The sequence below is a fragment of the Phasianus colchicus genome, chromosome 29 (assembly GCF_987193195.1).
Source record: "Phasianus colchicus chromosome 29, bPhaCol1.hap1.1, whole genome shotgun sequence".
Lineage (NCBI taxonomy): Eukaryota > Metazoa > Chordata > Aves > Galliformes > Phasianidae > Phasianus > Phasianus colchicus.
The window spans coordinates 1,413,687-1,466,458 of record NC_143464.1 but is presented as its reverse complement, the minus strand read 5'-3'; the positions used below and the strand labels follow the sequence as shown (position 1 = coordinate 1,466,458).

General features: G+C 49.6%; 3 protein-coding genes across 3 annotated transcripts; 2 read left to right on the top strand and 1 right to left on the bottom strand.

The window, feature by feature from the left end:
* The first annotated feature begins 12,635 nt into the window (after positions 1–12,635).
* LOC149914488 (olfactory receptor 14J1-like) lies at positions 12,636–23,537 on the top strand. Its single transcript, XM_090126380.1, has 2 exons — positions 12,636–13,548; positions 23,419–23,537. Exons 1-2 carry the CDS (start codon positions 12,636–12,638, stop codon positions 23,535–23,537), a joined length of 1,032 nt encoding a protein of 343 aa, XP_089982506.1.
* Positions 23,538–25,956: 2,419 nt separating this feature from the next.
* On the bottom strand, positions 25,957–26,913 carry LOC149914487 (olfactory receptor 14J1-like). The gene has a single exon (XM_090126379.1). It carries the CDS (start codon positions 26,911–26,913, stop codon positions 25,957–25,959), a length of 957 nt encoding a protein of 318 aa, XP_089982505.1.
* Positions 26,914–33,827: 6,914 nt separating this feature from the next.
* LOC149914486 (olfactory receptor 14J1-like) lies at positions 33,828–34,742 on the top strand. Its single transcript, XM_090126378.1, has 2 exons — positions 33,828–34,376; positions 34,704–34,742. The coding sequence occupies exons 1-2, from the start codon at positions 33,828–33,830 to the stop codon at positions 34,740–34,742; spliced, it is 588 nt and encodes a 195-aa protein (XP_089982504.1).
* Positions 34,743–52,772: the final 18,030 nt, after the last annotated feature.

Sequence of the window (52,772 nt, the reverse complement as noted above, 5' to 3'; positions counted from 1 at the left end):
TGGTCGTCTGCCTGTGGCAGAGACTGAAGGTGATGGTTTTGTGACTGCAATTATGGAGTCGGCATTTTAATGGCAGTTGCACCCCACTAACATGCAGCTCTTTCTGACACAGGCAGGAGGTGGGCAGCGGTACTGCAGCTCCTCTGGCAGCTTTGCAGCTGTGTTGGGAAGCAGAAGATGTGGATTTGAAAGAAGAACTCAGTTCCTGGGACGTTCCCCTGTTCTTCCCCTAGCTGTTCCCTTGCCTCAGCCCAAATTCCCCTTGCATTCCTGTAGGTTTCCCTTCCATCCCCCTGGCTGCCCCTTGTTTTCCCCAAGCTTACCCTTTCCTTTCCCATGACAGCCCACCCATCATTCCCTCAGAGCGCCAATAACCCCCTCAGTATTTCCCCAGCAAGATCCCTGTAGGCACCCCGCAGCCCCCACAGAGCCCCATAGCCCCTTCAGGACCTCCTCAGACCTGGTACTCCTCCCCCATAGCTGCCTGGAAACATCCCAGACCTCCACAGTCCCCAGCAGCACCCCATGTCCCTTACTGGACTCCCACTGAGCCCCCTTATTTCCTCCCTCTGTCCTCCCTTGCCACCTCCCGGACCTCCCTGGGATCTCCCCCACAGTCCCTGACACAGGACCCAGGTCACCATTCCAGGAATCCCGTAGCCCACCTGGGGCCCCTCCTCACCTCCGTGTCCTCCCAGATCCCATACAATCGCACAATAATGGGTCAGGGCTGCCTGCTGCAGGAGAGGAATTTGGAGCTGGAGAAGGGGTAGGGTACAGATGTGGGTAACAGTGACGTGTGGGGCATTAGAGATATGGGGGCACAGGAACATGGGAGCATATGGGGATCTGGGCCACAGGCTGCAGGAGCAGAGTGCTGCACAGCAGAAGGCAACGTGTGAGGTAAAGGTGGGACTTGTGGGCATGGGGACATGGGGTGGCATGGGGACGTAGCGGGTCTGGGGTCACGTGGGGAGGGGTTTGGGGTCAGAATGGGGGATGTGGGCCATGTTGGAATGCATGTATTGATTTCTTCCTGAGAGGGGACTGGGGTTCCCTGTGGCCCAAAGGTGTAGCCCTGATCCATAACCCCACATGACCCCATAACCCCATAGAACTCGGCGTGACCCCAAGGCTCCACGTGACCCATAGCCCTATGAGCACCATCAGCCCATATGAGGCTGTGGACAGTGATGGGTCTGTTCTTGGGTTGTTCAGGCAGTACTGGAGGGTGGCTGTGGGGCTGCTGTAGAACAGCAGTCTCTATCTGCCCCGACCCTCATCTTGCCCACATGTTGGGGGGCAAGATGGGGGTCAAAAGGGCAATGGGGGGCTATGGAGGGGGTCCCATGATCAGAGCAGATTCCCCACCAGCTGCGTGTGAGGGAACATCAGCCCCACTGAGCTGTGGGTGTGTCCCATAGCTGCCCCATAGCAGCCCCAGAGCCAACCTAGAGCAGCCCCAGAACAGCCCCATCACTGCCCACGGCCCGTGGCCAGCAGCATTTCCACCACAGCGGTGTGTTGGGTAAAGGCAGTTCCTAGGTGTGGCTCTGCCCCATAGCTGCCCCAGAGTGCCCCTATAGCCCTCCCATAGGCATCCTTTAACTGCCCCACAACCCTGTACGACTTACCCACATCCCAGCAGATCCCCCCAAGTGCCTTTGGGATGTGCAAGAAACGCTCTCATCTGATGTTCCATTAGGCACAGTTCTCGGTGCAGCAGCAAAGCTCATTTCTTATTGCTCAGATGATTTCCAGCAGCACACAGGTGACACACACAGCCATGCTGACCACGGCAGGGTGCAGCTTCTTGTTGCAGAGTCCCATAGTGCTGGGTGACCGTGCAAAAGGGGAATCCCACCGCTGATGTTCTCCATCCTTCTCCTTCTGCACCACCATGCATTATTCCTTCCTCCTCGTGCTGCGCTGCGATCAGAGTTCTTTGTCCATTCCTGCTCCAACAGCCCCAATCTGGGATACCTTTTTTTTGTAAGGAGTTCTGCTGTTTGTTCTGCAGCTGACTTGGATTTCTTCTCCCACTGTCTTGTGAAGGAGTTGATTTGCTTCAGTCCATCCCAGCTCCATTCCTGGTTCAAGTCTCCCTCATTGCCACGCAGCACTGCAGGTCCAGTGCCTTCCCCAGTCTCAGTGGGATCAGTTTGTTCTGTTCTCGTCCACTTAGAGGAACAGAAGCTACCAACCCACCAACCCTTGTGACAGGTATTTCCCTCCAAAGCATTCCTGTCCTTCTTGTGGCCCCTTTGTCCAGTTCCCAGCTCTCCAAACTGAGACGTATGGCTGCAACCCGCCCCATGTCTTCCTTGGGGCAGCTCTGGGGCAGCCCCACTCTGAGGAAGGAGGAGATGCCTTTTCCCCACACACAGCTGGTTCTATGGCCACATGGGGTGAGGACAGGGGGTCGTGGGTCACATGAGGGTCCTGAAGGGTCACAGAGTTATGGGGTTACGTTGGGTTATGGGGTGGCTCAGTGTTATGGGGTCAGATGAGATTGTGGGTCACAGTGATGGGGTCATATGGGATGGTAGGGGCATTTGGGGTGACATGGGGTTATGGGCCACATGGGGTTATATAGTCAAGGTGAGGTGGAGGCAAGGATCCCAGAGTTCTGGGGCCACATGTCAGGGGTTGCAGCGTGATGGGGGCAGGCAGGGTCAGGGAGTCACAGTGTGGTGTGGGGGGTATGGTTCACACAGGGCTGTGGGTCACGTGCAGCCATGGGGTCACACACATACAGGGTTACGTGGTCCTCTTGGGTTATGGCTCATGTGGGGTTATGGCTCAGGGCCCCACCTTTGGGTCCAGGGACCCCCTGTACAGTCTCACAAAAAAAGAAATGCGCTCCAACACTGCCCCACATCCCCCCTTTTTACCCCAAAATGCTCCCCACATCCCCCCGTTCCCCCCGTGTCCCCATACAACTCCATACCCCTGTGTCCTACCTGCAGCCAACATCCTGCCTACTTGAGAGCAGCATTCTGCCCCCGCAGGCTGTGTTTTCATATCCAGCCAATGTCCCCCATCCCCCATAGCACCCCACAGAGCCCCAGATCTCCTCAAGGACTTTCTCAGACCCAGTACACCTCCCCCAAATTCTGCCTGGTACCTCACAGAGCCCCACAATCCCCAGCAGCACCCCATGTCCCCCACTGGGCTCCCTTTCAACCCCGTATTTCCTCCCTCGGACCCCCCTGACCCATTCCAGGGCCCCCCTGGGATCTCACAGCCCCCCAGAGTCCCTGACAGGACCCCCATCACCGTCCCAGGCCCCCCATAGCCCACCCAGGGCTCTGGTGCTGAACCCGGCGTCCTCGGGGAGCTGTGCCGCAGTGCTGCGCCCTGAGCCCTTGTGCAGTGCTGCAGATCCCAGGGCAGTGGGCGCTGCTCTGCATGTCCCCGCCCGGCCCAGGAACGCCACCCCTGCGCTGTCTGTGAAAGTCTTGCCTTGGCTCCTGGCACATCTTCCATCTGCAGAGCACATGAGGAGTGTCCCTCAGACTGCGGCTCCGGGTTAACCCCGCAGCGTCCAAACGAGGAATCCCGCAGCAACCCGCATCTCGGGATGGGGCTGCAGCTGTGCCCCAGTGCCTTCATTACAGGTGTCCTTGCACACGCGCGTGCGTTTGCACAAAGGGTGTGTGCGGGTGTGTGGATACACGTGTGTGTGCATGCACAGGGGTGCAGCAGCTCTGCCTCAGAGCCTCGTGGGCCCGCAGGAGGCACGTGGCTGTGGAGGTGGCTGGGAGCGCACTGCTGGCTGCAGAGCTGCTGGGCGGTGACAGTTTGAAGGGTGAGCGGGGAAGGGGGCCCCTTCCATAGCATCACAGAATCACTCAGGCTGGAAAAGACCTTCAAGATCATCGAGTCCAACCTAACCGTCCTACCCTAACTCTAACATCCCTCAGCTAAATCACGTCCCTGAGCACCACATCCAAACTGTTTTTAAACACATCCAGGGATGGTGACTCTAAGACTCCACCATTCCTGCTCTTCCCTGAAGAGCCAAGTACCCAAAGTTTAGGGTTAGTGGAGGAGTTGAAGGTGAGGAGGGCAGAGCACAAGAGCAGGGTCTGTGGGTGTTGGGTGTTCAGGATAGGGATTAGGGGTTAGAACTCACCATTTTGGGGCAGAGATTAAGCAAAAGTTTAGTGAGAGGGCATGGAGTTCTGCTGAATTTTTCAGAACACTGGGTACAGGTAAGCATTACGGATAGGTGTTTTGTTGTGGGCTGCAGGGAAGGCTAGAATTAAATACAATATTTTAATGCTAGCAATTAAAGCTTGGTTTTAGCGTGAGTGGGAGATTAAGTGTGGGAATCTGTGCAGTCCATTCCTTGGGAATGTTCTTGGCAGCAACAATTAAAGAAGCCCTGAGCCTTCAGGCACTACCATGAGGAGATTTCCATTAACAATGGACTTGCTGTGGTGGAAACAGTCTGTGTGACAGAAGTGCTCACTGCGTGTCCTTGCTTGTGTTTGCAGCCACACAGCAGCACTGTCACCAAGCCACAGGAGCTGCAAGGCTAAGGGTCTGTGGGGTTGAGTTTCAGCTCAACACAGCACCACCACACCACTGAATTCTGTCTCTCATGCAACCCTGAGCCTTTTCTTAAAAAGCTTCTGTCTCACCTCTGTTGGCTGTTCCATTCCTGAGATGGAAGTGGCACCTGACTCAGGAAGGAGAAGGACACAGAGCTCTGCAGGAGGACCTGCACCACCTGCCCAGCAGCTCTGAGCTACCCCACAGTTGCACTTCCTACCTACAAATTCATGCTCCAGAATGTCCTGAGAGTCGTGGGAAAACCTTCTTGGGCTCTCATGTGTGCTTCAGCTACCCTAGGGCATCGTGGAGGCAGTGCTCACCTCTGTGTGGTAAATGGAAAGAAGCACAGAAGGGAGACTTCAGGGAAAAAGTTAAGCCTCTGAGATGGAACCCATAACCAAGACATTTTCTTACACAAGGTCTCACAGGGACTGAGGAAGAGGGGAAATGACAACCAACGTGCAAACCAGGTGCTGCTGCTGGCCTGTCAGAGGCACTGACAGATGTGAGCCTGAAAGCACAGACCCCAGCCAGGCGCCAAGGGATGGCCCGTCAGCTATTGCAGGCTGCAGTCACCGCACAGTTTGATTAACAGCTGTATGCTTCGTGCTGGATTATGTGTTTCTGAGAACAACTGACCCCAGCAACTCCAGAAATGTCTCACAGGAAGGAAGACAAAGTCATTGTATGGCCGTTTTCTGATAAGGTTCACAGATAGGCTGATTCCTCATGTACACTGTGTCTGGGTTACACTACATAGGTGCAAGGTGGATAGGAATGGACAGGCATAATGAAGTTTCCATGAAAAACATTAGAATACCTAAAACACAGAATAAAACATTCAGTAAATTACACTTAGAAAATGAACATACAAAACACATAAAGTTTGATTCTGTTAAAATCTGCATTACAACTCTTAGTTTTAAAGAGGTGGGCAGTTCATTGCTTTTGAAACACATTTGTTCATATGTTTCCACAGAGAATCTTTGAGCTCCTGGTTCCTCATGCTGTAGATGAGTGGGTTCAGTGTTGGAGGCACAACCAGGTCCATGGATGGGGAGGACATAGAGGGTGGCTTCAGGTAGGCAAACATGGCAGTGCTGACAAACAGGGAGACCACAGCCAGGTGAGGGAGGCACGTGGAGAAGGCTTTGTGCCATCCCTGCTCAGAGGGCATCCTCAGCACAGCCCTGAAGATCTGCACATAGGAGAAAAGAATGAAAGTAAAGCACCCAGAAACGAATGAGGCACTGACCACAAAAATAAAAATTTCTTTGAGATAGGAGTGTGAGCATGAGAGCTTGAGGATGTGGGGAATTTCACAGAAGAACTGATTGATGGCATTGCCTTGGCAGAGTGCCACTGGAAAGGTATGGCAGTGTGCAGCAGAGCATTGAGAACCCCAGTGCCCCAGGCAGCTGCTGCCATGCTGGCACAAGCTCTGCCATCCATCAAGGTCCCGTAGTGCAGGGGCTTGCAGATGGCAACGTAGCGGTCATAGGACATGATGGTGAGAATGCAATATTCTGCCGATATCAGAAAGACAAACAGGAAGGTCTGGGCAACACATCCAGCATAGGAGATGTGCCTGGTGTCCCAGAGGGCATTGGCCATGGCTTTGGGGAGAGTGGTGGAGATGCAGCCCAGGTCGAGGAGGGCGAGGTTGAGGAGGAAGAAGTACATGGGGGTGTGCAGGCGGTGGTGGCAGGCTACGGCTGTGCTGATGAGGCCGTTGCCCAGGAGGGCAGCCAGGTAGATGCCCAGCAAGAGCCAGAAGTGCAGGAGCTGCAGCTGCCGCGTGTCTGCCAACGCCAGCAGGAGGAACTCGCTGATGGAGCTGCTGTTGGGCATCTGCAGTTCCTGGGCATGGAGTCCTGTGCAGAAGATAATGACAGGACAATTCTCAGAGACACTCCTCCTGATATACTTTTATTTATTTTTCTTTCTCTCAATACAGTGTTCATTTAGCTCCATTGCTTGAATTTACTTTCATGAAGTTTAGCATTCCGTATGCAAGAGACAATTATGGAGCTTACACATTTCTCTCATTTTTTAATCTTATCCCATCTCCCTTGATATTTTCATCTTTTTCCCTGTCTCATATCTTTAACCCAACTGCTCTTAGAGCCCCCAACCCCAACTCTTTGCCCATCAATTTCTGTCAGAGAAAGCTGCCTATTTGCAGGATAAGTGCATTATTCACACCTACAGAAAATGAGTACTGTAATTTGGCTCTATTCTTCAAGAGAGGAGAGGCTGAAAGTACATTCTGTGTGACTGTTCACAGAACAAGTGAGTGAGAGAAGTTTGACTCAGGAGTCTCAGAGATGTGTTCAGAGTTGATCTATGGAATGCTAGAAATTCCTTCAAATGTCTAATGTAAATCTCTCTTTTAGTTTATTATCATTCATCCTTGTTCTATTATTCAGAAATGATGTAAGAATTCAGTCTCCACCTTTTTTATTTGAACAGGGCAATGGCTAGAAGATGGAGGGAAGGCATAAAGCGGAGTAGTCCCTCCAAATTTCAGATTCCCAACACAAGGAAGATGTCTGCAAGTGAGAGTTGATATAAATGTCGCAACACTTCTCAACTTCAAACATTCTCATGTGTCCTCTCTCTTTTTAAGCTGAAAACGCTCACATTTGATGAGATATTGTGCCTTTTATTTGTTTGTTTGTTTGCTTATTTATCCTAAAAGGACAATGTTTTCCAGAACTGTGTTTGCAGGACACAGATGCCTTCAGGTACAGGGACACAGACAGTGGTGCCAGTGCCAATGCCCTGTGACCAATGCCCAGCATCCACTGCTGCTCTATCCTGCTTTGTATTTGATTTCCCTCATCCTCCAGGTGTCTCCAGCTCACCTAAATCAATGACCATGGTTCAGGGCATGTTTTCAGCAGGCCATCTGGGCACATGCTCTTCCCACTGCTCTCCAGATTTCCCCAAACCTTGCTTGTTCTTCATTCATATACTGCCCAAATATCTGGCTGATCTATCACCTTCAGGAAGACTATTGGAACTTGTTCCATCTCTCCAAAGTCTGATGGACTCTTTTCTCAACTCTTTAACTGTGATTATATCTACCCTTCCTATTTCTGTCTGGCTCATTTCTTGTACAGCTATTCCCTGTGAAAGGCAAACCTCATTAGGTGCAGCTTGGACAAGGCATGCAGTTGATCACTTTGTTTTAGTGTTTATTCAATTGCATCATGTTTCCTTCTGTTTGCTGGCAAAAAAAAAAAAAAAAAAAAAAAGAGAGAAATCTTTCATTGTCCATGTGCAGCTGGATCTGTACTCACTGAGGAAAGCCAGTGAGAGTTGGTGCAAAGGAGGTTTAGCACTGAGCGGATGATTGCAGAGGAGAAGAGTGATGTGAGGAAAAGTGATGCAAGTTTCATGGGGTCAATGTGAGTAGAAATGGGGTGGGGAAGTTGAGGAGGACATTTGTCCACACAGTGACAGTGCAAAGCTCGTTAGCGGACATCCTGGATCAATATCAATTGGCAGGTGTTACTTCAACTTCTTATTTAAACCCATCTATAAAGAAATGATTAAATTGTCTTCATAAATGCCATTCATTCCCCTCCAATCTTTTTGCTCCCTCCAGATACCTCTTCAGTTTGCTGTACAAGTTCTGAACACCTGAAGAAGATGACAGGAAGGCACGAGGCACAGGAGGGCTCTTCAGGTTGTAATGGGCCCCACAGGACTTTTGCTGCTGAGTCCATCAACCTCCAGTGCTGAGAGAAGATTGCATGAAGTGCTCAAGAGTACAAAGTCAGAAGGAACAGTGAAGTTTCTTGGAGTATTAATGGGATCCACTGAGGGCCATTGACAAGCCAGCTTCCCCAGGGACTTGTTAGAGCAGATAATTGGAAGCCATGATTGCAGGCAGACCAAGGCACTGGGATGGTGGCTGTGATGCTGAGCAAAGCCTCCTTTGTCTTCTGAAGCAGAAAGGCCAAGCCCTGATCCCCAGAGCCTTGGCAGGGAGATCGTGTCCCTCCCTCCTGCTGGCTCAGGGCCCTTCCTGGGGCAGTGGGATGGAGGTTTGTCTGATGTCAAATGAAAGACCAGGGCACAGCAGCTGCCAGACTCTGCATGGGGTGCAAGGATGCCGTGAGGCCCAAGTCCCATGTGGGCAGTGTGTCTCATGCCAGGATGTGGGATGTGAGAAGGGCCCAGTCTGGACATGTACTCAATCACAAGGGAACTCTGAACTTCAGATGTCTCAGTGCTCGAGCCCTCCATTGGACTGTCTCCAATAGTTTTATGTCCTTTATGTTCTTTGGTGCCCAGAACTCCACCCAATGGTCCAGCTGAGGCTGCAGCAGTGCAGAGCAGAGTGGGACAAACCCCTCCCTCACCCAGCTGGCAATGCCATGCTCAATGCACCCAGAGGACAGCTGGCCTTCCTGGCTGCCTGGGCACACTGCTGACTCATGTTTGATTTGATGATGACCAGGACCCCCAGTCCCTTTCATTGGGACTGCTCTCCAGTATCCCATTTCCCAGTCAGTGTGTGTGTCCAGGGTTGCACCTACCCAGGTGCAGAATCAGGCACTTGTTCTTGTTATACTTCATGTGGTTGTGCCTATCCAGTTCTCTAACTTCAGCACAGCTCTCCACCCTCAATGGAGGAAACATTTCCACCGAATTTGGTGTCACCAGCAAACTGGCTCAAACATCTTCTAGTCCTACATGCAAGTCATTCACAAAAACGTTGAAGAAAAGCGGCCTTCAAATGGAGCCCTGGGAAACCCTGCTAGTGACCATCCACCAGCCTGATCGAACTCCACTTAATGTGATCATTTGGGCAGGATCCATTGGCCAACTGCTCACTGCTCACCCAGCAGTTTTTTCTGTCTAGACCTATGCAGTTTGTCCAGAAGAATTATCTAAGAAAGAATATCAAAAGCTCCACTGAAATCGTCAAGGATAACATCAGCTGTTTTACCTTGGTCAACCAGATGTGTGATTTTGTCATAAAAGGACACTAAGTTTAACAGGAACTTCCACTCATGAACTTGTGTGGGCTGTGACCAGTGACAGAATTATTCTACTGAGGTGTTTCTCAGTAAATACCAGCATCTTTTTTTGCATAATTATACCAGGCATAGAAATGAGACCGACAGCTCTGTAATGGCCTAGATAATCTTTCTTGTTCTTATTTAAAACTGGAACAACGATTGACATCTTCCTGTCAACTGGGTACTTGCATGACCCTAGACTTCATCTGATGCCTCTCAAATGAGAGCCCAGAGCAAACTAATAAGGTGTCGTCAGTGAAAGAATGTAGATGCGTCATATAGCTTTGTAACACCTTGAACTCCAGAGGATGCCACAAATTCTATGAGAAAGAGTATCAAAAGCTCCACTGAAAGCAGCTGGCTTCCCTTGGTCAACCAGATGGGTGAGCACTTCACAAAAGGACGTTAAGTTAAACAGGACCTTCCCCTCACTAGCAAGCATTGCCTGTGACCAATGACAGAATTCTTCTTAATTCATCCTCTTCAGGTGTTTTTCAATAACTCCCAGCATTATTTTCTCCATCACTTTAACACACTGAGAGACAGTGAGACAGACAGGTCCATAATTGCTGGGGTCTTCTTTCTTACTTTTCTTTAAAACTGGAACAATGTTTGCCAGCTTCCTGTCAACTGGGAACTGGCATAACCCCAGACTTCTTCTGATGCCATTCAATTGAGAGCCCAGAGCAAACTAATAAGGTGTCATGAGTGAAAGACTGAAGATGTGTCATAGCTTTGTAATGCCTTGAACTCCAGACTATGCCACAGATGGAGCAGAGAGGAAGATCTGGCTCTTGTGTTCTGAGCTCATCCATTTGGGCAGCAGAATGACACAACATGCTCCATGGGGACAGGTGCAAAAGGCACAGTGGGTGCCCCAAGCACAGGGCTGTGGTGGCATTTAGGATGGCCAAGAATACCTCCCTTCTGGCCCTCAGCTGATGCTCAGGAAGGAGCTGTCTGTCTCACAGATTTTCCACCACAGTTTACAAGCACGAGCACACAGCTAGGATCACCCCAGGCACCTTGGTCATCACTGAGTGTGTGTGTGTGAGCAGTGCAGTCCCTGTTGAATACAGAGCAAGGATTCAGATGAGGGGCTCACACACAGACACCTCACTATGCACACCTGAACTCAGCTAAGGGGACTCCCAGCCCCCATGGTTCTGTGAGGAACCGATCCAATTTCAGCCCCAGGTTTTCTATCAGCTGATGAGTTGCCTAATTTTAGGCTTAGGTTGTGACGGTCCGATATAACAGGACAAAGGGCAAGGACATTAAATAAAAAAGTGGAGATTTAGTTTATCTGTTAGGGAGAAATTTTCTGCTCAGAATATATGGCACAGGTTGCCCATAGAAGTTTTGTGTCCCATCCCTGGAAGCATTCAAGGTCAGGATTGATGCAATCCTGGGCAGCTTGATCTTGTGATTGACAGCCCTTGCCCATGGTTGGGGGCTTGGAACTAGGTGATCTTTCAAGTCCCCTCCAACCTAAGCAATTCTGTGATTCTGTAATGTTATTACAGAATCTGCACTTACAGATCATGAATGGAGGATTCCCAGATTTGGCATTTGCTTCTCCCTTGGTCAAACTTCTTTTAGTACAAATAACGGTGCTTCTGGAAAACAGTGGACATCCTGATTAACTGAGCTGACTTTGAAATACATTCAGCTGTGATGACCCTGCTGCCTTGCAGGAGCTGTCAGCTCAGGAGAAACATGGATATCTCCATGGAGAGAATGAAATCACATCCTCGGCTGCTGAGCTGTGCTGGACTCCTGGGACACAGGGAGCTTATAGAAGTGGCAGCACTGCAGGGAGACAGCTGTGCCCAGGAGCAGCTCCTGTGCCCCATGCAGCAGGTCTGTGGGCATGATCTGCAAGAGACAGGGAGAGGAAAGAAGGAAGAGAACTAACAGGCAGTGTGGCACGTTGGGCTGTGAGCTCATGGAAGAAGCATTGCTCACAACCCTTGACAAGGTAAGTTTCTCATTGCAGGCAATGTATCAGTTTTTATTGCTGGAATCACTAAATTTGGGGCATCCCATTTCAGGATGTAAACACTCAGTGTTTCTTTATCCATCAACTCCAGCTGAGGGCTTCTGTGCTGCAGCATCAGAGCACAGCCCTGAGGGCTGCGTGTCCCAGGACGGCTGCAGGCTGTGCAGCCGGGGCTGCAGCCGGGTGCCCAGGGCTGTCCTGCAGAGCAGGTCCTTGCTGTGCCCCAGGGGCTGTGTGCCGGGGCAGGGACTCTGCCGCCTGCCAGGCTCAGCACTCAGCACTCAGCCTGCCCGGGGAGCTGCCCAGGACGCTGCAGAAAGATGTGGGGGGGGAAGGAGCCCCCCGGCAGGGCAGGGCAGGGCAGGGGCCTTCTGCTGCCACAGCTGCTGCCTGGGGCTGGGGGATCGCAGATACACTGCACCCCAGAGTGTTTCTAAGAGCACTTTGCGAGTGGAGTGACAAAGCAGGGATTTTTCATTTCTTGTTCTTAGGGATGAGGAAAAAGTTGGAGGAAGAAAACTAAAAGGAACTGTGAAATATGAACACATCTCTGAGAATCCTGAACTGCACGTTTCTCAGTCTGCTGTTATGCAAACAATCTCCTAAAGTGCTTTCAAACTCTCGTCTTCCAAAGGACAGCACCAGCTGAAATTGTCATTGTTTCCCACAGAGATGACTAATGCACTTATCCTGCAGACAGGCAGCTTTCTCTAACAGAAGTTTAAGGGCACAGAGGTAGGGATGGGCACTCCGAGAGCAGACAGGATAAAGATATGAGACATGGAAATTGCTCAAAGATGGAAAATATCCAGGAGGTTGAAATATGATTAGGAAACGAGAGGAAAATTAGAGCTCCTTAAGCTTCTCCTTAAGGGATGGTGAAGCTCATGAAAATAAATTCAAGTTAAAGAGCTAAATGAACATTTTCCATAGAGAAAGAAAATAATTTTATAGCGTCTGTGTCTGTGTGAATGATCTTGACTCACCATTACTTTTCTGCACTCTGCACAGGACTCCATGCCCAGGAACTGCAGATGCCCAACAGCAGCTCCATCAGCGAGTTCCTCCTGCTGGCGTTGGCAGACACGCGGCAGCTGCAGCTCCTGCACTTCTGGCTCTTGCTGGGCATCTACCTGGCTGCCCTCCTGGGCAACGGCCTCATCAGCACAGCCGTAGCCTGCCACCACCGCCTGCACACCCCCATGTACTTCTTCCTCCTCAACCTCGCCCTCCTCGACCTGAGCTGCATCTCCACCACTCTCCCCAAAGCCATGGCCAATGCCCTCTGGGACACCAGGCACATCTCCTACTCAGGATGTGTTGCCCAGTCCTTCCTGTTTGTCTTTCTGATATCGGCAGAGTATTGCATTCTCACCATCATGTCCTATGACCGCTACGTTGCCATCTGCAAGCCCCTGCACTATGGGACCTTGATGGACAGCAGAGCTTGTGCCACCATGGCAGCAGCTGCCTGGGGCACTGGGGTTCTCTATTCCCTGCTGCACACTGCCAATACATTTTCCCTGCCTCTCTGCCAAGGCAATGCCATCAATCAGTTCTTCTGTGAAATTGCCCAGATCCTCAAGCTCTCCTGCCCTGGTTCTTACCTCAGAGAAGTTGGGCTTATCATATTTAGTGCCTTAATCTTTCTTGCTTGTTTTGTTTTCGTTGTGCTGTCCTATGTGCAGATCTTCAGGGCCGTGCTGAGGATGCCCTCTGAGCAGGGACGGCACAAAGCCTTCTCCACGTGCCTCCCTCACCTGGCCGTGGTCTCCCTCTTTGTCAGCATTGCCACATTCGCCTACCTGAAACCCCCATCACTTTCTTCCCCATTTCTGGACCTGGTGCTGGCACTGTTATACACAGTGGTACCTCCTGTAGTGAACCCCCTCATCTACAGCATGAGGAACCGGGAGCTCAAGGATGTCCTCAAGAAACTATTTCTATGTATGTTTTTTCAGCATTAATTATATCTTCATCATCTTCACATGATTACCACAAACTCAAGAAAAGCTGGGAATGGCATCATGTAATATTTCTTTTTTTTTTTTTTTTTTTTTTCCGCTGTTAATTGTTAAAATTCTTGCAATAGTTTTTACTCCACTTAAATAATATTATTAATTTATATTTCCCATGTGCATTTTTTTTTTCTTACTCCTGAAATCTTTACTATTCTTCAAGCACTTGGCTGTTTGAGTAGATTAAAAATAATAATAATAATAATAATGAAATTTGACTATCATCTGTATCTCAGAGAGCAGCCCTGCACACAGAGGGCTGCAGGAACCAAGAGCCCAATGCCACACGTTGCAGCAGCCCTGGTGTCTGTGGGGCTGCCCCTCACCGCCCGCTGGGCGCTCCCTCTCTGCTGCCTTGGAGTTGTGCTGCTGCTTCCCTGGAGCCACGGCCATGGGCAGCAGCAGGACGTGCTCTTTTCAGTGCTGCTCTCCTTGCACCACCTTTGCACGCTGTTCTCCTTTCTCCTTGCACTTGTGTCAGCCCTCAGGTCCTGCATTACATAGCAGACCAACAAAAAAAGGACGCTTTGCCTGCGGTGTGCCTGGAGTTGTTTTAACAGCTTGGAAGAGCATTGCCATGTCAACAGACTGAAGGCTGGACACTTGGGGAGGAGGGAATCCTGTGAAAAATGAGACAGCCTTGCTCTGTCCAAAATGTTACCATTGTGCTGTATGAAGTTCTGACTGCAAACTTGTTTTTGATGGACTTGTTTATTGCCACCTCACTCACAGCCCTGGATGGCACACCTGTAAACCTAGGAGCCACAGAAGGACACCAGAGAGATCCTTGAGGTCCTGTTTGGAGACTTTCATGCTTCAAAAGTATGGGACAAGCACGCTTACAAGTCAAGGACCCTCCACTTCTCTCTGCTGGATCAAAGCTGGGACCAGGACCTGTGATCTCTTTCTCTGTCCTCCCCCCCCCCCCTCCCCCACCCCCAACTCTGTCACTCCCTTTTCTTTCTTTTCCTCTCACAAAGTTGTCAAGTAACACAAGGCTTACTTTGATTTCTTGTAACATCACAAAGTGTAGCTGCACATGGAAATAAGTGTAGAAGTGCCAGTACCTTACAGATAACTGTAGTGCACAGATTCACATTAAACTGATGCCTGTGTCTGGACACTGAGTGTCAATTTCACTGTTATCCAACCAGGGGTTGCAAATCAGCTGAGGTTCCCCATCCGCGCTCGTTGTGTAATCAGTGCAACCCACTTACTCCAAGTGGCATCAGTTGCATGATGGGTGGAGGGAACCTTTCATTTAAACATCCAGTTCAGCACTGGCAGTCGAGGTGCCAGAGGAGCTGTGTTTCAGTACCGACCACTTCAGAAGCAGCCCGAATCCCCTCATATGCAGCTAAGATCTCCTTCTCAGTTGCAGTGTAGCACTCTTTGGACCCTCTTTATACTCGCCTCCAAAATCCCAGGCATCATCCTCGGGTCTCTCCTGAGGATCTTTACCACAAACTCCAAGTGGGACCTTTCTCTCCAGCAGCAGTGTACAGGATGTTCTTTACATCCTGTCCCAGCCATACTGGCCCTAGGGCCATGGCACGGGCTATGTCCTCTTTAATCTGTTCAAAAGCCTGCTGCTTCTGAAATGTAAAGTCATTTTTCATCCACGTCACCTGATGAAGGAAGTGCACAATAAGGCTATAGTTTGGAACATGCAGTCTCCAAAAGCCCACTACACCCAGAAAAGACTGTGTCTCTCTCTTGCTAGTGGGTGGAGACATAGCAGTGATGTTGTTGGTCACATCTGCTGGAATGTGATGACGCCCATCTTGCTACTTTATACCTAGGAACTGAATCTCCTGGGCAGGTCCATTCACTTTGCCTCGCTTAATAGCAAAACCAGCTTGCAGAAGAATTTGGATTATTCGCTCTCCTTTTGTGAAGGTGACTTCTGCTGCACCTCCCCACACAACAGTATCACAAATGTAATGCAGGGATCCTTGAAATGCCTACCTCACTCTTTACTCCAAGTTCTCTCACACATTACTCTGGGTTTATTCACATTTTGTGTGCGTGTGTGTTTTACTCACACTTTCCTCAGCGTTTACTGAAACATTTCTTCAAGTTTACTCACACTTCACTCTGGGTTTACTCAAACTTTTCTCCGATTTTTACTGACACCCTGCTCCGGGTGTACTCACGCTCTACTCCTGGTCTACCCACACTTTGCTCCTGGTCTTTCTCACACTTCAAGTTTATTCACACTTTGGTCCAGCTTTATTCACACTTCTCTACGTGCTTTACCCATACTTCACTCTGGTTTTTACACACACATTTCTTTAGATTTGCTCTCAATTCACATCCAGTTTTCTCTTCCGTCCTCCCCATGGTCAAAGAACCCATATGTAGTAGGCGTGGCGAGGAGACGGTATGTGACGGGGTCAGGTTCCCTATGCTCAGGGCTTGCCAGGTGCTGCCCCATAATAGGACAGCGTGTATGCAAGGGGTGTAGACAAAGCGGGACAAGAATATTTAAGTGCCTGCTACGTTTTAATAAACGCCATTTTGCTTCACCTATTCCTGGGGTCTGTGTGAGCATTTGGCCCCGACCTGGTTAGGGTCGGTTTCGCTGGCAATGCAGCATCTTACGGAGTAGAAAACGAATGATACAGAGAGAGAGACAACAAGTGGTGACCCCGACGTGATCTGCACTGTGAGTAGTAGCTGCCCGGCGTGCCCGTAAGGGGGTGGAACCTTTGAGGTGGCGGCAGGTCGCCTACGGAAGACACACTGCGGTGGAACCTGTGAGGTGGCGGCAGGTCGCGTGTGTAACTAAAATTAAGGTATTTTTACATTTCTGTAAAAGTTATTGCGGCAGGACCGTTCCTTCTAAGAAGGAGATCGCGGCCGTGTTATCGCGGTTAGAAAAGGAGGGTGAGCTGGACTCCCCTCAACAGGTGCTCGATTCAAATAAGTGGGACTCACTTACTTCGGCGCTGTGCCAGCGCGCCATGTCCGACCAAAAAGCCTCAGAGCTTAAAACATGGGGCTTGATACTTGGGGCTCTCAAAGCGGCAAAGGTGGAAGGAGGGTTCGGGGAGGACCGGAGCGTGACGGGGGTTCCCGGGAGCGGGTCTTTGCTTTCTCATAGATCCGGCGAGGCCAAGATGGCGGCGACGGCGGAGAGCGGAGGCGGAGAGACGCAGAAGGAGGAGTCGCCGAGTCAGTCATGTGAGCCGACAGCTCCGCCCCCGCCTTACCCTGCCCCGTCTTTATGCCCTTCTTTGGACAAAACGTCTCAGCCAGAACCGCCCCTTGAAGAACGCGATAGGGCGGTGGGCGGAGCAGGGTGGGGGAGCCCGCGGCCGGGGGGGGGCCCGGTTACTGACTGGGCTAAAGTTAAAGAGGAAGCGGAAGAAAAGGGCCTAGCGAATCCAGCCGCGTTTATAGTTAGCCCTACAAACACGGGTGCTTTCTCTATCACATCGGGTTATTGCGGAATCCGATTGGCCCTCTACATGGCCTACAGGGGCGGCACAGATGATAGCGGGAGTGGGAGGAACAACGCCCACCCGGAGGTCCGCCCAGAAGATTGAGATTATCGTAATCAACAGGGATGGTTCCCTGGAAAGGCCTGTTCTGCTTACCCCGTTGGTGGCGCAGGTGCCGGGAACCCTCTTGGGGAGGAACTTTCTGCGGAGCGTGGCAGCACGCATAACAAATTTATAGTGGGGGCCACGATCTGCCAATTGTCAGCGCAGTATGCGATCCCACTGCGCTGGAGACAGGAAGTGCGACCTGTCTGGGTGGATCAGTGGTCCTTACCGACAGAATAGCTTGTAGCGCTTCACGCATTAGTACAGCAAGAGCTTCGTTTAGGTCATATAGAACCCTCTCTTAGTCAATGGAACACTCCTGTATTTGTAATAAAGAAGCGGTCAGGATCCTATCGCTTGCTGCACGACTTGCGCGCAGTTAACGCTCAGTTAGTGCCTTTTGGTGTAGTTCAGCAGGGTGCGCCCGTACTATCCGCCGTGCCCGCAGGCTGGGGGGTTGTTGTTATCGATTTGAAGGATTGCTTTTTCTCCATACCCCTGGCTGAGCAAGATAGGGAGGCTTTTGCCTTTACGGTTCCTGTCCGTAATAACCAAGGCCCGGCTCGTCGGTATCACTGGCGAGTGCTCCCACAAGGGATGGCGTGCTCTCCCACGATCTGTCAGATAGTGGTTGACAGAGTCCTGAGTCCGGTCCGGCAGTCCCCTAGGCAGTTCCTCCTGCTGCACTATATGGATGATCTGCTGCTATCATCCCCGACCCCATCGAGGCTCCAGTCATTAGAAGCCCAAGTGGTGACGCTCCTGACATCAGCCGGCTTCACTATTTCTGCTGAAAAGATCCAGAGAGGATCGGGGGTCCAGTTTTTAGAATATCGGCTGGGAGACAAAACTGTCCACCCAGTCGGGGTTGACATTGAACCCCGGATACGCACGCTATGGGATGTGCAGAAGCTAGTGGGAGCCCTACAATGGGTTCGAGGGGCACTGGGGATCCCTCCTCGCCTCATACAGCCATTTTATGAGCAGCTTAGGGGCTCGGATCCGAACGAGGCGCGTTCCATCACGCCCGAAATGGCAGAGGCATGGAAGGAAATAGCAGAATCCTGTTGGCATTCGGCTCTGTCTCGATATGATCCTGGAAGGGAGTTCACCTCTTGTCACTGCCAGGGAATTTATGGGTTACTTGGGCAAATAAGACGGGCCAAAACGACTTTTGCTTTAGCTTGCAATCGGCAACCTCACTCTTTCGCAGTTGCCTAGTGGGCATCTCTCAATACACGTTAGAAGCCTTTGCGAGGTACACCACAAACCATTCCAGCTGCCGTAACAACACCGATCTAGCTAGCCAAACGGCATGTTTGATAAAATCTCTGAACGACCCTGGGGTTGCTGCAGCACAGAGCTTGGCTCAGATAGAACGCCTAGCATGTTGGTCAGTTAAGCAGGCGAACTTAACAACATTAGTATTGAATGCGATGTTAGAAGACACAAACAGCATTCGGCATGCGGTGCGGCAAAACAAAGCAGCCATCGACTTCTTGCTCCTGGCACAGGGGCATGAATGTGAAGACCTAGAAGGAATGTGTTGCTTCAATCTTAGCGACCACAGTGTATCCATCCATAAAGCGCTGAAAGCCCTGCGAGACCATACGGAGAGGATCCAGGTGGACGACGACCCCATCAGAGACTGGTTCAAGAAGACGTTTGGCAACTTCGGGAGTTGGATCGTGAAGATCGTTAAGGGCATAGTATTAGCACTCTTAGTAATTGTGTGTATTGCCGCTATTCTGCCGTGTGTGATTATGTGCTTTCAGAATTGCTTGCTAAGGATCATGTAGCAGCTTATGGACCAATGCATAGAGTATCACAGGTATCGGGAACAATTGTAGCATTTGCGTTCGCGCTGTTACGGGATATTACTGAGCATAGGGAGGGGGAGATGTAGTAGGCGTGGCGAGGAGACGGTATGTGACGGGGTCAGGTTCCCTATGCTCAGGGCTTGCCAGGTGCTGTCCCATAATAGGACAGCGTGTATGCAAGGGGTGTAGACAAAGCAGGACAAGAATATTTAAGTGCCTGCTACATTTTAATAAACGCCATTTTGCTTCACCTATACCTGGGGTCTGTGTGAGCACTTGGCCCCGACCTGGTTAGGGTCGGTTTCGCTGGCAATGCAGCATCTTACGGGGTAGAAAACGAATGATACAGAGAGAGAGACAACAGGAAGAAAGTCCCTACTTGGTGTCACAGGAGACACCCCCGCCTGCCTAGCCCGTTTCCCCAGCTCCCTCTAAGCAGCAGGTTCCAGTTGCTGGAGGTAGAAGGGGAGGTGAGTGGAGAGGCAAAGGAGGATCTGCCTAGAAGAGAGCCTAGGGCGAGGCGGTCACCCCCACGCCTTGATACCGCCTCCGACAGAAAAGAAAGAAGGGTGGTTGTGGTGGGTGACTCCCTCCTCAGAGGAACGGAGGGCCCCATATGTAGACCTAACCCGATCTGTCGGGAAGTGTGCTGCCTTCCTGGGGCTCGGGTCAGGGACATAACCAGGAAACTCCCTAAGCTGGTTAGGTCATCAGACTACTTCCCATTGCTCGTAGTTCAGGTGGGCAGTGATGAAATCGCTCAGACAAGTCTACGAACTATGAAAAAAGATTTCAGGGATTTAGGGCGTTTAGTTCAAGGAGCGGGAGCTCAAGTGATCTTCTGCTCTATACTTTCAGGGGGGGCAGTAAGGGACACCGAGCGGGATTGGAAAATATGAGCAATGAATAATTGGCTCGGAGGCTGGTGTCGAGCCAGAAACCTTGGATTCTTTGATCATGGGGCGTTTACTCGGCCCCTGGCCTGTTGTCTGTCCTTGGAACCCGCCTATCTCTAAGGGGGCAACGAATACTAGCGCAAGAGCTAGCGGGGCTTATAGAAAGAGCTTTAAACTAGCTATGAAGGGGGAAGGGGACAAACCAGGCCCCACAAGAGATGAGCCTAAGAGAACGATGATTAAGCTGGGGGGGAGGCAGACGACTTGACTGAAGTCTATCTATACCAATGCACGCAGCATGAGCAACAAGAAGGATGAGTTGGAAGTGATTGTGAATCAGGCGAATTATGACCTTGTTGCTATTACTGAAACATGGTGGGACCACTCCCATGACTGGAGTGCTGTGATAGATGGTTACAAGCTCTTCAGAAGGGATAGACGAGGAAAGAAGGGTGGTGGTGTGGCCCTTTATATCAAAGACTGTTTTGATGTTGAAGAGCTTGGAGTTCGTAATGACAGAGTTGAGTGTCTATGGGTAAGGATCAGGGGGAAGGCCTGTAGTGGTGACATCTTGGTGGGGGTCTGCTATAGACCACCTAACCAGGATGAAGAGTTGGATGAAGCGTTCTATGAGCAGCTCGCGGAAGTCACGCGATCGCCAGCACTTGTTCTCATGGGAGACTTCACCTTCCCTGACATATGTTGGAAATATAATACAGCACAGAGGAAGCAGTCCAGGAGGTTTTTAGAGTGCGTGGAGGATAGCTTCCTTATGCAACTGGTAGGAGAGCCTACCACTCTACCAGGAGTGCCCTGCTAGACCTGATCTTTGCTAACAGAGAAGGACTGGTGGGAGATGTGAAGGTTGGGGACTGTCTTGGGCAGAGCGACCATAGAACTGTAGAATTCTCTATTCTTGGAGGTGTCAAGAGAGTGACCAGCAGAACTACTTTCTTGAACTTCCAGAGGGCGGACTTTGATCTGTTCAGGGCGCTTGTAGCACGGGTCCCTTGGGAGTCATTTCTTAAGTGTAAAGGAGTCCAGGAAGCTTGGACACTCCTCAAGACGGAAATCTTAAAGGCGCAAGAACAGGCTGTCCCTGAGTGCCGTAAGGCAAGCCGCAGGGGTAGGTGACTGGTGTGGATGAGCCGGGAACTACTGTTGAGACTCAGGGAGAAAAAGAGAGTCTACGCCCTCTGGAAGAAGGGACAGGCTAGCTGGGGAGATTACAAGGAAGTTGCTAAGGTATGCAGGGAGGAAGTTAGGAAGGCAAAAGCCCATCTTGAACTCAGATTGGCCACTGCAGTAAAAGACAATAAGAAATCCTTTTATAAATATATCAACAGCAAAAGAAGAACCAAGGACAATTCTCATCCTTTACTTGATGCAGCAGGGAATGTGGCCACTGAGGACAAGGAGAAGGCTGAGGTCCTCAATGCCTTCTTTACATCTGCCTTTAGCCAGACCAGTTATCCTCTGGGCATTTTATGCCCTGATCTGGAAGTCTGGGACGCTACTCAGAAAGCACCCCCAGCGATTCAGGTGGAGACAGTCAGAGAACTCCTCCTCCATCTAGACTGTCACAAGTCCATGGCCTACACCGGATGGCTGCACCCTCAGGTGCTGAGGGAGCTGACAGGGGTGATTGCTGAGCCGCTCTCGGCCATCTGTCAGTGCTCCTGGTTAACTGGAGAGGTCCCAGAGGATTGGAGGCTTGCTGATGTGACTCCCATCTTCAAGAAGGGCTGTAAGGAGGATCCAGGGAACTATAGGCCTGTCAGCCTGACCTCGGTACCGGGGAAAGTAATGGAGCAAATCATCTTGGGGGAGATCGCACGGCATGTGTGTGGTGTCCAGGGGATCAGGCCCAGCCAGCACGGGTTCATGAAAGGCAGGTCGTGCTTGACCAACCTCATCTCCTTCTACGACTGGGTGACCAGACTGGTAGATGAGGGAAAGGCTGTTGATGTAGTCTACCTAGACTTCAGCAAAGCCTTTGACATGGTCTCTCACAGGCTTCTTCTGGGGAAACTGGCTGCCCGTGGCCTGGACAGGTACACACTCCTTTGGGTAAGAAACTGGCTGGAGATCCGTGCTCAGCGGGTGGTGGTTAATGGAGCGAAGTCCAGCTGGCGACCTGTTTCAAGTGGTGTCCCCCAGGGGTTGGTACTGGGGCCTATCTTGTTTAATATCTTTATTGATGACCTAGACGAGGGGATTGAGTGTACCCTCAGTAAGTTTGCAGATGACACCAAGCTGGGAGGTGGTGTGGATCTGCCTGAGGGTAGGGAGGCCCTTCAGAGGGACTTCGATAAGCTGGATTGCTGGGCTGAAGTGAATGGAATGAGGTTCAACAAGGCCAAGTGCCAGGTCCTGCATTTTGGCCGCAACAAACCCATGCAGCGCTATAGGCTTGGGGACGAGTGGCTGGATGATTGTGAAGAGGAAAGGGACCTGGGGGTGTTGGTTGATGCTCGGCTGAACATGAGCCAGCAGTGTGCCAAGGTGGCCAAGAGGGCCAGCACCATCCTGGCCTGCATTAGAAATAGTGTGGCCAGCAGGAGCAGGGAGGGAATCATCCCCCTGTACTCAGCACTGGTGAGGCAGTACCTTGAGTACTGTGTTCAGTTTTGGGCCCCTCACTACAGGAAAGACATTGAGGCCCTGGAGCGTGTCCAGAGAAGGGCAACGAAACTGGTGAGGGGTCTGGAGCACAAGTCTTATGAGGAGTGGCTGAGGGAGCTGGGATTGTTTAGTTTGGAGAAGAGGAGGCTCAGGGGAGACCTCATTGCACTCTACAACTTCCTGAAGGGAGGTTGTGGTGAAGAGGGGTTTGGCCTCTTCTCCCAGGCAACGAACAGGACCCGGGGAAATGGCTGCAAGTTGTATCAGAAGAGGTTTAGGTTAGACTTAAGGAAGAACTTCTTCTCTCAGAGAGTGGTCAGGCACTGGAATGGCCTGCCAAGGGAGGTGGTGGAGTTGCCATCTCTGGCAGTGTTCAAGAGGCGTGTGGATGAGGAGCTGCGAGATATGGTTTAGTAGCTTGTGGTAGCAATGGCAGTGTGAAGATGGTTGGACTAGATGATCTGATAGGTTGTTTCCAATCTTGTGATTCTATGATTCTATGATTCTATGATCATGTACTGAAATTAAAGTGTTAATTCTCCAATTCCAGGTACCTATCCCTATACATCACTGACGTCATGGGATCTGACCCTTCTGGGTGGGGTGGTCTCTTACTGCCTGGCAGTGGGTGCTGGAGGTGCTTTCCTAGCCGTTCCAAGCTTTTCAGGTTCGACTCAGTCTCAGGAACTCTCCTATCTTATTTGATTTATTAGTCTCAATTTCAATTAGATTGTATTATATTGTGTTATCTTGCATTCCGATATCATAGTTAGTAAAATAAGTCTACCTCCATAGATTGTTACTGCTGTTTTTTTTTCCTCCCTTCCTTCCTTCCCATTTTGTGGGGCCAGGGGGACTGGGGGAGCAGGGGCCTACTGCTCCCTGTCATGGGCATAAATTGATCTAGCTAACTCCATGACGGGGACACACTCCTGGGGCTGGCCTGTCAACTCCACACACAGAAGTGACTTCACAGCCACCTTCACAGCCTTGTGCCACCTGCAGGCCCATGAGGTCCTGAGGTAGAGCTGAGCTCATGGCAGCATTCCTACCCACCTCCTCCTTATGGCCTCAAGCTGATCAGTCACACGTCATGTCCTGTGCATAAATCGCCTCACATTCATCACTGCATTAAATGGATTTCACAGAATTGCCAGGGTTGGAAGGGACCTCAAGGATCATAAATCTCCAACCCCCTGCCACATGCAGGGCCACCAACCTCCTCATTTAATGCTAGACCAGGCTGCCCAGGGCCCCATCCAATCTGGCCTTGAACACCTCCAGGGATGGGGCATCCACAGCCTCTTTGGGCAGCCTGTTCCAGTACCTCACCACTCTCTCTGTAAAGAATTTCCCCCTGACGTCCAACCTAAATCTCCCCTCCCTCAACATAAAACCATTTCCCCTCGTCCTGCAGTTATCAGTCCTTTCAAAGAGTTGATTTCCCTCCTGTTTGTAGGCTCCCTTTAGGTACTGAAAGGCTGCAATGAGGTCACCCCGCAGCCTTCTTTTCTCCAGGCTGAACAAGCCCAGCTCTTTCAGCCTGTCCTCATAGGGGAGGTGCTCCAGTCCCCTGATCATCTTCGTGGCCCTCCTCTGGACCCTCTCCAACAGTTCCCTGTCTTTCTTGTACTGGAGGCTCCAGACCTGGACGCAGTACTCCAGATGGGGCCTCACAAGAGCAGTGTAGAGGGGGACAATCACCTCCCTGTCCCTGCTGACCACCCCTCTTTTGATGGAGCCCAGGATCCCATTTGCCTTCCGAGCCGCAAGGGCACACTGCTGGCTCATGTTAAGTTTTTCGTCTACCAAGACCCCCAGGTCCTTCTCCACAGGGCTGCTCTCAAGAACCGCTCCTTCCAGTCTGTAGGGATGCCTGGGATTCCTCCGGCCCGAGTGCAAAACTCTGCACTTTGCCGTGTTGAACCTCATCAGGTTCACCCAGGCCCACCTTTCTAGCCTCTCGAGGTCCCTCTGAATGGCATCCCTTCCTTCAACCGTGTCGACCGCACCACTCAGCTTGGTGTCGTCAGCAAACTTACTGAGGGTGCACTCAACGCCGTCATCGATGTCATTGATAAAGATGTTAAAGAGCACCGGTCCCAAGACAGACCCCTGGGGGACGCCACTCGTTACCGGCCTCCACCTGGACATAGAGCCATTGATGTCCACCCTCTGTCTGTGGCCTTTCAACCAGTTTCTTATCCATCGAGTGGTCCACCCATCAAATCCACATCCCTCCAATTTGGAGATAAGGATGTGGTGGGGGACCATGTCAAAGGCCTTGCTCAAGTCCAGGTAAATGACATCGGTCGCCTTTCCCTTGTCCACCGATGCCGTCACTCCATCATAAAAGGCCACCAGATTGGTCAAGCATGACCTTCCTCTGGTGAAGCTGTGCTGGCTGTCATGGATCACACACCCTTTCCTCATGTGATCAAGCATGTCATCCAGGATGACCTGCTCTGCCCTGCATAACCAAGTACCCAAAGTTTAGGGTTAGGGGAGGGGTTGAAGGTGAGGAGGGCAGAGTGCAGGAGCAGGCTCTGTGGGTGTTGGGTGTTCAGGATAGGGATTAAGGGTTAAAAGTCACCTTGTGGGGCATAGATTATGCAAAGATTTAGTGAGAGAGTTTGGTGTTCTGCTAAGGTTTTCAGGACAGTGTTAGGGTACAGGTAAGCATTACGGATTAGCGTTCTGTTTTGGGCTGCAGTTTGGGCTAGCGTTAAATATAACATTTTAATGCTAGCAATTAAAGCTTGGTTTTAGCATGAGTGGGAGAGTAAGTGTGGGAATCTGTGCAGTCCGTTCCTTGGGAATGTTCTTGGCAGCAACTTTTAAAGAAGCCCGGAGCCTTCAGGCACTGCCATGAGGAGATCTCCATTAACAGGAGACTTGCTGTGGTGGAAACAGTCTGTGTGACACAAGTGCCTATTGCGTGTCCTTGCTTGTGTTTGCAGCCACAGAGCAGCACTGTCACCAAGCCACAGGAGTTGCAAGGCTAAGGGTCAATGGGATTGAATTTCAGCTCAACACACCACCACCACACCACTGAATTCTGTCTCTTAGCACAACATTGTGCATTTTCATGCACAGTTTGATTAACAGTTGTATGCTTCCTGCTGGATTTTGGGTTTCTGAGAACAGTTTACGCCAGCAGCTCCAGAAATGTTTCATAGGAAGGAAGACAAATGAAGCCATTACATGTCCTTTGTTTTGTTAAACTTCACAGAAATGCTGGTCACTCATGTACAGCGTGTCTGGGCAACACTGAATAGGTACAAACTGAGTACTACTTGATGTGGATAGTGATGTTTCAACAAAAAACATTAGAGTACATAAAACACACACACAAAAAAAAAATTCAATAAATTACACTTAGCAGATGAATATACAAACCAAAAAAAAAGGCAGTTGTATTCCGTTAAAATCTGCATTACAATGCTTAGGTAGAAAAATGTGGGTAGTTCACTGCTTTCAAAAAGCAATTGGTCATCAGTTTCCACAGAGCATCCTTGATCTCCTGGTTCCTCATGCTATAGATGAGGGGGTTCACTGCTGGAGGCACCACCGAGTACAGAAATGACACCAACAGGTCCAGGGATGGGAAGGAAATGGAGGGTGGCTTCAGGTAGGCAACCATGGCAGTGCTGAGAAACAGGGAGACCACGGCCAGGTGAGGGAGGCATGTGGAGAAGGCTTTGTGCCGTCCCTGCTCAGAGGGCATCCTCAGCACGGCCCTGAAGATCTGCACATAGGACAGCACAACGAAAACAAAACAAGCAAGAAAGATTAAGGCACTAAATATGATAAGCCCAACTTCTCTGAGGTAAGAACCAGGGCAGGAGAGCTTGAGGATCTGGGGAATTTCACAGAAGAACTGATCCACAGCATTGCCTTGGCAGAGAGGCAGTGAAAATGTATTGGCAGTGTGCAGCAAAGCATTGAGAACCCCAGAGCCCCAGGCAGCTGCTGCCATGGTGGCACAAGCTCTGCTGTCCATCAGGGTCCCGTAGTGCAGGGGCTTGCAGATGGCAACGTAGCGGTCATAGGACATGATGGTGAGAATGAAATACTCTGCTGAAAAGAAAAAGAAAAAGAAAAAGACCTGTGCAGCACATCCTGTGTAAGAGATGTGCCTGGTGTCCCAGAGGGCATTGGCCATGGCTTTGGGGAGAGTGGTGGAGATGCAGCCCAGGTCGAGGAGGGCGAGGTTGAGGAGGAAGAAGTACATGGGGGTGTGCAGGCGGTGGTGGCAGGCTACGGCTGTGCTGATGAGGCCGTTGCCCAGGAGGGCAGCCAGGTAGATGCCCAGCAAGAGCCAGAAGTGCAGGAGCTGCAGCTGCCGCGTGTCTGCCAACGCCAGCAGGAGGAACTCGCTGATGGAGCTGCTGTTGGGCATCTGCAGTTCCTGGGCATGGAGTCCTGTGCAGAGTGCAGAAAATAATGACAGAAGTCAAGATAACTTGCAGACACTCTCCTCCTTCTATACTATAGAACTGTTTCTTTCTCTTTGAAAAATGTTCATTTAACTCCATAACTTCAATTTACTTGCATGAGCTTTAGTGTACCTTAAGAAGTAGAAGCTGAAAGAGCTCTTACTTTCCTCTCATTTCCTAATCATATCTCAGCTTCCTAGATAATTTCCTCTTACAATCAATTTCCATCCCTCATATCTTTATGCTGTCTGCACTCACAGTGCCCATCCTTACCTTTTTTTCTGCCCTTAAATTTCTGTTAGAGAAAGCTGTCTGTTTTCAAGATAAGAGCATTATTCATGTCAGCAGAAAACGATAGCAGTTTCAGCTGAAAGCACTTTAGGAGAATGTTCATATAAGGGCAAATTGTGAATGGTACAACTCAGGATTCTCAGAGATGTGTTCATATTTCACATCTCCTTTCAGAATTCTGCCTCCAACTCATTCTCCTTCCCTAAGAACAGGTGTTGGAAAATCCCTGCCTTGTCTCTCCTCCTGCAAAGCACCCTTGGAAAAAAAAACACCCAGTGGTGAGTGTAGCTGTTATCCCCCTGCCCCAGGCAGCAGCTGTAGCAGCAGAAGACCTCTGCCCTGCCCTGCCGTGGGACTCCTTCCCCCCGCACGTCTCCCCGCAGCGCCCTGGGCAGCTCCCCGGGCAGGCTGAGTGCTGAGTGCTGAGTGCTGAGTGCTGAGTGCTGAGTGCTGAGTGCTGAGTGCTGAGCCTGGCAGGCGGCAGAGTCAAAGCCTGCAGTGAGACTTACCTTGTCAAAGGCTGTGAGCAGTGCTCCTGCAGTGAACTCAACACCTGCTCAAACCATACACATCCTATAAGCTCTCTGCCCTTTCTCTCCTCTCCTCCTGTCACCTGCAGGCTGTGCTGTGCAGAAGAGCTGCTCCTGGGCACAGCTGTCTCTCTGCAGCGCTGCCCACTTGTAGGAGCTCCCTGAGTCCCAGGAGCCCAGCCCAGCCCAGCAGAGGATGTCATTTTCTCTTCCTCACTGCTCTCCCTGGAGATGCCCTTGGGGCTGCAGGGCTGGCAGCTCCCGATAGACAACAGGGTCATCTCTGCAAAACGTACTTTGAAGTCAGATGAATTAATCACCAGTAGCCAAGCTGATTTCGGAAGCATTGTTTGTCCTAACAGATTGTGTGTGCCGAGCAAAGCTGCCAATGCCCCATCTGGTGTCATGGTTTTATGATTCTTGTTATCAGTATTCCACATCATAACATCATGTAAAGCACCGGGAATTAAAGAGTTAATACTCCAGTTCTGTGGACGGACAACTTTCTGGATACCTGGTTCTCAGAAGAGAAGAAGAACCGCATATCCCAGGGGACTCTGAGTTCAGAGGGGAAGATAAGCCGTGGGAGGAAGACCTGGGATCTCTCACTTGCTCGCTGCCTGGCAGTGTGTGGCTGCGCGCCCCAGCCGTGCGCCTTCAGTTCAAAGTAAGGCTTTTGGTTTCAGACACTTGCTCTCTCATTATATTTGAGTTATTAACCAAATTCCAATTTTATTTTATAACATTGTGTTATCTTACATTCCAGTATCATGTTTAGTAAAAATAAGTTTCCTTCTTCAATCATTGATGCTGTTTTTTATTATTTTATTATTACTTTATTTCTTTATTTATTATTATAATTTTTTTATATTTTATTTTATTTTATTTTATTTTATTTTATTTTATTTTATTTTATTTTATTTTATTTATTTTATTTTATTTTTTGGCCAGTGGGACTGCCAAGCCTTCAGCCCTCTGTCACGGACACACATTGATCCAGATAACTCCGTAACAAGACAACACACTCAGTCATATGCTCTGCTTTTAGGACGGGTGTGTGGAGCCAAACGTTGGACCTGATGATCACTATGGGTCCTTCCCATTGTGGGTTGTCCTAGGATTCCATGACAAGCTGGATACAAGCACGGTGGGTTGGAATGACTGTGGTGTCACTGTGGGTAGGAGTTGAGTAACACAGTCACGATGTTCTCTCAAAAGTGTGGAGAGCAGTGATGTCAGAATTACTGAGTTATGGCAGTGATCATTATTACAGTGATGTCAGAGTCACTGTGCTGGAAAGGGGAGACAAGCTCAGTGATTTCAGCTCCACTGTGTCGTCACAGCTGATATGAGCACAGTGGTGTTGCAGTCAGACAGGAGCTCTGCATGTGGGTGAGCATCAAACACGGCATCCCCAGAACCAAATGCTACCAGTGAGGAAATGGTGCCTCCACTTTGGGCCTGAGAGATCTCAAGTTCGAAGTTCCATTGCAGTTGAATAATTTGTCCAGACTGGGCCCCTCTCACATCCCACATCCTGGCATGAGACACACTGCCCACATGGGACTTGGGCCTCACGGCATCCTTGCACCCCATGCAGAGTCTGGCAGCTGCTGTGCCCTGGTCTTTCATTTGACATCAGACAAACCTCCATCCCACTGCCCCAGGAAGGGCCCTGAGCCAGCAGGAGGGACACGATCTCCCTGCCGAGGCTCTGGGGATCAGGGTTTGGCCTTTCTGCTTCAGAAGACAAAGGAGGCTTTGCTCAGCATCACAGCCACCATCCCAGTGCCTTGGTCTGCCTGCAATCATGGCTTCCAATTATCTGCTCTAACAAGTCCCTGGGGAAGCTGGCTTGTCAATGGCCCTCAGTGGGGCCCATTAATACTCCAGGAAACTTCATTGTTCCTTCTGACTTTGTCTTCTTGAGCACATCATGCAATCTTCTTTCTGCACTGGAGGTGATGGACTCAGCAGCAAATGCCCCCTGGGGCCCATTACAACCTGAAGAGCCCTCCTGTGCCTTGTGCCTTCCTGTCATCTTCTTCAGGTGTTCAGAACTTGTACAGCAAACTGGACAGGTATCTGGAGACATCTAAAAGAGGAAGAGAACGACAGGCATTAATGAAGTTTATTTAGTTAGTTAGTTATTGTTCAGTTTAAACAAGAATTTAAAGCAACACTTTGCAACTGATATTGACCCAGGATGTCCCCTAATGAGCTCTGCTCTGTCACTGTGTGGACAGATCCCCATCAGGCTTCCGTTTTCCTTGCTGGACAAGCCCAGCTCCATCAGTCTCTCCTCACATGTGAAGTGCTCCATCCCCAGTCACCTTGAGTGAACCTTCCCAAACTCACTTTGTCTTGCTCTCATCAGCCTTGTGTTGGGGATCTGAACTGTAGAGGCAATGCTCTGGATAATGCCTTCCCTCCATCTTCCACCCATTATCTTCTTCATATTAAAAAACTGGAAACTTGATTTCTTACCAGATTTCCAAATTCTGAAACAAGGAAGAATAGTTATTAATTACAGGAGATACTAACATTAAACATTTGGAAGGAATTCTTAACATTTCTAAGATCATGATTGTGAGGCATGGAACAGCTGTGGAACAGGTAGCCCAGAGCAGTGGTGGATGCCCCATCCCTGGCAAAGTTCAAGATGTCAAGGGCCTTTCTTTTGTAGACTACATATTTCTACAAGCCCTTCTTGTCTGTGATATGCCTGGGCACATTCAATTGCAGTGGAACTCTGACTTTCCTAGACTCATCTCAGGAACACTGGACAAAGTCTCTGCATTGCTGCCAGGTGCTCACTTCTTGTTTCCATTTCCTGTACGCTTCCTTTCTGTGTTTGGGTTAGAGCAACACAATCAATTCACAATAATGCAGGATTTCTGACATCTTAACTTGCCTTCCTCTTCCTCGGAATGGAAATATTCTGCTTGGAAGCCAAGTTGCTTAGATAGTTGCCACATTTTTTGACCCTATTCCCTGCTGTTCTGTACACCACAGACACTTGAAGAAGCCAAGGTGTGCTCTCCTGAAGCCCAAAGGTGTGAGCTTCTCATTTGCCCTCCCTTCAGATTCCTCAGCTCCACCATCCCATGGCCACTGCAGACCAGCTTCTCTTTCACATTCACATTCCCCATCAACCCTTCCTTGGCAGTATGAGATGCAGCAGAGCACCTCTGCTCTTTGGTTCCTCTATGGCTTGGTCAAGAAGCTGCCAGCTGTGCTCTCCAGGGTTCTTCTGGATGGTGCATGCCCTGCTCTGCTGTCCCTGCAGCAGACACTGCAGTGGAAAAAGCCCCCAAATGGGACAAGGGCCTGACAACACGAGGCTCCCATCTGCACGTAAAGGGCACCTTCCACTTGCTCTTCCTGATCAGGAAGCCAGGAACAGACACCGTTGGTCTCCTCTGTTTGCCATTGCCATTGCCATTCACTCTGACCTGGCTGCTCTGCCTCCCCCAAGATGAGCTCAGTGCACTCTCTGAAAGGGCAGTTGCCCTTCCTTGTCTCTTTTGGAAGCCATTTAACCACATCCCTGAGATCCAAACAAGACCTCAGGTCTGCAACTCTTCAAAGCTTTCTAGCCCAGCATGTGCTGGTGTTCTCAATAGTGAAAAAGCACAGAAGAAAACAACCTATTCAGGATGGGTCATTGGATTCAGTGCATCCATGGTATTTATGAAGATGGCACAAAGGCATTGGATCCACTGTGGGGCGTCAAGTTGACTAAGCAGCACAGACACTCCTGGATATGTCTTTCCTGAAGGCCCTGTGCTGCATTTGCAGCTGCATGTGAGTGTGCTGGACAGCCTGGAGAACTGGCATGACATGACATGACGTGGCTGCTTCTGACACCGTTTGCTTGAGAGCCCATAGAAAACTGAAGTGTTTTCTGTTAACCAATACAGATGTGTTAGCTCTGTCGTGCCTTGAGCTCCAGAATATTCAGCAGATGTAGAACAGAGAAAGATCTGCCTCTTCTTTTGAGAGCTTATCCATTTAGTCAGCTGCATACCTCTGCATGCTCCATGGAGAAAAGTGAAAAAAGACACACAAGTGCCATAAATTGCCATAAATGCAAGGGTCTGATATCATTTAGGATGGCCAAGAATATCTCCATCCCCTCTCTGGCCCTCAGCTGATGCTCAGGAAGGAAAGGAGGTGTCTGTCTCAGGGATTTCCCACGCACTTCCCAAGCACTAGCACACATCCAGGAGCACCCCAGGCACCTTGGTCATCACCCAGGGCCTGTGTGTGGACAACTGACTCCCCGCTGAAGGACCAAGGACTCGGAGCAGGAGCTCACATGCAGGCAACTCCTTGTGCACATCTGAACTCAACCAGAGGAATCCCTGAAACTCCTGTTGGTCCGTGGGGAGCAGAATCTGATTTCAGCCCCAGAGTTTCCAACTAGCGATGAAATGCCTGCACTACCTCAGCTGGATCAGTGCCCTGCCCAGGGGAAGTCCACCCTTCCTGACCTTCTCAGTGTGTCCTTTTTGTTTCAGCAAACACTCTCTAATCATATATCTGGAATTAGTCACTGTCCACTGGACGTTTGGTGGTTAACTAAGCAGATTTCAAAGTAAAGTCACGACACTGTTGTTTTTCAGGAGCTGTTGGCCATGGAGATGCAGGGACATCTCAAGGGAGATTACCTGGGGAAAAAAAAATCACATCCTCTGTTGCTGAGTTGGGCCAGGCTCCTGGGACACAGGAAGCTCCTACAAGGGGGCAGTGCTGCAGAGAGACAGCTGTGCCCAGGAGCAGCTCTTCTGCACAGCACAGCAGGGCTGGGGGCATGATCCGCAGGTGACATGAGGATAGAAGAGAGAGGAAGGAGAGTTACAGTCTATGTGGAGTGTGAGCAGGCTGTGAGCTCACTGAAGGAACACTGCTCACAGCCATAGACACGGTAAGTCTCTGGCTGCAGGCAGTGCTGCTGCTTTTACTGGAGGGAGCACTAAATCAGGGACTTCCCATTGCAGATCAGGATGCAGGGAGTCTGTGTTTCTTTATTATGAAAATGACTTGTTCCATATGAGGGCTTCCCCCCTCAGGGCAGGGGCCTTCAGCTGCCACAGCTTCTGCCTGGGGCGGGGGACTCACAGATTCACTGCATGCCAGAATGTTTCTAAGGACACTGTGCAAGAGGAGAGACAAGGCAGGGGAAGGGAAAGGACTGGAGGCAGAAATCTAGATGGGGCTGTTCACTTAGAACACATCCCTGAGACTCCTGATTCACACTATTCTCACTCATTCTGTGAACAGTCACACAATGTGCATTCAGCCTCTCCTCTCTTGAAGGATAGAACAAAATTACAATACTGTCGTATTCTCCAGACATGAATAATGAAATTAACCTGCAGTCGGGCAGCTTTCTCTAACAGAAATGTAATGGCACATAGGATGGGACTGGGTGCTTTAAAAGCAGTTGTGTTAAAGACAGGGAAAGAGATGAAAATATCCAGGGAGATGGGATAAGATTAAAAAATGAGAAAAATCTATAAGCTGCATACTCGTCTTCTGCTTATGGAATGCTAAACTTCATGAAATTAAATTGAAGTTATGGAGCTAAATGAACATTGTGCAGAGAGAAAGAAAAAAAAAAAATTATAGCAGAAGATGTGCCTCTGAGAATGATCTTGACATTATCTTCTGCACTCTGCACAGGACTCCATGCCCAGGAACTGCAGATGCCCAACAGCAGCTCCATCAGCGAGTTCCTCCTGGTGGCGTTGGCAGACACGCGGCAGCTGCAGCTCCTGCACTTCTGGCTCTTGCTGGGCATCTACCTGGCTGCCCTCCTGGGCAACGGCCTCATCAGCACAGCCGTAGCCTGCCACCACCGCCTGCACACCCCCATGTACTTCTTCCTCCTCAACCTCGCCCTCCTCGACCTGGGCTGCATCTCCACCACTCTCCCCAAAGCCATGGCCAATGCCCTCTGGGACACCAGGACCATCTCCTATGCTGGATGTGCTGCACAGGTCTTTTTCTTTTTCTTCTTCATCTCAGCAGAGTATTGCATTCTCACCATCATGTCCTATGACCGCTATGTTGCCATCTGCAAGCCCCTGCACTACGGGACCCTGATGGACAGCAGAGCTTGTGTCACCATGGCAGCAGCTGCCTGGGGCACTGGGGTTCTCAATGCTTTGCTGCACACTGCCAATACATTTTCACTGCCTCTCTGCCAAGGCAATGCAGTGGACCAGTTCTTCTGTGAAATCCCCTACATCCTCAAGCTCTCCTGCTCACACTCCTACCTCAAAGAGATTTGGCTTCTTGTGATCAGTGCCTCTTTAGCATCTGTGTGTTTTGTTTTCATTCTTTTCTCCTATTTGCAGATCTTCAGGGCCGTGCTGAGGATGCCCTCTGAGCAGGGACGGCACAAAGCCTTCTCCACGTGCCTCCCTCACCTGGCCGTGGTCTCCCTGTTTCTCAGCACAGGCATCGTTGCCTATTTGAAGCCACCCTCCATTTCCTTCCCATCCCTGGACCTGGTGGTGTCATTTCTGTACTCAGTGGTGCCTCCAGCCGTGAACCCCCTCATTTACAGCATGAGGAACCAGGAGCTCAAGAATGCGGTGAGGAAAATGATGCCCTGGTCACATTTCAGCAGGCATAATCTTCACATGTCTCAACAAGTGACTCAGTCTGTACAATAACAAACTTATGTTCCTTACTGATTATAATATTTATTTATGTTTATCACTTCATTTTTCTTTGCTGTTCATATATATATGTGTGTGTGTGTAATTATCATTAGTGGTTACCATGGTCCTACACATATGTTTGGCTTCCTTCTACTTGTACTGAGGCATCACCGTGCTCTCTTTCTCCTGGAGCCCATAGGAACTCTGGCTCAGTGCTGACTTTCTCACAGCCTCCTTGTTCCACCTCTGTGTCTGCAGGCAAATGAGATGCCAGCGGGCACCGTGGAGCTGATATAGGCTTGATTAGCAAATGGGATCAATGTATTAGCCGGTTGAACAATATATTACTTTAGCAGAAGGAATCAGAGTGTGCTCGTGGTAAAACTTCTGTGTTTAGCTTTGACTGGTGTGTGAACAGCCCTGTTTTTATCAATGATCCTGTTTCACAGAAGCTCTGAAATCACTTTTTTGCCTCCACCAGGTGCAAGGACTTGTTCTTGGGTTTGATATACCTGTTTGCACTTACACCAGACCAAGATAGAAAGTTGTTGATTGTGGCAAGACAAGCAATGGAAGTTTGCCAAATTGGGGGGAAAGAGCTAAAAGGTGAGCCAGGGTGCACCATGATGAAGAAGAAGATGAACTAAAGGGGAGGAAGTAGGTGCTGTGAGAAGGAGGACATGTGGTGTCAGGGGCTGTGCTGGGGGCCCATCTCTGTACCACTGCACGCATGCTGCCCCACACAGTGCCTGCACTGAGCTGCCAGGGGCTGCCTGTGGGGCGGTGGGGCCGGGCTGTCCTGCAGAGGGGAAGGCACACGGAGCCTCATGCTGCGGGGCTGGGACCCCAAAATCAGCCTGGAACTCAGCGCCCAGCTGCGCTGTGCTCACCTTGCCTGGCTCCCAGGTGCCCCCTGTGCTGCTCTGTCACTGCCCCTCTACAGGACAGGGGAGAGAACACATCTCAGCAATTCCTGGGTTGAGGCACAAAGTGTTTTATTCTTTCATTCCTTAAAACCCAAAGACAACTAACTGTGTGTGTCAATGGCTACATATCAATGCAGGGTTTTTTGTTGTTGTTGTTTGTTTGTTTTTTTCTGCACACTTGGGATCAGCTATTGAATTCTGCGTCCCTTTCACGTTAATATATTATTTGAAACTGCACCTAACCCACAACACATTTTACTGATATTCTATATAATATAAATTATTTCCAACACATACATCTGCTCACTGTTAGTTAGGATTTCACATCCTCTTCTTCCTTACCTATTTACTCTAATCCAAGTGATATGCCATGTTTCTATTTAATCTTTATTGTCTCATGTCCTGACTTTTTTCCCCTAATATTTAATAATAACTTCCCAAATTACCCCTGTGTACAAGTTGTTATTTCTGTTCTTGTTGTCAGACCCAGTCTGTTGTGTCACTGCAGCTCTGGTAATGATTCCTTTGCTGAACTCCAGACCATTCCAATAGCAGCTCTCTGGGTACTGAAGGGAAGGTTGCTAAGTTACAGAAACACACTTATCTACCAGGTGCCACTTGTAAGCAAAGAATCAATCTAATAAACAATTTCTTCGTGTGTGCTGTAAAAAGATGTGTTTACTATAACACAGCCTTAGTCCTAGGATCTACAATGCTTTCTTTAGCTCAATATTACAAGGATCTAAAAGAGAAATCAGTATTTTCCCCACAGTTCAATACATGTCCTGGTTCTTTATGGTCAGAATGATAATGTGGATGCTTTGTCAGTACATCAGTTACACAGAGTGGTACAGAAATCTCCCTGGACTTTTGGAAGTCCTTTGGCATGGTCCCACATCACTTCCTTATCTCTGTGGAGAGATGTGTGAGATGGATTTGAAGGGCAGAGTGTTCATTGGATAAGAAATTGGTTGGAAGGTCGCAGCCAAAGGACTGTGGTAAATGGCTCTCTGGGAAATCGGCTCCACCGGGTGGAGGCTGATCACAAGTTATGTCCACAGGGGTCAGCCTTGGGACCAGAGCTGTTCAACGTCTATCAGAGGCATGGATGATGAGACAGAGAGCACCCTCAGCAAGTGTGCTGATGTCACCAAGCTGTGTGGTGCAGTTGGCATGACAGAATGAAGGGGTGCCATCCAGAGGGACCTGGCCAGGCTTGAAAAGTGGGCCCAAAGAAACAGCATGAGGTTCAACAAGATCAAATGCCAGTTTTTGCACTTGTGTCGGGACAATCCCAGGCATGAGGGTTGAATTCCTAGAGAGCAGCCCTGAGGGGAAGGACTTCAAGATGGTAGATGAAAACCGTAACAGGAGCCAGCAGTGTGTGCTTGCAGCCTGAGAGGCCAACTGCACCCTGGGCTGCATCAACAGAGAGGTGGTCATCAGAGCAAGGGAGGGCACTGTCCTTCTCTACTCAGCCCTCAGAAGGCCCCATCTGGAGCATGATGTAAAGCTTTTAGAGAAGGTCCAGAGGAAAGCCACGAGGGTGATCAGAGGGCTGGAGGACCTCTCCTGGAAAGACAGGCTGAGGGAGATGGGAGAAGAAACAGCCTGGAGGAGAACACATTGCAGCCTCCCAGTACTCACAGAGAGCTCAGAAAGAAGAGGGAAATCAACTTTTAACATGGGCAGATATCACAAGGTACAAATGTTTTAAATTACAAGAGTTGAGATTTAGATTAGAGACTGGGAGGATCTTTTCAGAGAGAGGGTGGTGAGGTCCTGGCTGTTGTGGTGTTGTGATTTTTTTTATGTCAGTATTCCACACCAAAACATCATGTGAAGCAGTGGGAGTTAAAGAGTTAGCTTTCTGGTTCCACTTGCTGCCTTTTATGGGCATTTTGAGCATTCTGATGGGAAGGGAGGGGCAGAATTCCCTGGAGCACATGGTGTGAAGAGGAAGATAGGTGGAGATCCAGACTGCACCACAGTGGCTCTCCCTCAGGCCCCACTCAGTTTGCAGCAGAGAAGGGCATGTGCTTCCCTTGTACTATCGTGGGGACTCACAGTTTGGGCACACTTTGCTTCAGTAGGATTTAGTAAATTACCATTCCTCCTCAGATCGTTGCTGCTGTGATCCATTTGTTAAACCCATCTACTAGCTCTCGGCCCTTCCACCTCTCCCAGAGTGCGTGGCCTCCCTGGGGCCTCCCTGCACCACCAGCATCACCAGAAAAGTCCCAGGTCTGGTTCGCTCCTCTGATTACTACCCATTCTTGATAGTTCAGGTAAGCAGTGATGAAATTGTTCAGGGAAGCCTGCGACCTATGCAAAAGGATTTCAGGGGTTAGGGCGAATGTCTGAAGGAGTGGCTTCACAAGTGGTACTTTTCTCTCTCCTTCTTCTGGGGTGGTGAGGGATGCAGAGCAGTCTAGGAAATGGCAGGCTTTGAATAAGTGGCAGAAAGGTTGGTGCCACCACAGAACTCTGGGTTCTTTGCCCATGGGGAGGACGGAAGAGAAAACTGGATGTGAATTGAGAGCAAATCTAAAGAAATGTGTGTGTAAAAACCAGAGTGAAGTAAGGGTAAAGCACGTAGAGAAGTGTGAATAAAGCTGGACTAAAGTGTGAATAAACTTGAAGTGTGAGAAAGACCAGGAGCAAAGTGTGGGTAGACCAGGAGTAGAGCGTGAGTACACCCGGAGCAGGGTGTCAGTAAAAATCGGAGAAAAGTTTGAGTAAACCCAGAGTGAAGTGTGAGTAAACTTGAAGAAATGTTTCAGTAAACGCTGAGGAAAGTGTGAGTAAAACACACACACACACAAAATGTGAATAAACTCAGAGTAATGTGTGTGAGAACTTGGAGTGAAGAGTGAGGTGGGTATTTCAAGGATCCCTGCATTACATTTGTGATACTGTTGTGTGGGGAGGTGCAGCAGAAGTCATCTTCACAAAAGGAGAGCGAATAATCCAACTTCTTCTGCAAGCTGGTTTTGCTATTAAGCGAGGCAAAGTGAATGGACCTGCCCAGGAGATTCAGTTCCTAGGTATAAAGTGGCAAGATGGGCGTCATCACATTCCAGCAGATGTGACCAACAACATCACTGCTATGTCTCCACCCACTAGCAAGAGAGAGACACAGTCTTTTCTGGGTGTAGTGGGCTTTTGGAGACTGCATGTTCCAAACTATAGCCTTATTGTGCACTTCCTTCATCAGGTGACGCGGATGAAAAATGACTTTACATTTCAGAAGCAGCAGGCTTTTGAACAGATTGAAGAGGACATAGCCCGTGCCATGGCCCTAGGGCCAGTATGGCTGGGACAGGATGTAAAGAACATCCTGTACACTGCTGCTGGAGAGAAAGGTCCCACTTGGAGTTTGTGGTAAAGATCCTCAGGAGAGACCCAGGATGATGCCTGGGATTTTGGAGGCGAGTATAAAGAGGGTCCAAAGAGTGCTACACTGCAACTGAGAAGGAGATCTTAGCTGCATATGAGGGGATTCGGGCTGCTTCTGAAGTGGTCGGTACTGAAACACAGCTCCTCTGGCACCTCGACTGCCAGTGCTGAACTGGATGTTTAAACGAAAGGTTCCCTCCACCCATCATGCAACTGATGCCACTTGGAGTAAGTGGGTTGCACTGATTACACAACGAGCGCGGATGGGGAACCTCAGCTGATTTGCAACCCCTGGTTGGATAACAGTGAAACTGGCACTCAGTGTCCAGACACAGGCATCAGTTTAATGTGAATCTGCGCACTACAGTTATCTGTAAGGTACTGGCACTTCTACACTTATTTCCATGTGCAGCTACACCTTGTGATGTTATAAGAAACCAAAGTAAGCCTTGTGTTACTTGACAACTTTGTGAGAGGAAAAGAAAGAAAAGGGAGTGACAGAGTTGGGGGTGGGGGGGGTGGGGGGGGGAGGGGGGGGAGGACAGAGAAAGAGATCACAGGTCTGGGTTCCAGCTTTGATCCAGCAGAGAGAAGTGGAGGGTCCTTGACTTGTAAGCGTGCTTGTCTCATAGTTTTGAAGCATGAAAGTCTCCAAACAGGACCTCAAGGATCTCTCTGGTGTCTTTCTGTGGCTCCTAGGTTTACAGGTGCGCCATCCAGGGCTGTGAGTGAGGTGGCAATAAACAAGTCCATCAAAAACAAGTTTGCAGTCACAACTTCCTACAGCATGATGAGAACGTTTCGGGCAGAGCAAGGCTGTCTCATTTTTCATAGGATTCCCTCCTCCCCAAGTGTCCAGCCTTCAGTCTGTTGACATGGCAATGCTCTTCCAAGCTGTTAAAACAACTCCAGGCACACCGCAGGCAAAGTTTTTTTTGTTGGTCTGCTATGTAATGCAGGACCTGAGGGCTGACACAAGTGCAAGGAGAAAGGAGAACAGCGTGCAAAGGTGGTGCAAAGAGAGCAGCACTGAAAAGAGCACGTCCTGCTGCTGCCCATGGCCGTGGCTCCAGGGAAGCAGCAGCACAACTCCAAGGCAGCAGAGAGGGAGCGCCCAGCGGGCGGTGAGGGGCAGCCCCACAGACACCAGGGCTGCTGCAACGTGTGGCATTGGGCTCTTGGTTCCTGCAGCCCTCTGTGTGCAGGGCTGCTCTCTGAGATACAGATGATAATCTAAATTTTATTTTTATTATTATTTTTTTTAATCTACTCAAACAGCCAAGTGCTTGAAGAATAGTAAAGATTTCAGGAGTAAGAAAAAAAAAATGCACATGGGAAATATAAATTAATGATATTATTTAAGTGGAGTAAAAACTATTGCAAGAATTAAAACAATTAACAGAGAAAAAAGAAAAAAAAAGAAAAAAAAGAAATATTACATGATGCCATTCCCAGCTTTTCTTGAGTTTGTGGTAATCATGTGAAGATGATGAAGATATAATTAATGCTGAAAAAACATACATAAAAATAGTTTCTTGAGGACATCCTTGAGCTCCCGGTTCCTCATGCTGTAGATGAGGGGGTTGACTACAGGAGGTACCACTGTGTATAACAGTGCCAGCACCAGGTCCAGAAATGGGGAAGAAAGTCATGGGGACTTCAGATTGGCAGATATACCAGTGCTGAGAAACAGGGAGACCACGGCCAGGTGAGGGAGGCACGTGGAGAAGGCTTTGTGCCGTCCCCGCTCAGAGGGCATCCTCAGCACGGCCCTGAAGATCTGCACATAGGACAGCACAACGAAAACAAAACAAGCAAGAAAGATTAAGGCACTAAATATGATAAGCCCAACTTCTCTGAGGTAAGAACCAGGGCAGGAGAGCTTGAGGATCTGGGCAATTTCACAGAAGAACTGATTGATGGCATTGCCTTGGCAGAAAGGCAGGGAAAATGTGTTGGCAGTGTGCAGCAGGGAATAGAGAACCCCAGAAGCCCAGGCAGCTGCTGCCATGGTGGCACAAGCTCTGCTGTCCATCAAGGTCCCGTAGTGCAGGGGCTTGCAGATGGCAACGTAGCGGTCATAGGACATGATGGTGAGAATGCAATACTCTGCTGAGATGAAGAAGAGAAAGAAAAAGACCTGTGCAGCACATCCTGCGTAGGAGATGTGCCTGGTGTCCCAGAGGGCATTGGCCATGGCTTTGGGGAGAGTGGTGGAGATGCAGCCCAGGTCGAGGAGGGCGAGGTTGAGGAGGAAGAAGTACATGGGGGTGTGCAGGCGGTGGTGGCAGGCTACGGCTGTGCTGATGAGGCCGTTGCCCAGGAGGGCAGCCAGGTAGATGCCCAGCAAGAGCCAGAAGTGCAGGAGCTGCAGCTGCCGCGTGTCTGCCAACGCCACCAGGAGGAACTCGCTGATGGAGCTGCTGTTGGGCATCTGCAGTATTTCTGGGCACCAGGACCTGTTCAAGGAGGAAAAAAGTCAAGGACAAGTCTTTCTATGTGGGCTGTGTTCACTCAGCTCCCTGATGTGATCTACATTTCATGAGTTTGTGTTTGCCATGAGGGACTCTGTACTTTTTATCTCAATGAAGCAGACTTGTCCCTGTACATAGGAACGTGGTGATCGTGTGTGGGAAGATTTTAGTTTCAGTATGTATCAGATAAAATCACTACTAATGCAAAAGTGTTGGTCTGCATCTGAACCTTAACGCCAAAAATATGTAGGTCAATAATAGAAGTTCTAGGGATCGCTTTTTCCTACAAATTCTCATCCTGCTCACCATGCCCAAGGAGTGTTTGCTGAAGTCTGAACAGTTGTAAGACCTAAGAGGCAAAGGGATTCACTGCTGCTTAGCGCAGGGGAAGGGGAGCTGACTGGGTTTCTTTCCAATTGCTCTGAGCTTGACTACTTAGCAGACGCAAGACGATTGCATTCCCATAAAGTTCTGAAGTCAGACCCAGCTCAGAAAAGAGGAGTCCTCTGCCCATCACTGTGTATTCACCCTTTCTCGACGTACTTCAGCAGTGCCTCATCACCACACATCTTGCAAATGACCCCTAACCCTGATTTCACCAACCCCACAGCATTTGCATATTGCATCTCTCTGCTTCTTCCCTGCACTTTGATCGCCTGACTAGGGGAAATATTTGCATCCTGAAGGTCAGCTCACGGCTCTGAAGGGCACCTCAGGGAGATGTGTCCTACTGATGGCATCTCATTAAGGGAAAGCCAGCTCCTTCCCAGCCTCACAGACTGCATTGCCCACAGCCCCAGGCAGTGGCTCTCAACCCCTGTGCACTGCAGAGGGTGATGGACACGTGCCTGGGGAGATGCTGCTCTGCTCTGCTGGAGCTCTGCCTGCACAGGAGGTGGTTCACGCATTGGACCCCATGTCATTTGGGCAGAGGCTTTTCTAGGTGGGAGCTTGCTCAGAAGAAGGTCCCTGCACTGAAGGGGGTAATTCCCTGATCATATCTCTGTGGTCTGCAGATTTTTATTCTGGGGGCTGTTTTCCTGCCATTTCCCTGACTGAGCATACAGACACCAGCCCAAATCTCTGCATTCCTATTTGCTGTCCAGAACCCACTCCGTCTTCAGATTCATTTTTTCAAGTGAAAAAGGGAACCTAAGAGAGCTCCCATGGCTTTACTGAAAGAATATATACGTTAAAGGAAAGCAGAGAGGTAAAATGCACTTAAGGGTTCTCTCTCTTGATGTGCCCTCAGGGCTGAGCTCTGATGCTGCAGCAGGGAAGCCCTCAGCTGGAACAGCTCTTATTCCATGATAAAGAAACACAGAGTGTATGCAGCCTGATATGCACTGGGATGTGCCAGATCTGGTGATCCCTCTTGGAAAAGTGTTTGCATTACCTGTAGTGAGTGACTTACCATGTCAGTGGCTGAAAGCAATGCTCCTGCAGTGAGGTCGCAGCCTATTCACACCCCACACATCCTGTAATCCCTCTCTCCTTTCTCTTCCATCTTCATGTCACCTGCCGAATGTGCCCCTTGTGCTGAGGCAGAGTACACGGGAGCTGCTCTTAGTCAGAGCTGTGTCTCTGCAGCACTGCCCACTTGTAGGAGCTCCCTGTGTCCCAGGAGCTCAGAACAGCTCAGCAGAAGAGGGTGTGACTTTATTTTTCCCAACTGATCTTCCCTGAGATGACCCTGGGTCTCTGTGGCCAACAGCTCCTGGAAGACAACAGCATCATGATTGTACTCTGGAATCTGCTGCATTAACCACCAAATGCCCACTGGACAGTGACCAATTGCATACATGTGGTTAGTCCTACCAGAGTGTGTTTGCTGTAACAAAAAGGGCACAAAGACCTGGACAGAGAGAGGTGGACTTCTCCTGGGCAGAGCAGTGATGAAGCTGAGGCAGTGCTGGCATCTCATCCCTAGATGGAAACCCTATGACTGAAATGGGATTCAGATCCCCACAGACCCAGAGAAGCTGGGATTCCTCTGGTTCAGTTCAGATGTGCACAAGGAGTTGCCTGCATGTGAGCTCTTGCTCTGAGTCCTTGGTCCTTCAGCAGCAGGGAGTCAGTTGCTCACACACAGACTCTGGGTGATGACCAAGGTGCCTGGGGTGCTCCTGGATGTGTGCTAGTGCTTGGAAGTGTGTGGGAAATCCCTGAGACAGACACCTCCTTCCTGAGAATCAGCTGAGGGCCAGAGAGGGGATAAAGCTTTTCTTGGCCATCCTAAACAACAAGAGAACCCTGCATTGAGTTCTCCTCTAAGACCCTTTTTCCGCCCTTCTCCATGGACCATGCAGAGTTATGCAGCTGACTAAATGGCTGGGCTCCCAAAAGAAGAGCCAGATTTTTGTTCTCCTTCTGCTGCACATTCTGTATCACAAGGCACTGCAAAGCTAACACACATCTTCATTCTTCAACTGACAAAACGTCAGTTTTCTATGTGTTCTCATGTGAATGGCATCAGAAGCAGCCTAATGTCATACTGACTTCCTTAGGTGTCCAGCACACTCTCTTGCAGCTGCAGGTGCAGCTCGAGGCCTTCAGGAAAACCGTGACCTAGGAGTGTCCGTGCTGCTTGGACAATTCTGAGCCCCACAATGGGTCTAAGGCCTGTGTTTTTCCTTCTGGACACAAATACCATAGGCCTCAGGTCATGTTTGGACCACAGGGACTCGGTTCAATGGCTTCCACAACTGACTGCAGCACAGGGGGGATACAGAGTCTTAACGATGGATGGGCGAGGAGACAAGGAAGTGTGAGAGTGCACTGAGCTCTTGATGGGGATGGCCGAACAGCCAGGTCAGAGAGAATGGAAATGGCACACAGAGGAGACCTATGGTGTCTGTTCCTGCCTTCCTGATCAGAAAAAGCAAGTGGAAAGTGCCCTGTACACACAGATGGGAGCCTCATGTTGTCAGGCCCTTGTCCACTTTGGGAGTATTTTTCATTGCAGTATCTGCTGCAGGGACAGAACAGCAAGGCATGCACCATCCAGAAGATCCCTGGAGAGCACAGATGGCAGCTTCTTGACCAAGCCCTGGAGGAACCAAAGAGAAGAGGTGCTCTACTGGATCTCATACTCACCGGCATGGAAAGGCAGGTGGGGAATGTGAAGATGGAAGAGAGCCTTGGCTGCAGTGGCCATGGGATGGTGGAGCTGAGGAGTCTGAAGGGAGGGCAAATGACAAGCTCAATCCTTTGGGCTTCAGTAGAGCACATCTGGGCTTCTTCAAGTGTCTGTGGGCTACAGTCCAGCAGGGTAAGGCTCTGAGGCGCATAAGGTCAAAAAATCTGCTAACTATCTGAGGATCACTGCTTCCAAGCAGAATAAGTCCTTTCCAAGGAGGAAAGAATTTCCTTTCCAAGTCAGGAAAAGAATTGCAAAACTGCAGCAGGAATCATAATGGATTGACCTGTTCAAATCCAAACACAGAAAAGAAGCATAGAAGAAGTGGAAACAAGGAGAGATCACCTGGCAGCAATGCAGAGACTTTGTCCAGCGCACATGCTGAGATGAGTATAGGTAAGTCAGAGTTCAACCACAATTGAATGTGCCCAGGCATACCACAGACAAGAGGGGCTTGTAGAAATACAATGTAGTCTACAAAAGGAAGGCTAGAGAGAATGTGGGCCCAGTGTAGAATGGGGCAGGGAACCTGGTGAGACAGGACATGGAAAAGCCTCTGATACTCATTTCCTTCCTGATCTCATGGTGTATTAGTTGGTCTGGTCTTCTTGGAATCCTAGGTGCCAGAGACAGGTGGGAACTGTTAGTGTAAGGCAGATGTACTGTTGGTGAAAGAAGAGGTGATCAGGGAATACCTAAGCAAACTGGATCCCGTGTTGGAAGAGGCTGACAAGTATCGTAGGATTTTGGAATGGTTTGGGTTGGAAGGACCCTAAAGACCATCCAGTTCCACCTCCCTTGCTGTGGGCAGAGCTGTCAACCAGTAGATCAGGATGCTTGGACCCTTGACATCTTTGACATCTCCAGGGATGGGGCAGCAACATCTTCTCTGGGCTGCCTGTTCTTTACCAGCTCCATGCCTCACATCGTGATCTATGGAATGTTCGAAATTCCCTCCAAATGTCTAATGTAAAACTCTCTTTAGTTTATTATCATTCATCCTTGTTCTATTATTCAGAAATGATGTAAGAATTCAGTCTCCACCTTTTTTATTTGAACAAGACAGTGACTAGAAGACGAAGGGAAGGCATTATCCAGAGTAGTACATCCATATTTCAGATCCCCAACAAAACAAAGATGTCTGCAAGTGGGAGTTGATATAAATGCATTAACGCTTCTGAACTTCAAATATTCTCACATCTCTCTCTCTCTTTTTAAGCTGAAAACACTCACATTTGAGGGAATATTGTGTCTTTTATTTATTTATCTATTTATTTATTTATTTATTTATTCTAAAAGGACAGTGTTTTCCAGAACTGTGTTTTCAGTACACAAATGCCTTCAGGCACAGGGACACAGACAGTGGTGCCAGTGCCAATGCCCTGTGACCAATGCCCAGCGTCCACTGTTGCTCTACCCTGCTGTGTATTTGATGTCCCTCACTTTGCAGATGTCTCCAGCTCTCCTAAATAAATGGCCATGCTTAAGGGTGTGTTTTCAGCAGGCCATCTGGACACATGTCTTCCTACTGCTCTCCAGATTTCCCCATCTGTTGCTCATTGATCTATCATCTTCAGGGAGATTATTGGAATTTGTTCCATCTCTCCAAAGTCCGATGGACTCTTTTCTCAACTCCTTAACTGTGATTCTATCAATCCCTTCCTATCTCTGTCTAACTCATGTCCTGTACAAATATTCCCAGTGTAAGACAAACCTCATTACATGCAGCATGGATAAGGATAAGGCTTGCAGTTAACCACTGTGTCATTCATTACTGATCAATTGCATCACTTTTTTTTTTTTTTTTGCCCATGTGCAGCTTATTCTCTGAGGAAAGCGGGGGGGAGTTGGTGCAAAGGAGATTTAACACTGAGCGAGTGACTCCAGAGGAGAAGAGTGAAGTGAGGAAAAGTAATGCAAGTCCCATGGGGCCAATGAGAGTAGAAATGGGGTGGGGAGGTTGAGAAGAATGTTTGTCCACACAGTGACAGAAGAGAACTTATTAGGGGGCATCCTGGATCAATATAACTCACAAAGTACTGCTTAAACATCTTGTTTAAGCCCAACTATTAAATAAATACTCAAGAGTACAAAGTCAGAAGGAACAGTAAAGTTTCCTGCAGTATTAATGGGCCCCACTGAGGGCCATGGACAAGCAAGCTTCCCCAGGGACTCGTTAGAGCAGATAATTGGAAGCCATGATTGCAAGCAGACCAAGGCACTGGGATGGTGGCTGTGATGCTGAGCAAAGCCTCCTTTGTCTTCTGAAGCAGAAAGGCCAAGCCCTGATCCCCAGAGCCTTGGCAGGGAGATCGTGTCCCTCCTGCTGGCTCAGGGCCCTTCCTGGGGCAGTGGGATGGAGGTTTGTCTGATGTCAAATGGAAGACTGTAGGACAGCAGCTGCCAGACTCTGCATGGGGTGCAAGGATGCCGTGAGGCCCAAGTCCCATGTGGGCAGTGTGTCTCATGCCAGGATGTGGGATGTGAGAAGGGCCCAGTCTGAACAAGCAGTCAATCGCAATGACACTTTGAGCTTCAGATCTCTCAGTTCTGGAGCCCTCCTTTGGACAGTCCCCAATTGTTTTATGTCCTTTATGTTCTTTGGTGCCCAGAAGTGCACCCAGTGCTCCAGGTGAGGCTGCAGCAGTGCAGAGCAGAACGGGACAATTCCTTCCCTCACCCAGCTGGCACTGCCATGCTCAATGCACCCAGAGGACAGCTGGCCTTCCTGGCTGCCTGGGCACACTGCTGACTCATGTTTGATTTGATGATGACCAGGACCCCCAATCCCTTTCATTGGGACTGCTCTCCAGTGTCCCATTTCCCAGTCAGTGTGTATGTCCAGGGTTGCCCACACCCAGGTTCAGAATCAGGCACTTGTTCTTGTTACACTTCATGTGGTTGTGTTTAACCAGTTCTCTAACTTCAGCACAGCTCTCTGTAAGTCCTCTCCACCCTCAATGGAGGAAACATTTCCACCGAATTTGGTGTCACCAGCAAACTGGCTCAAACATCTTCTAGTCCTACATGCAAGTCATTCACAAAAACATTGAAGAAAAGCAGCCTTCAAATGGAGCCCTGGGAAACCCTGCTAGTGACCATCCACCAGCCTGATCGAACTCCACTTAATGTGATCATTTGGGCAGGATCCATTGGCCAACTGCTCACTGCTCACCCAGCAGTTTTTTCTGTCTAGACCTATGCAGTTTGTCCAGAAGAATTATCTAAGAAAGAATATCAAAAGCTCCACTGAAATCGTCAAGGATAACATCAGCTGTTTTACCTTGGTCAACCAGATGTGTGATTTTGTCATAAAAGGACACTAAGTTTAACGGGAACTTCCACTCATGAAATTGTGTGGGCTGTGACCAGTGACAGAATTATTCTACTGAGGTGTTTCCCAGTAAATACCAGCATCTTTTTTTGCATAATTGTACCAGGCATAGAAATGAGACCGACAGCTCTGTAATGGCCTAGATAATCTTTCTTGTTCTTATTTAAAACTGGAACAACGATTGACATCTTCCTGTCAACTGGGTACTTGCATGACCCTAGACTTCAAATGAGAGCCCAGAGCAAACTAATAAGGTGTCATCAGTGAAAGACTTAAGATGTGTCATAGCTTTGTAATGCCTTGAACTCCAGACTATGCCACAGATGGAGCAGAGAGAAAGATCTGGCTCTTGTGTTCTGAGCTCATCCATTTGGGCAGCAGAATGACACAACATGCTCCATGGGGACAGGTGCAAAAGGCACAGTGGGTGCCCCAAGCACAGGGTTGTGGTGGCATTTAGGATGGCCAAGAATACCTCCCTTCTGGCCCTCAGCTGATGCTCAGGAAGGAGCTGTCTGTCTCACAGATTTTCCACCACAGTTTACAAGCACGAGCACACAGCTAGGATCACCCCAGGCACCTTGGTCATCCCTGAGTGTGTGTGTGTGAGCAGTGCAGTCCCTGTTGAATAAAGAGCAAGGATTCAGATGAGGGGCTCACACACAGACACCTCACTGTGCACACCTGAACTCAGCTAAAAGGACTGCCAGCCCCCATGGTTCTGTGAGGAACTGATCCCATTTCAGCCCAAGGTTTTCTATCAGCTGATGAGTTGCCTAATTTTAGGCTTAGGTTGTGATGGTCTGATATTAATAGGACAAAGGGCAAGGACATTAAATAAAAAAGTGGAGATTTAGTTTATCTGTCAGGGAGAAATTTTCTGCTCAGAATATATGGCACAGGTTGCCCATAGAAGTTTTGTGTCCCATCCCTGGAAGCATTCAAGGTCAGGATTGATGCAATCCTGGGCAGCTTGATCTTGTGATTGACAGCCCTTGCCCACAAATGGGGGCTTGGAACTAGGTGATCTTTCAAGTCCCCTCCAACCTAAGCAATTCTGTGATTCTGTAATGTTATGTCTGGACTTCCAGATCATGAATGGAGGATTCCCAGATTTGGCATTTGCTTCTCCCTTGGTCAAACTTCTTTTAGTACAAATAACGGTGCTTCTGGAAAACAGTGGACATCCTGATTAACTGAGCTGACTTTGAAATACATTCAGCTATGATGACCCTGCTGCCTTGCAGGAGCTGTCAGCTCAGGAGGGTCATGGATATCTCCATGGAGAGAATGAAATCACATCCTCGGCTGCTGAGCTGTGCTGGACTCCTGGGACACAGGGAGCTTATAGAAGTGGCAGCACTGCAGAGAGAGCTGTGCCCAGGAGCAGCTCCTGTGCCCCATGCAGCAGGTCTGTGGGCATGATCTGCAAGAGACAGGGAGAGGAAAGAAGGAAGAGAACTAACAGGCAGTGTGGCACGTTGGGCTGTGAGCTCATGGAAGAAGCATTGCTCACAACCCTTGACAAGGTAAGTTTCTCATTGCAGGCAATGTATCAGTTTTTATTGCTGGAATCACTAAATTTGGGGCATCCCATTTCAGGATGTAAACACTCAGTGTTTCTTTATCCATCAACCCCAGCTGAGGGCTTCTGTGCTGCAGCATCAGAGCACAGCCCTGAGGGCTGCGTGTCCCAGGACGGCTGCAGGCTGTGCAGCTGGGGCTGCAGCCGGGTGCCCAGGGCTGTCCTGCAGAGCAGGTCCCTGCTGTGCCCCAGGGGCTGTGTGCCGGGCCAGGGACTCTGCCGCCTGCCAGGCTCAGCACTCAGCACTCAGCACTCAGCACTCAGCACTCAGCACTCAGCACTCAGCCTGCCCGGGGAGCTGCCCAGGGCGCTGCGGGGAGATGTGTGGGGGGAAGGAGCCCCCCGGCAGGGCAGGGCAGGGCAGGGGCCTTCTGCTGCCACAGCTGCTGCCTGGGGCTGGGGGATCGCAGATACACTGCACCCCAGAGTGTTTCTAAGAGCACTTTGCGAGTGTGACAAGGCAGGGATTTTTCATTTCTTGTTCTTAGGGACGAGGAAAAAGTCGTAGGCAGAAATCTAAAAGGAACTGTGAAATATGAACACATCTCTGAGAATCCTGAACTGCACGTTTCTCAGTCTGCTGTTATGCGAACAATCTCCTAAAGTACTTTCAAACTCTCGTCTTCCAAAGGACAGCACCAGCTGAAATTGTCATTGTTTCCCACAGAGATGAATAATGCACTTATCCTGCAGACAGGCAGCTTTCTCTAACAGAAGTTTAAGGGCACAGAGGTAGGGATGGGCACTCCAAGAGCAGACAGGATAAAGATATGAGACAAGGAAATTGCTCAAAGATGGAAAATATCCAGGAGGCTGAAATATGATTAGGAAACGAGAGGAAAATTAGAGCTCCCTAAGCTTCTCCTTCTTAAGGGATGGTGAAGCTCATGAAAATAAATTCAAGTTAAAGAGCTAAATGAACATTTTCCATAGAGAAAGAAAATACTTTTATAGCGTCTGTGTCTGTGTGAATGATCTTGACTCACCATTACTTTTCTGCACTCTGCACAGGACTCCATGCCCAGGAACTGCAGATGCCCAACAGCAGCTCCATCAGCGAGTTCCTCCTGCTGGCGTTGGCAGACACGCGGCAGCTGCAGCTCCTGCACTTCTGGCTCTTGCTGGGCATCTACCTGGCTGCCCTCCTGGGCAACGGCCTCATCAGCACAGCCGTAGCCTGCCACCACCGCCTGCACACCCCCATGTACTTCTTCCTCCTCAACCTCGCCCTCCTCGACCTGGGCTGCATCTCCACCACTCTCCCCAAAGCCATGGCCAATGCCCTCTGGGGCACCAGGACCATCTCCTATGCTGGATGTGTTGCCCAGACCTTCCTGTTTGTCTTTCTGATATCGGCAGAGTATTGCATTCTCACCATCATGTCCTATGACCGCTACGTTGCCATCTGCAAGCCCCTGCACTACGGGACCTTGATGGACAGCAGAGCTTGTGCCACCATGGCAGCAGCTGCCTGGGGCGCTGGGGTTCTCAATGCTCTGCTGCACACTGCTAATACATTTTCCCTGCCTCTCTGCCAAGGCAATGCCATCAATCAGTTCTTCTGTGAAGTCCCCCAGATCATCAAGCTCTCCTGCCCTGGTTCTTACCTCAGAGAAGTTGGGCTTATCATATTTAGTGCCTTAATCTTTCTTGCTTGTTTTGTTTTCGTTGTGCTGTCCTATGTGCAGATCTTCAGGGCCGTGCTGAGGATGCCCTCTGAGCAGGGACGGCACAAAGCCTTCTCCACGTGCCTCCCTCACATGGCCGTGGTCTCCCTGTTTCTCAGCACTGCCACGTTTTCCCATATGAGGCCCCCATCACTTTCCTCCCCATCCCTGGACCTGGTGGTGTCATTTCTGTACTCGGTGGTGCCTCCAATACTGAACCCCCTCATCTACAGCATGAGGAACCGGGAGCTCAAGGCTGTCCTCAGGAAGTTATTTATATATATGTTTTTTCAGCATTGATTATATATTCATCATCTTCACATAAGTACCACAAACTCAAGCTGGGAATGGCATCATGCAATATTTCCATTCTTTTTCCTTGATTATTTTTTAATTCTTATGATAGTTTTTACTTCACATAAATAATATTATTAACCTATATTTCCCACGTACTTTTTTTTTCCCTTACTTCTGAAATCTTTACTATTCTTCAAGCACTAGGCTGTTTGAGTAGATTTAAAAATAAATAAATAAATAAATAAAAATTAGACTATCATCTGTATCTCAGAGAGCAGCCCTGCACACAGAGGGCTGCAGGAACCAAGAGCCCAATGCCACACGTTGCAGCAGCCCTGGTGTCTGTGGGGCTGCCCCTCACCGCCCGCTGGGCACTCCCTCTCTGCTGCCTTGGAGTTGTGCTGCTGCTTCCCTGGAGCCACGGCCATGGGCAGCAGCAGGACGTGCTCTTTTCAGTGCTGCTCTCTTTGCACCACCTTTGCACGCTGTTCTCCTTTCTCCTTGCACTTGTGTCAGCCCTCAGGTCCTGCATTACGTAGCAGACCAACAAAAAAAGGACGCTTTGCCTGCGGTGTGCCTGGAGTTGTTTTAACAGCTTGGAAGAGCATTGCCATGTCAACAGACTGAAGGCTGGACACTTGGGGAGGAGGGAATCCTGTGAAAAATGAGACAGCCTTGCTCTGTCCAAAACGTTCCCATTGTGCTGTATGAAGTTCTGACTGCAAACTTGTTTTTGATGGGCTTGTTTATTGCCAGCTCACTCACAGCCTTGGATGGCACACCTGTAAACCTAGGAGCCACTGAAGGATGCCAGAGAGATCCTTGAGGTTCTGTTTGGAGACTTTCATGCTTCAAAACTATGGGACAAGCACCCCCACCTCAGTTTGCTGGATCAAAGCTGGAACCCAGACCTGTGATCTCTTTCTCTGTCCCTCTCTCCTCCCCAGCCCCAACTCTGTCTTTCTCTTTTCTTTCTTTTCCTCTCATAGAGTTGTTAAGTAACACAAGGCTTACTTTGATTTCTTGAAACATCACAAGGTGTAGCTGCACATGGAAATAAGTGTAGAAGTGCCAGTACCTTACAGATAACTGTAGTGCACAGATTCACATTAAAACTGATGACTGTGTCTGGACACTGAGTGCCAGTTTCACTGTTATCCAACCAGGAGCTGCAAATCTGGCACCCCTTCCTCCCTTTGTGTGTTGGGTGTGACATGGTTCCTACTGACAGTCCTCAGGGCAGGGGCGTTATGGGTCTCTGTGGGTCTCTATGGGTCGATACGAGTCAATATGGGTCTCTATGAGTCTGTGTGGGTCTCTATGAGTCCCTATGGGTCTCTATGGGATTTCTATGGGTCTCATTTGGTCCCTATGGCTCTCTATGGGTCTCGATAGATCTCAGTGGGTCCCTAGGGGTCCTTATGGGTCTCTATGTGTCTCAATGGGTCTCTATGGGATTTCTATGGGTTCCTATGGATCTCTATGTGCCTCTGTGGGTTCCTGTGA

Bases quoted from the DNA above. Each gene is read 5' to 3' on its own strand.
- LOC149914487 (XM_090126379.1), bottom strand. From the start codon at position 26,913: ATGCCCAACAGCAGCTCCATCAGCGAGTTCCTCCTGCTGGCGTTGGCA.
- LOC149914486 (XM_090126378.1), top strand. From the start codon at position 33,828: ATGTCCTATGACCGCTATGTTGCCATCTGCAAGCCCCTGCACTACGGG. The intron at 34,377-34,703 runs GTGAGGAAAATG...CTGTGTCTGCAG, and splicing joins ACCAGGAGCTCAAGAATGCG to GCAAATGAGATGCCAGCGGG.
- LOC149914488 (XM_090126380.1), top strand. From the start codon at position 12,636: ATGCCCAACAGCAGCTCCATCAGCGAGTTCCTCCTGCTGGCGTTGGCA. The intron at 13,549-23,418 runs GTATGTTTTTTC...AAATTGATCTAG, and splicing joins CCTCAAGAAACTATTTCTAT to CTAACTCCATGACGGGGACA.